This window comes from Chiloscyllium plagiosum, chromosome 12 (genome assembly GCF_004010195.1).
Source record: "Chiloscyllium plagiosum isolate BGI_BamShark_2017 chromosome 12, ASM401019v2, whole genome shotgun sequence".
NCBI classification, from domain to species: Eukaryota; Metazoa; Chordata; class Chondrichthyes; order Orectolobiformes; family Hemiscylliidae; genus Chiloscyllium; species Chiloscyllium plagiosum.
Window position 1 is genome coordinate 21,980,826 of NC_057721.1, and position 60,153 is coordinate 22,040,978.

General features: G+C 38.9%; 1 protein-coding gene across 7 annotated transcripts; it reads right to left on the minus strand.

Moving 5' to 3' along the window:
- Positions 1 to 39,801: 39,801 nt before the first annotated feature.
- On the minus strand, positions 39,802 to 59,032 carry prrg1 (proline rich Gla (G-carboxyglutamic acid) 1). 7 transcript variants are annotated; one of them, XM_043700725.1, is made up of 4 exons: positions 59,014 to 59,032; positions 55,192 to 55,234; positions 50,609 to 50,769; positions 39,802 to 42,970 (listed from the first exon to the last, which is right to left on the minus strand). In XM_043700725.1, the coding sequence occupies exons 2-4, from the start codon at positions 55,199 to 55,201 to the stop codon at positions 42,482 to 42,484; spliced, it is 660 nt and encodes a 219-aa protein (XP_043556660.1). In that variant the 5' UTR covers positions 55,202 to 55,234; positions 59,014 to 59,032; the 3' UTR covers positions 39,802 to 42,481. The 7 variants fall into 7 exon arrangements, with proteins under 7 accessions (XP_043556660.1, XP_043556656.1, XP_043556657.1 ...); XM_043700721.1 differs by lacking the exon at positions 59,014 to 59,032 and adding an exon at positions 58,796 to 58,904; XM_043700722.1 differs by lacking the exon at positions 59,014 to 59,032 and adding an exon at positions 58,867 to 58,903.
- Positions 59,033 to 60,153: the final 1,121 nt, after the last annotated feature.

The following is a 60,153-nucleotide window of genomic DNA, read 5'->3' on the forward strand; positions in this document are numbered from 1 at the left end:
CCGTGTCTGCGTGGGTTTCCTCCGGGTGCTCCGGTTTCCTCCCACAGTCCAAAGATGTGCAGGTCAGGTGAATTGACCATGCTAAATTGCCCGTAGTATTAGGTAAGGGGTAAATTTAGGGGTATGGGTGGGTTGTGCTTCGGCGGGTCGGTGTGGACTTGTTGGGCCGAAGGGCCTGTTTCCACACTGTAAGTAATCTAATCTAATCTAATCTAATCTAAACTCCATCTGCCACTTCTCAGCCCATTGGCCCATCTGGTCCAGATTCTTGTGCAAGATCAGTTTGGATTTGGGCCACTGTATATTTCAACTCTTTGTAGCTATATCAACCTTTGCTCAAGTGCACTGCCTCTATCAATGCCATGCAAAATTGATTGAAAGCTGGGCATTTACTTGTAGAAGGCCACAACTTCCAAATGTCTTGTGATGTTCAGATGTTCTAGTGTGTCAACTGTGGAGGTTGTACTCAAGACCTGTAAGCTTTGTCAATCCGCGAGGATTGTTTCTGTCTTACATTCATCTTTCAGGAGCTCTTTGATATTCGAAGTCTTTGTGTTGTCCAGCAAATATTTTTAGTAAGATTCCTTGGGTGATTGCAGCCACTAACTCAACAATTCTATTTGCTAGCTTCCCATCCCATAAATCACACACTGAGCCCAATTCTCTGCATCTGCTCACTAAGCAGTCAATGGATTTTATAGACTTCTTTCTAAATGACATTAATTCTAGTCAATGAATACAGAAGTTTAATCTAACTACGAATTGGTCTTCTAATGTGGTCTTTACCTTTTGGGGTCTTTTAGTTATTTGGTTGTTAATCCTGATGTGTTAAGTCTGTGTAGATGTCTGTTTCCAATTGTTAAGCAAATCTTAGCTTCCTTTTCTGCACTGGACACACCTGAGTCTCAGACCTAAAGCTCTGAAGACAGTTTAAACATTTTAAGTTCTGTTAGGATGTCTCCTATGTCCCAATTTAAACTCAGGAATCTTATAAACATTCTGAAAATATGCCTTTGTCCTTCCCTTTATGCAGTGAGTTTTTATGTAGAATCCTGTCAAACGTAGAATGTCTCTGACCCAAAATACAGAATATCTACAGGTTCCCCTTCATCCACAATGCAGCTTCAAAGAATTCCAATAAATAGGTTAACTACAATTTCTCTTTCACAAAATCATGCTAATCTTCTTGATTACTTTGAATTTTTCCAAGTGCTCAATTATAACGTTCCTAAATATTGATTCTAACAGCTTCCCATATCAAAACATAAAGCTAATGGTTTCCTGTTCTCTGACTCACCTTTCTTAAATACCACATACTCCTTAAAATCTATCACTTTGACAAAGCTTTTGATCATCTGTACTTATATTTCATGTGTCCTTATACCAAATATTGTTTGATGACTTTCATGAAAAGTGTATTTGAATGTGTTAAAACATTAAAGGTATATAAATGCAGGTTGTCGTATTGATAAAAAAAATTGAGCAAGTATTTTGAGTAAGACTGGAGAAAAGAATGTGCAACATGTTCCACAGAAATCAGGCACTGTACTTTTCAATTCAATAAGTGATACCCTTTTTTGATTGTAGATTTGCAAATTTGCAGATTGGTGCCTTTTATTACCTGATACTTAGAAAGTGTGAAATTTTGAATTGAAAGTAAATTGAAAGGGAGCCTTGAAGCCAATAAGATGACGTAAAATGTGATGATCTTAAATCTATAAAGAGTTTGAGGAATATATATACACAGACACTAGAGGGCACAGTTTTTCAGCTGAGACTGCTAAGTTGAAGGAACAACACTGTACACCTTAAAAATATCCAGGAAGGCAAATTTCTTGTCATGCTTTAAATACAAGCAGATAAAATAATTTTTTAAGAAGAAAACATAAATGGTGGCTATTTATGGAACAAAAAAGAGACAAGAAATATGCAGTTTCCAGACACCATCTGACAATGACATTGTTTTAGCTGTCAAACAAGAGGACAGCAGTATTTACCTGGGGTGTGAGAGGTGGTTGTGTGAGGTGGGGATGGGGGTGAATAATCCACTTAAACTAGGTGGCAGCATGAAAGAGAAGACCCAGAGGTGTTGAAGGGCAATATTTAAACAGAGAAAATGAAGAAAGTTTTAACAGTAAACTCCATGATCAGATGCATGAATGGAATGTTTGGCAACATGATCATAACTCCTATATAATCTGCTGCCTTGCTGGAGTAAGGATCAGGAATGTCTATAAGTAGCTATACAAGCTTCTGGCATAAGATCTCTCTTTACAGAAATATTGTTTACACATTAATAGTGGCTATGGACCTGGATAATATTTTGACAGAAGAAGTGTAAATCAGATCCACTGGCAACTGGGTCAAGCTGAATTGCTCAAAGATTAGTGCAGGAGAAATGGGCTCTAATTCGTGGGGCACTTGTGTCAGTACCGGGAAAGTGAGAACTGTTTCATTGGGACGGGCTTCATTTGAGTCATGCTGGGATCAATGTCTTGGCAAATCATATAACAAGGGTTGTAGATAAGGCTTTAATTTGACTAGTTGAGGGAAGGGCTCAATTGAAGGAATGTTTTAAATATCAAAAAGAAACAAGGGAGCAGAGGTGCAGGGTGGTAAAGAGGCAAACAATATCCATACTGTCAAACAGAGGGGTAGAAAATATACACAGAAGCATACAGCAGAAATCCGATGCAGAATAAGTTATAATGGTAAAAAAAATCAAAGCTTGAAGCTCCTATCTGAATGCACGCGGTATTCTAACAAAATAAATGAACATGACTTGATAGTTACTACAGAGATGTGATTATAAAGTGACCAAGATTGGGGACTCAATAGTCACGTGTATTGAAAGTTCTGGAAGAATTTGCAAAAAGGAAAAGGAGGGAGGGTAGCTTTGTTAATAAAGGAAGGTATCAGTCCAGTGAGGAGAAGTTATGTATATGTAAAGATCATGATGTGGAATCAGTTTTGGTGGAAATAAGAAATAACCAGAGAAAGAAGTCACAGATAAATGTCATGTGAAGGTCTGCAGAAAGTTGCTGTAGGAAAACATATAAATTCAGAAATAATATGTGTGTAAGAAGGACGCTACAATTTTCACGGGTGATTTTAGTCTACATATTGACTATGAATCACATGGACAAGGATAGGATGGAAGACAAATTGTTAAAGTGCATTGGGATTGTTATTTAGAGTAGTACATTGCCGAACCTATCTAGGAACCAGCTATTTCAGATCTAGTAATGTGCAATGAGGTAGGCTTAACAAGAGATTTCATAGTAATGGATCCTTTCAGATTGAGTGATCATAATATGGTAGAATTCCAAATTCAGTTTGTGAGAGAACAACTTGCACCTCAAATGGTGTCCTCAACTTAAATAAGGGCACTTAAGAGAGGCATGATGAAAGAGTTGTCTAATGTGGGCTGGGAAATAGACTAAAAGGAAAGTCAGTAGATGAGGAGTGTCAGTTAAACAGATATTTCACATCACTCAGTAAAAAATCACTATGGTTAAAAAGAATGACACAATTAGGTGATTAACAAAGACAATCAGAGACAGTGTCCAGTTAAAAACCAAGGCATGCTAAGCAGCAAAAATGGTGGTTGGCCAGAGCATTGAGAATTTATTTTTAGGCATCAACAGTAAATGAATGAAAAGCTAGTATATGGAGAAAATTAATGATGCAAGTTGATTTGCAAGAAAGAAAAGCAACAGCAAGAGCTCTTTTATGGCTAAATAAAAAGAAACAAGCCAATGTTACACCTTGCTGGTGAACATTTTTTTTAGAAGTATGCAGATTTCCCCAAATTACCTGTGCTTTAGATTCAGGTTAACACAACACAAGGATTATGTCTTTGTACTTAACAAGAATTACTACTTATTACAAAAAAATAATCTCTAGCTATAGGTAAACAATTATGAACTGTCAGCATAGAACTCTACTAGTTAAAACTCTAATTCACTTTTAAACTCCCCCTTCTTCGACCAAAAGGCGCACATTAGAGCATGTTAGCCTCTGAGTCACCCACAAATACAGATAATATCTCATTACATGATAATCAGTGTGGAATCTGAAGATTTGAAATAGCAACACTACTCCCAAAAAGGGAAACATCTGATAACCCGGAGGACGTCAAGGAAAACAAATACTGCCGAGTGCTGAGATCAATGAAACTCAGAAAACTCTGTGGCAACATTCTACATTGAAGAATATGATAAAGAATGACATGGAAACCATAAGATATCCATTGGGACAGAAAACATATGCAACCCTAAGGAAAGGGTAGAAACTGCATTCTGAGATTGATCCTGAGTCGAATTCAACCAAAATGTAGTCAGGGCATTGTAATATGTCGGAAGCAAAACTAAAAATTTCTGGATTAAAGGGGAAATTTTGTATAGTATAGTTATTCAAGCTGAAAAGGCAAAAATTTTGAAAATAAATTGCAGTTCAGAATGAGTAGTAATGCCTTAGTGAATGGATAGCATAATCCACAGCTGACAGGGCCAAGAAAAAAATTTGCATATCCTTGGAGCAGAGAGCCATGGAAATCATGATCCCAATCATTTGATCTGGATAAGTACTGGGAAATTAAAAGATGTGAGCGATTTTGGTTTCACATGAAAATTATGTTAAGAGATGCCGTTAATGCCATGGAATGGTGGGAAATCTTCCATTACATACAGTCATAGAGACATAGAGTCATAGAGTCTTACAGCACGGGGACAGGCCCTTTGGTCCAAATCAGTCCATGCTGACCAAAATATCCATCCTTACTAACCCCATTTCTCTGCACTTGGCCCATATTCTTCTAAACCTTTTCAATCCATGTATTTATCCCAATGTCTTTCAAATGTTGTTAATGTCCCCATCTTAACCACTTCCGCTGGTAGCTTATTTTATATGCGTACCACCCTCTATGTAAAAAGGTTGCCCCTCAGGTTCCCTTTTATTCTTTCCCCTCTAACCTTAAACTGAGTCCTCCAGTCCTTGATTCCACAATCAAGGGATAAAGACTGAGCATATTCACCCTATCCATGCTTCTTATGATCTTATACGATATAAGATATCCTTTCAGTCGACAAGCAACATGAATTCGACTGGGACAACACTACCATTATAGGGCAAGCCAAACAAAGAACAGCCAGGGAATTCCTAGAAGCATGGCACTCATCCACAAACTCCATTAACAAACACATCGACCTGGACCCAATATACCGGCCACTACAGCGGACAGCTGAAACTGACAACCGGAAGCGGCAGGGACAGGCCACTATATCCTTTCAGTCTCCTACACTCCAAAGAAAAAGGGCAGAGCTTGTCCAACTTACTCCTATAACACAGACCATTGAGTCCTGGTAACATCATTGTAAATTTCTTCTGCACTCTTTCCGGTTCAATAACATCCTTCCTATAGCAAAGTGACCAAAACTGAACACAATACTCCAAGTGCAGCCTCACCAACATCCTGTACAACTGCAACATAACTTCCCAACTTCTATACTCTTTACCCTGACTGATGAAGGCCAGTGTGCCAAAAGTCTTCTTCACTGCCCTGTCTACCTGTGACTCCACTTTCAGAGGACCACGCACCTGAATTCCAAGGTCCCTCTGTTCTGCTACACTCGTTAAGGCCCTACCATTCACCATGGAACCCCTGCTTTGATTTGACTTTCCAAAATGCAAGACCTCACACATATCTATATTAAACATCTACAAAAGGCAGCAATGCTTAATTATAGCTGCAAAAGAGCTTACTCTTATAAGCTGTATACAATTGCAGACATTTAATAAACCATATCCTGGTTGTTTTGCAAAAATATGCTTGATTGATAAATTATCTGTAAATACATTAGATATAGTTGAAGTCAAATATTACACAATATACAATAAATAATTACATTTCACACAAAGGTACCTCCAGCCATATGTCAAATCAGAACGTTTCCTAAATATGACAACAAAAGATTTATGTTCCAAAACAAGCTGTGAGGAATTTTATAAGCTAACAGACCATAGCAAAAAGGCCTTAGAGGGTGGCCTTTCAAAACTGTGTCTTGATATCTGCCTCAAGCTTTAACATGTCTCTCAGCATGTGGTTCTGGACCTTGGAATGTGGCAATCTGCAACACTGGTTGGAGGACTCTTTACATTGGAAGGTTAACAGTTTTTTTATAGAATGCCTTTCACCAAATTGATGTCCTCTTGGTGCAGTTGATATTTGTCCTGGTGCATGTCCCAGGTAATAGCCTGCAGAGTTCAGTTTCATGGGTCTGCTTGGGACAAACTTCAACAAAAACTACTGCATCTCTCTCCAAACCTTCTTAGCAAAGACACATTCCAGAAGGAGATGTGCAATGGTCTCTTGACCACCATCTGGGTAAAGTGTGCAGTGGCAGAGAGAGTTTGGACATACATGAAAGATCCGGCAGGTAGAGTTTTCCTCACTACCAATCAAGCTACATCTTGATGCTTGTTGGAAAGTTCTGACAATGAAGTGTTCTGCCAAATAACTTTGACAGTCTGTTCAGGGAATCATCTGAAAGGATCAATGTTCTTCTTTCCTTGTGGGATGTTTAGGATATCAGGTGCTGACCATTCCTGACAGACTTGTGATCAAATGTTTTCTTTCCATAAGGGGCATGTGGTACAGTACAGTCCAGCCACTTGAACCATATCTACAGCATCATGCCCAGATCCATCCTTCGCAATCTCAAAGGGAGACAGTGCCTCAGGACATTAGTGACACTTGGTTTTTGCATTCGAGAATCTATGTACAACTTGATGCAACCACATACAAAGGCAGCCATCAGGATGAGGCAACATTGAGTACATTCCTCACCTCACACTTTACCCAGAGGTTTGCACATGGTATCTTGTGGACACAATTCAATTTTAACCTTCAGATCAACTTGAAGATGGTGAGGGAAAAGGCCAGACCTGCGCCACATACCCCAACATCAAGTATACCTCACACTGATGATAAAGTTTTTCAAACTTTGGGAGAAGATTTGTAATTCGGGTGCTCGTTGTTGTTGTTCTGTTTGCCAAGCTGGGAATTTGTGTTGCAGACGTTTCGTCCCCTGTCTAGGTGACATCCTCAGTGCTTGGGAGCCTCCTGTGAAGCACTTCTGTGATGTTTCCTCTGGCATTTATAGTGATTTGAATCTGCTGCTTCCGGTTGTCAGTTCCAGCTGTCCGCTGCAGTGGCCGGTATATTGGGTCCAGGTCGACCAGCACATCGACCTGGACCCAATATACCGGCCGCTGCAGCGGACAGCTGGAACTGACAACCGGAAGTGGCAGATACAAATCACTACAAATGCCAGAGGAAACATCACAGAAGTGCTTCACAGGAGGTTCCCAAGCACTGAGGATGTCACCTAGACAGGGGACGAAACGTCTGCAACACAAATTCCCAGCTCGGCGAACAGAACCACAACGATAAAGTTTTTATCCACAATGGAAAGGGAATGGTGCTGCCACATGCCCAATTTCTGCATTACCATGGCAATATGCTCCTCCTGAGTTTAACTGCATGCTCTGGTCCCTTGAACCAAACGCCCAGCATCTTAGTGGTGGAAGGGGTAAGGGATCGGTTGACTCAGGTCCCAAAGAACAAGGCCTGACTCTTGCCTTAATTGACCTTGGCCCCTGAGGTCAGTTTAAACCAGTCATAGCTACTCATGTTTCTGCACACTGACAGTGGATCTGGGCAGAAAATTTCACTGTGATCCATACACAGGGACCTTGACATCCATGCCGCTGTGGTCTGTGATATTCAGTCCTCTTAAGCTCACATTCTTTCTAATGGACTTGGCAGTAGGTTCTATGAATCACACGAAGAAGGCTGGAGAGAGAGGGAGCAATTTTATTTGGCTCCAGATTTGATCAGGAAACTTTCTGATTCCCACCCATTGATTGAGACTGCACTGCTGATACTTGTCTCCAACAGTCAGGATCCAATTGAAGACTCCCTCCTCATAGCCCATTTTGGAGAGCACATCCCTCATGTAGGTGTGTGATACTCTATCAAGATCTTCATCTGGTCCAGGCAGATATTCACCCCACTGTCCTGCATGTAGCAATTGTACCATTGAGTTGTTCAAGCCTCTCAGAGACTCTCCAGCCCAGTACAGCACAGGTCTGTTCAGGGTAAATCACTGATCCTAGAGCAGACCTGACCTGGTTGGCAAGGACCCTGAACGGAATTTTGTCATCTAAATTCAGCAGTGTGATTAGTTGCCAATTCCAAATTTCCTCCCCCTCCCTGTTCCTCCCTTAGATGAGAGTGATAATGCTCTTCATCATAGATTCACATGTTAAAAGCTAATAGCATCCTCTTATACACCTCCTAGCCCACGAAGTCCCATAGGGTCATACAACTCAGCTAGTAAGGACTCACAAGCGTCTGTCAGCTCATCCAGAGACATGGACTTGTTCAGACTTTCCCACATATTGTTGTCTAAGACCTCCATGATAAAGGTCAGGAACAACTGGAGGCTATGCTGTCTGTGGGCTATCTGGCATAAAAGAATTTACTGATCCTCAAAATGACAGATTGAGTTGATGTTACCAAGGCAGCTTCTGGAAGAAGAAATGCGAGCACATCTCAATTGGCTCCACAGCGAGGACCCTGTACTCTGAGGCAAAGAACAAAACGTGTTGGCTCTTCACCTGTTGGGAGATTAATCTCCAATGCCTGCAGCAGGAGCAGGTTTTGCGCATTTTCTGGAATCGGGATAATGCCACACATCTCTCTTTCTCTGTCTCTCTCATTCTAATTATCTTTGAGGATGAAGAACCTTTTGATGTTTGCCTTGATTTCTCCCCAGCAGTGCTCTTGTGACTCAAAAAGAGGTTTCACAATTCTCCAACCTTTGTCACCACCATTTGAATTTCTCAATGTTTCCTGGGGTCATCAGTTTCACATTCAGCTCCCACATTCCCCTTCCAACCCCTGGTCCTGCTGTAGGTGACAGTCGGCTAGAAGGAGGCAGTGGTCAGAGAAGAACACTGGCTTGACATTGGTGGATCTGACTGAGAATGCTAAGGACAGACCAAAAAAAATCTATCCTGGAGCAGATCGCCCTGTCTTTCTGTGGCCAGGTGTATCTACTCTACATTCGGTTCGCAGGGCTGCTGAAGATGTTGTACAGCTTGACATCTTCTACAGTTTCCAACAGGAGTCTGGTCCAGTTTGCTGTTAGCCCCTCCAAATCATCCAGCCACATTGGTGATGCAATTGAAATCACCACCCAGAATCACCGGCCTGAACATCAGTAGCAGCAATGGGAGCTGGAGATGGACGGCCAGCTGTTCAACCCTTTTCAGCCGGAGCCTACACATTAATTAGTCTTAGAGGAGTTTTTTTTTACGTAACACCTGCTGTGAGGAGGGATCTATTAACCATCTCCTCCTTAACTTTGAGATGGTGAAGTTTCTTCAGCGTTGGAGAAGACTCTGGCCAATTGAATGGTAATTGTTATGTCCATGAGATGACCAACTTGACCATTCACTGTAGTTGCTAAGGTGCAATAGCCCACACTCCTGCAGAAACAACAAGGCAGCTTTGACAGTATCCAGTAAACCAACGCAAAAACACATCACGTAGTTGATGCTCCATACATTCATAATGGCAATTTCTTTGCCCACATTTTGTTTACTCTGTAAGACTCTATTCATTAGACCAGAAGTTGGCTACCTTGTGCACACTAGATAAGATAAGTCCCTAAAAACTCACACATTTAGAAGATAGTGATAGCAACACACACAACAAAATTTTATAATTTTACTTCCAACTTGTTTATTACTCTGGGCAACTTACTGTCATTTATATTTGTGCATCTGAAAGTGAACCACAGAAAAAGAGTTATTTGGTAATATTGTTCACCATTTCAGGAGAAGAACATTGTTCATCGAGGCCACCAATTCACTAAAAATCATTGGTGCCTTTTGTGGGGGTAGAAATGCATCAACCTCAAACCTCCTAAATTTTCATGGTAGTTTTCCTGAAATGCTTTTAGTTTATTGTTTCCCTGTAAAATTAATTTCTTCCATTTCCTTTGGATGTTTTCTATGTATGCTTTGTTATTTAAATGCTGTTCCCATGACAATTTCTTCTATCCACACCCTTTAAAATGTATGCACTGTTTTCTATTCTGTACTTTAATATGCCAATTTATAAACTTCTGATTAGATCAGATTTTCACCTACTTCGTTGTATTAGCAAGGGAAGACTACGGATCATGAGGAATTCCATAAAGTTCCAGGACAACAGAATGCCATCCGTGTATGCTGTAAGTTTCTATTTCTAAAAGACTCCCAACATTTGGCTTGTCATCATCTACAAAGAAGCTGAAGTAACACCACATTGAAGCAGAAGGCTGTGGTAGTGTTCATCCTCGATTTCTCTGACATTTTTAAATTAAATGGGTATACTTGCTCATTGGATTACTTACTCATTGAAGCATGCACTGGCCAAAGTTTATATGTCATTTATCCAACAGTAACCCCCATGTGAAAAGTTGCCATCACGACTCCATTGCAAACATAGACTTTGCATATATTTGCCAAGGATCAGGGTAGAGATCCGAGATAGAAGCAGAATGCTTCCGCCTCTGTTACTTGCACTTTCAGTGCAAAGTCCCAACAAAATTGATCTATCTTCAGAGCTATGAAGTATGAATTGAAAACGTGTTCACCGGTGATGCACAGAGCTCAAGTGTGCAGATGGTGGCAGCAGAAGTTTGCTTGTCAGAGAACTGGAGCTTTTAGCAACTTGTCTTTAATTGTCACAGACACACTTCCTGTTTTAATTTCAGATTTCAGTACAGTTTTGATGAGAGTTTTTAATTCATTTAATCAACTGGATGTATTTTTGGTCGCTCAGCAAGTTCATTTTCTTTCCCTATCTTTAATAAGAGGAAGTTAATTTGAAGTGAAACTCAATCATCTTGGGAAAGATCAGGTGGTTCATTTCCAATTAAAGCTTCAACTTACATTTAATTGCATGTTGTAACTTTCTGTCAGATCAATTATGTCACAATTTGCGCAGAAGATAGTGGGCCTCCATTCAACCAGGATAAGCAGCTTAGCACTCCCACCCTAACTGGGAAATCAAATTATAGTTTTGTGTAAAACCAAAGTAACATGAAGAGAATTGTATGACACTACAAACAGAGTCAGACAAAATGGCCTTTACTAAATTACTCAGGAAGTTAGACAATCTTTAGTCATTAGGGTCTAAATTTTCTGCTTTAGACTTGATATCCCTATTTCCAGTCCAGATCAGACTAAACATTGCCCACCAAACTTTGGATAAACTTTGAGGCCAGAAGCCTAGTTGCCAAGCAGCCTAGCCCAGTTCAGAAATCTGTTATTACAGTAATGACATGGCTGAGGTACCAACCATTTTTGACTGGAGTAGAGTTCTGTTATCAATTCTATTTCACTATGGTAGTCTAAGGGCTTTCAAATAATGAAGGATAAATATCAAATATGTCTCAGCAGAAGATGCCCTTGTTTTAGATAAAAGGATGCAGTTGTACTAGATTACATTAATTCTTTACTACCTACGACTAGCTCCAAGATGGCCCAAATGCCTGATGCTCCACCCAGTGGGCTGTCCTATATATCAGAGTAGGCAGAGATTCAACTTTGCTTAGATCAACTGTATTCATTATCGTATAGAACAGAATCCACAGAGCTAGCAGTGGAGAGATTTAGTGCTGGAGTCACATTCCGTTTTTTAGCAGTAAATACCATAGTCTGTTGGTCAAATGTCAAGAGTCAATCTGTCAGATACTGAAAGAAGGTAAGTACAAAAGGTAGGTGAGATGTAGAGTGACTGGTGGGTAAGGGCCTAAAGTGTACGTGAGTAAGGGAATAGGATGCCAGGTGAGTATAGGTATGGAGTGGGGATAAGGGCAGATTGTGGCATTCCAGTTAGGTGAGGGGGTACAGCACCAGATGTATGAGGATGTAGCACATTAGGTGGGTGTGTAGGGTAGCAGGTGGGTGCAGGGTCTGCAAGAGTTTAGGTTTGAGGTGTTAGGGAGCCAGGTGGGTGAGGATATGATGCAGTCATTGCAGTAAATGCAAAGCAAGGTCCAAATGGATGAGGGGTAGACTGCCAAGTGGGTTTTTTTTGGCAGACTAGGTGGGTAAGTGTAGGTGGATTGGGGTGGGGGGGCTACCATGAGGGGGAATTAGGTACCAGCTGGGTGAGAGGTAAGATGCAATGGGTAAGGAAGTACAGGTAGTTCTGGGATAATGCGCATTTCGGCAGAGCGAGTTGGCTACAACGTCGCTGAAGAGTTAGGGAATGGTATTTTGGAGAATTCTTATCTCCGTTGGCAATTGTGCAATTCCAGTGGAGATCGGTTCGTGTGTTTTGTTCTGTGTATGTGCCAAAGTGCGCGTTGAAATCTCCGCGCTGTTCTGCATACATATGCGCCGGTGTTCTTGCCATTCTTGCTAACAACAGAGCAGCTTTTTGTGAGAAGTACTGTACAGAGAGAAGCTTTTTTACAGTTTTTAAATGTACTGTGTTAAATTTACTTTTGTTTTGTTAATAAATATTTCAACCTTCATTCAGGTTGTGCTATACTTTGCGTTAGACTTTTGAGTGTTTTTTGAGTGTGTGAGTGAGTGATATTTTTTGCTGGTCTGCCCCAACCCTACTTTTCCCATAGGCTCCATTGTTTCTATTAAGTAATTTTCTATCAAGCGAGGTTTTGCTGGAACACAACTATGGCATTATAGGAGAACTATATGTAGGTTGATGGGGTGTTGTGCTTTAGGAAGGTAAAAGGAGGTTGGCAATAGATGAATCAGGAAGGTACTGATGCCAGGGCCATGTTGTGGTAGTATAGTAAATGGTATGCAATGACCATAAAGTGACATCATGGTGAACTGATAACTATGCGATCCTTGTTCCTTGCCCAGGCCCTTAGGCCTCACATATCTCATATTCCACTGCATGTAAATGCCACTTCATTGTTGTTCTAATAAGTCAGTACAGTGTACAAGACAGAGTTGAGGTGGGACGTGTGAACAAGGATTAAATATAAGTCGACCATTACTTTCAATAATTTCACTCCCACCTTCTGCCACATACTCAGCAAAGGCCAGCACGGTAATTAGCAGTGTCTTCTTGAGAGGTTGTGGTATGTCACAGAAACAAGTGTAGTATGGATTAAAAATGAGGAGAGTATGTCAGAGCAGTGAACCACTATTAGTTTTCTGTATACCAATAGTAACCCTTAGAATGTTGCTGCTAATAACTGGTGATCTTCATCCGTTACTCACTGTACAATGTCCCCAACTGACTTGTGTTCACTTATTTCAAGGACTCTGAATGTCGTTCCTACAGCTCTGAGGGACCCAATTTGAGGATCAGTGAGTATGTTCTAGGAAATAGATTAGATTACAGTGTGGAAACAGGCCCTTCGGCCCAACAAGTCCACACTGACCCGCCGAAGCGTAACCCACCCATACCCCTTACCTAACACTACAGGCAATTTAGCATGGCCAATTCACCTGACCTGCACATCTTTGGACTGTGGGAGGAAACCAGAGCACCTGTAGCAAACCCACGCAGACACGGGGAGAACGTGCAAACTCCACAGTGTCAGTCGCCTGAGGTGGGAATTGAACCCGGGTCTCTGGCGCTGTGAGGCAGCTGTGCTAACCACTATGCCATCGTGCCACTTCTGCTTTGACTCTTCCTCAAAGCTCAAATGGCTTATTACCATGTATGTTTTTTTTAACAAAATCATTTTCTTCAGCCATTTTAATATTGTGTCACCTTTCAATTGTTCATATTGTGTCACATACTTGTTACGGCGATTGAATAAACTGTTCAGAAACTATACCTTTTGACAGTAGAAATGTCCTTTTAGAGACAGAAAGAGAGAGAGAGAGGTAGAGAAAGAGATCTCCAGTTCCAGTTACAAGTCTCAGAGCTAAAAGCAGCTCCCCAAAAAGACAGTTGGATTGTGTATTCAAATGTCTGAGTTCCTTGTTTTCAAGCTGAATAATTGCAGGTGATAACGTTTGTCTCCAACATATTACATGTATCATGGAAAATCATAAAAATAAGAGATAAGTGTTTGTTCATGCCTAAATCATTTGTCACTTTTGATAAAATTATCAATTTATGTTTGAGTTAGTTTTTCTTTGTTGGTCGTTTCATGATGTTTATTTGAAACTGTGGTCAGATGATATTGTGGTCTTTTTTATGACAGTATGTTTTCCCATTTTGAAACCATTTAAATTCAACCCAGGTGTTAAAAGCAAATCACAAGTGAATCTAAGCATGAAACATTGAGGAAAAGCACAACACAGAAGGGAGAGTCCAGAGTTTTTGAATTTTGCACTGCAGTAAGGGAATCGATACCCTTGACCACTTCAGATTAGCCCCTTTGTGACCTGTAAGAGTGAGGGAAGTGTGGCAATGGGTCTCATTGAAATCTATTTGGATCATATGCTTGCCATGACAAAACAACAGGTAGTCCATGCAAACAAACTGTAACCTGTGGGTGTGATGTATACAGAAGAATTTAAGTTCACGAGGGTGTGATGGAGAATAGGAATGATAGCTATGAGGCTGGATTGATAAAAGTTGTTGGTATTTGGGTCATGGAGTTTTAGGAATTAAGCAGTGTCTAAGGATACTAGTAATACAATTGATAGAATATTGATTCTGCAGTTACATTCACTCACATGAAGTCTTGAGGCTCTGCATCTTAGTCCTCAATGTTTTGATCCTGTTCTCTATGACTACCTGAATATATGTTGACAGGATCTTGCCAATATGGGCATTTCTTTTCCTTTCCAGCTCCTCTGCCAAGGCCTGCAGTGTAGCTTTTAAACTCTGGAATCTCTTTCTATGTCATACTATTCCTCAATGTTTCATGCTTAGATTCACTTTCTGCATGACTGCTAGGCATATCCTAAGCACAATGGATTTTTTTTAATGAGATGAAGGCTAACTTTAGCTGCTCACAAGATTGGACCCTTGCTGATGTATCCAATTTGTAACAATAATGGCAAAAGGTGGACGATCAATTTTCAACTTCCATTTTTTGATTTTAATACTTGAATGGTTTCAAAAAGGGAAAAAATGCTGACATAAGAATGGTCACAGTTTGAAACAAACATCATGAGACCATCAATAAAGAAAAGCTCATTCAAACATGAATTCATAATTTTCTCAAAAGAGACTGAAATGAATTGGGCATGAAGAAACCTGTCCCTCTTATTTTTATGACTTTCTGTGATATGATTAACATATTGGATATTAAAGTTATCACATGCAATTATTCAGTTAAACCAGACTTTGGGATGCACAATTCAACTGTTTTTCAGGGAGCTGCTTTTAGCCCTGAAACTTGTAACGAGAACTGCAGATGTCTATCTCTCACTCTCAGCCTCTCAAGAACATGTCTGCTGTTGATCCAGAGATCCCTGACCAACTCTGGTCAATGTTGAAATGCTAATATTTGAAGAATCCCCTCAGGATTTTAAACTACATATTCTTTTATCTTCCTTTTAGAACTGAATGCTATCCTTGTTTAAACATTGTTCTTGTGCTTGCATTTTTGTGTATTTGATGGTGTGTCTTTATTATTTTTCTCAGGTAAGCAAGTAATGAAGTTGCTCTTAACTGCTGTCATAGGGTAGCCATGATTTGGAGATGCCAGTGTTGGACTGGGTTGTACAAAATTAAAAATCATACAACACCAGGTTATAGTCCAACAGATTTTGAATTTAGATTTGTTTGCTGAGCTGGAAGGTTCATTTTCAGACGTTTCATCACCATCCTAGATAACATCTTCAGTGAGGCTCCGGATGAAAGCCTCATCTGAAGGCTCACTAAAGATGTTACCCAGTATGGTGATGAAACATTTGAAAATCAACCTTCCAGCTCAGCGAGCAAACCTATATCCAGAACCTCAACCTGAGCTACAAATCTGGTCATAACTCTCATGCTTCCAAATAAACCTGATGGACTATAACCTGGTATTATGTGATTTTTTAACATCATAGGGAATACATTAGAAATCATGATTAAGGATGTGATAGAAGAGCTGTTCGTAAAATTCCAGGAAATCAAGTAGAATCAACATGTTGTATGAAAGGGAATTCATGTTTAACCAATTTTCTGGAGTTCTTTGAAGAAACAACATGTGCTGTGGATAAAGGGGAATTGCTGAAAGTGCTGTATTGGATTTCAATCAGGTATTTGATAAGGTGCCACACCAAAGATTATTGTAAACAATAAAAGCTCATGGTTTGGGGTTAACATGCTGACATGGATAGAAGAGTAGTTATCTATCAAGGAACCGAATAAGATGGATCATTTTCTGTTTGCAAGATGTACAGCGTGCTATGCCACAGGGATCAATGCTGGGCCCTCAACATTTTAACAGTAACACAAATAATCTGGATGAAGGTACTAAAGATATTGTTACTAAATTTGCTGATGATAAAAAGAAAGACTAAGTAAACTACAAAGACAACCTAAGGAGGCTACAACATAAAATGGAGAAGTTAAATGTGTGGACAAAAATCTGACAAATGGAGTATGGTATGAGACTGTGAAATTGTCGATTTCTGCAGGAGGAATAAAAAAAGCGGTTTATGTAAATGGTGTGATTGAGGGGCTCTGATATGCAGAGGGATCGTAATGTTTTTGTGCATGAATTACAGAAGGTTAGTCTATGGGTACAGTAAATGAGAAGCAAGTAGAACGTCACCATTTGTTGCAACAGCATGAGAAAACAAAGGTAGAGTTCATGCTTCAGTTATTCAGGGTGTTAGTGAAATCACTTCTGGAGTCTGTGTTCAGTACTGGTCTCCTTACTTAAGGAGGGATGTAAATGCATTGGAAGCAATTTAGAGAAGTAATACTAGGATAACTGGAATGAGGTGAAAAGGTTGGACAGGCTAGGCTTGTATTTGTGGAAATTCAGAATAGCAAGAGCCAACCTGATTGAAATGTAAAATCTTTAAGGATCTTGAAAGGGTGGATGTGAAAAGGAATTTTGACAGGGTGAGTGTGGAAAGGATGTTTCCTTTTATGAGAAAATCTAGAACTAAGGGTCACTGGTTAGAAATAAGGGATTGCCTGTTTAAGTCAGAGAGGAAGAGAATTTTTTTTCTATCAGTCCAAGAAAAACAGTGAAATTTCACAGCTGACCTTGAAGAAACCTCATTATCAGAACCTGATCAACTAAGTGTTTATTTTTAAGACTTATAAAACTTATAAATCTTAATGTTATATTTTGCAAATCTATAACAGTGAGCAGGGTGAGGGTTTTTAAAATATTTTGTTGAGATCTGTTTCTTGGTTAAATTTTATTTTAATGTAAAACATTACTTATTATGTTAGCTTAGGTTGAATTGGAAGGGGATCAATATCCTGCCGGAGAGTTTTGCTCATGCTACTCGAAAGGCTTTTAAAATAGTAAGGAAGGTTGTTGGGGGGAGAGGGGAAGTTGGAGCCCAAAGAGATACTCAGAAAAGAAATAAGTCTGAAGTTGGTACAGTTGAGAAGAGGAGCAAGTCAAATAAGTCAAGAGCGAGGCAGAGAAGACTGATAAAATAAATTGCATTAATTTCAATGCAAGAGGCCTGTTAGATCTCAGATTTTCCAATAATGGTCTGAATCTGGTGAGGTAATCGTTATTGCCATTTACAGCTTCATTTCTCAGAGCAATAAGACACACACAGAGCTTCAAATGTCTTAATTTATATTGTTTAAACTTAGAGCGCACACACCCCCATCCCCTTTGATGATGATTGGTCAGCAGCACCAGGTTATCCCTTCGTAATTGGATCTCTGGAACAGCATCTTATACAGTTCAAGCTTGCTTCAGAAATTTACTTGGTGTATACGGTTTAACTGTTGATAGTCCTAACCTGAAGGCAGTACTGCCACACTCAGCAATTTCAATTAAGCTAATCATATCACTGAATGACAAAGAAATGGACAGGCTTGTGATCCATCCCCCAGCCCTTCACAATGGTTTCCCAGACTTTCTTATCTTCTTCTTGAAACTTTTTACAATGGATACATGTTCAAGTAACTTTTGCTAGCTACACCGTGTTAACTGCCAACTAATTGGATCCTTGCCGATCACTTCAGGACCTTATTCATTTCTCACTGCAATGTTATTGGTGTTGTCTACATTTACTGCGTGAAACTGGTTTGAATCTTGTCCTTTAATGCTTTCAGTGTTTTTTTTGCACACAGGTGAATCGTTAACTACTTTTGGATCTATGTCTATGATTATTTGAAGGATATTAAGTAAAACCTACTCTTAATATTGTAACAGATTGATTAAATAAGCCTAGAGAGACAACTAATTAATGTGAAATATTCTTATTGATGTCTTATGTGTAAGTAACTGCAGCTGCACATCCAGTAACCTTGAGTCTACAGAGCTACTATTGTTCTACTTGTGAAGACTGCATTAAGCAACTAGTTTCCCAAGTTGTCTAACTACTGTCAGCCTTGTTCGGCTGCATTAGCCATGGGTAGCCTTCAGCCATTTTGTGCTTGCTGAGTCATGGGCAGGAGAAAGTGAGGACTGCAGATGCTGGAGATCAGAGCTGAACAATGTGTCGCTGGAAAAGCGCAGCAGGTCAGGCAGCATCCAAGGAGCAGGAGAATTGATGTTTCAGGAAGAAGGACTTATGCCCAAAACATCGATTCTCCTCCTCCTTGGATGCTGCCTGACCTGCTGAGTCATGGGCAGCCCTAACAAGGCCTGATAGGTAAGGCAGATAACCTCAGGGCATGTTTGGGAACATGGGACTGAGATATCAGAGCTATTACAGAAAAATGGCTCAAAATAGACAAAACTGGCATGCTTAATGTTCCAGGGTATAGATGCTAAAGGAAGGATAGACAAGGGGGAAAGGGAGGAGGGGCGGGATGGTGTTTTTGGTTAAGGAAAGCATAATGGTTGTGCTCAGGGAGAATATTCCTGGGAGTACATCAGTGAAGCTTTTTGGGTGGAACTGAGAAATAAGAAAGGGATAATAACCTTATTAGGATTGTACTATAGGCACTCCAATAGTACTAGAAAATTGAGAAATACATTAGATTAGATTCCCTACAGTATGGAAACAGGCCCGTTGGCCCAACAAGTCCACACCAACCCTCTGAAGAGTAACCCACCCAGACCCATTCCCTGATCCTATATTTACCCCTGGCTATGGGCAATTTAGCATGGCCAATTCACTTAACCTGCACATCTTTGGATTGTGGGAGGAAACCAGAGCACCCAGAGGAAACCCACGCAGACACAGGGAGAATGTACAAACTCCACACAGACAGTCACCGAGGCAGGAATTGAACCCAGGTCCCTGGCACTGTGAGGCAGCAGTGCTAACCACTGAGCCACTGTGCCGCCCTAATTTGTACAGTGATCTAAGATATCTATAAAAATAATAGGGTTGAAATGGTGGGGGATTTTAACTTTCCAAACATAGACTGGGACTGCCATAATGTTAATGGCTTGGATGGAGAGGAATTTGTTAAGTATGTACGGGAAGTTTTTTTTCATTCAGTATATGGATGTACCTACTAGAGCAGGAGCAAAACTTAACCTACTTGGGAAAGAAAGCAGACAAGTGACTGAGGTATCAGTGGGAGAGCGCTTGGGGCCAGTGGTCATAACTCTAATGGTTTTAAAATAGTGATGGAAAAGGATAGACCATATTTAACAGTTAAAGTTCTCAATTGGAGTAAGGCAATTATTGATGGTATGAGACAAAGGTTGATTGGGAAAGGCTATTCGCAGGTAAAGGGATGGGTGGAAAGTGGGATGCCTTCAAAAATACGATAAGGAGAGTCCAGAGACAGTATGTTTGCGTGAAGGGCAAGGCTGGTTGGTGAAGGAAATGCTGCATATCAAGAAAATTAAGGCTGTGGTCAGGACAAAGAAGGAGGCATATGTCAGGTATATACCTGTTAGGGTGAAAGGAAAGTCTGGTAGGTATAGAGAATGCTGGATGACAAAAGAAATTGAGTGTTTGGTTAAGAAAAATAAGGAAGCATATGTCAGGTATAGATAGGTAGATTGAGTGACTCCTTAGAAGACTATAAAGGCAGTAGGAGTATACTTAAAAGGGAAATCAGGAGGGCAAAAAGGAGCCATGAGATAGCTTTGCCAAATAGAGTTCAGGAGAATACAAAGGGTTTTGACAAATACATTAGAGACAAAAGGATAATGGAGGACAGAATAGGACCCCTCAATGATCAGCACTGCGGCCTTTGTGTGGAGCTGCAGGAGATAGGGGAGATACTAAATGAGTATTTTGCATCAGTATTTACTGTGGAAAAGGACATGGAAAGTAAGAAATGTAGGGAAATAGATGGTGACATCTTGAAAAATGTCCATATTACAAAGGAGGAAGTGCTGGATGCTTTGAAACGCTTAAAAGTGGATAAATCCCCAGGACCTGATCAGGTGTATCTTAGAACTCCATGGGAAACTAGGGAAGTGATTGCTGGGTCTCTTGCTGAGATATTTGTATCATCAATGGTCACATGTGGGGTGTTGGAAGACTGAAGGTTGGCTAATGTAGTGCCACTATTTAAGAGAGGTGGTAAGGACAAGCCAGGGAACTATAGACCTGTGAGCCTGACGTTGGTGATGGGCAAGTTGTTGGAGGGAATCCTGAGAGACAGGATGTATTTGGAAAGGCAAGGACTGATTAGGGATAGTCAACATGGCTTTGTGCGTGGGAAATAATGTCTCACAAACATGATTGAGTTATTTGAAGAAGTAACAAAAAGGATTGACGAGGGCAGAGTGGTAGACGTGATCTATATGGACTTCAGTAAGGCGTTCAACAAGGTTCCCATTGGGAGACTGGTTAGCAAGGTTAGATCTCATGGAATACAGGGAGAGCTATCCATTTGGATACAGAACTGGTTCGAAGGTGGGTGGTGTCGAGTTGTTTTTCAGACTGGAGGTCTGTAACCACAATGATCGGTGCTGAGTCCACTACTTTTCGTCATTTGTATAAATGATTTGGATGTGAGCATAAGAGGTATAGTTAGTAAGTTTGCAGATGACAGCAAAATTGGAAGTGTAGTGGACAGCAAAGAAGGTTACCTCGGATTACTATGGGATCTTGATCAGATGAGCCAATGGTCTGAGGAATGGCAGATGGAGTTTAATTTAGATAAATCCTATGTGCTGTATTTTGGGAAAGCAAATCTTAGCAGGACTTATACACTTCATGGTAAGGTCCTAGGGAGTGTTGATGAACAAAGAGACCTTGGAGTGCAGGTTCATAGCTCATTGATAGTAGAGTCGCAGGTAGATAGGATAGTGAAGAAGGTGTTTGGTATGCTTTCCTTTATTGGTCAAAGTATCGAGTACAGGAGTTGGGAGGTCATGTTGTGTCTATGCAGGGCATTGGTTAGACCACTTTTGGAATATTGTGTGCAGTTCTGGTTTCCTTCCTATTGGAAAGATGTTGTGAAACTTGAAAGGGTTCAGAAAAGATTTACAAGGACAATGCCAGAGTTGGAGGATTTGAGCTATAGGGAGAGGTTGAATAGGCAAGGACTGTTTTCCCTGGAGTGTTAAAAGCTGAGGAGTGACCTTATAGAAGTTTATAAAATCACGAGGGGCATGGATACGATAAATAGACAAGGTCTTTTCCTGGGGGTAGGGGAGTCCAGAACTAGCGGGCATTGGTTTATGATGAGAGGGGAAAGATATAAAAGAGACATAAGATGCAATGTTTTCATGCAGAGGGTGGTGCATGTGTGGAATGGGCTGCCAGAGGAAGTGGTGGAGGCTAATACAATTGCAACATTTAAAAGGCATCTGGATGGGTACATGAATAGGAAGGGTTTGGAGGGATATGGGCTGGATGCTGTCAGGTGGGCCTAGTTTGGGTTGGGATATCTGGTTGGCATGGACGAGTTGGACCGAAGGGTCTATTTCCATGCTGTACAACTCTACGACTCTGTGACTTAAGACTAAGACTCAAGGCACAGACAGCAGGGATTGAATGAATTTGAACAGGAGTATAAAGGCAGTAGGAGTATACTCAAGCGGGATATCAGGAGGACGAAAAGGGGCATGAGATAGTTTGGAAATAGTGTTAAGAAGAATCCAAAGAAAATTTTCAAATACATTAAGGACAAAACATAATTAGGGAGGGAATAGGCCCCCTTAAAGATCAACAAGGCCATCAATGTGTGGTTCCACAGGAGATGGGTGAGATACTAAACAACTATTTTGCACAGAATTTATTGGGGAGAAGGATCTGGAAGCTAGAGAACTTGGAGAAATAATGATATCTTGAAAAGTGTCCATATTGCAGATGAGGAGGTGCTGGATATCTTAAAACACATAAAGGTGGATAAGTTCCTGGGACTTGATCAGGTGTATCCCAGAACTTTATGGGAAGCTAGGGAAGAGTTTGCAGGGCCCCTTGCTGAGATATTTGTATCATTGAGAGCCACAGTTGAGGTGCCAGAATACTGGACATTGGTCCATCTGGTGCCACTGTTTAACCAGGGTGGTAAGGAAAAGCCAGGGAACTACAGATTGGTGAGTCTGATATCAGTAGAGGGTAAGTTGTTGGAGGGGTTCTGTGAGACAGAATTTACATGTATTTGGCAAAGCAAGGACTGATTAGAGATAGTCAACATAGCTTTGTGCATGGGAAATTATGTCTTACCAATTTGCAGTCATAGAGTTATAGAGCTGTACAGCATGGAAACAGACCTTTGGTCCATCTCGTCCATGCCAACCAGATATCTGAAATTAATCTAATCCCATTCGCCAGCATTTGGCCCGCATCACTCCAAACCATCCTATTTATATGCCCATCCAGATGTCTTTTAAGTGTTGTAATTGTACCCACTTCCTCCACTTCCTCCGTCAGCTCATTCCATATAGGCTCCACCGTCTGTGTGAAAACATTGCCCCTTAGGTCCCTTTTTAATCTTTCCCCTTTCACCTTAAACCTATGTCCTCTAATTTTGGACTCCCCTGCCCTGGGGAAAAAACCTTGCCTATTCACTTTATTCATGCCCCTCATATTTTTGTAAACCTCTATAATGTCATCCCTCAGCCTCCGATGCTTCAGAGAAAGTAGCTCCAGCCTATTCAGCCTCTCCCTGTAGCTCAAACCCTCCAACCCTGGCAACATTTTTGTAAATCTTTTCTGAACCCTTTTCAGTTTCACAGCATGATTGAGTTTTTTTGAATAACATTGATGAAGGCAGAGTGATAAACGTTGTCTATATGAACTTCAGCAAGGCATTCGACAAGGTTCCGCATAGTAGATTGATTAGCAAGGTTAAATCACATGGAATAAAGATAGAGCTAGCCATTTGGAAACAAAATTGGCATGAATTTGGAGACAGAGGGTTGATGAATCTCTCTTAAAAGTACCTTTTCGATCAGTAACCTATAAGATGGAAGTTCTTAACAAGGAGAAAAAAAACATAGGAAGATCCAAAGACAAGAACCTACTGCTGCCTGGTTTTGAGAGAGGAATTGTAAATCTGGTTTTGTAATTCTGAATTGGGAGTTTTATTGGGCTATTATTATACAAGGTAAAAGATAGGTTAGAGAAATAAATTGTAAATAGTGGTTACTTAATTATTCTCTGTTATACTTTAAGAAATAAAGTTGTTAATTTTTAATTTACATAGTTCTTGGCCACTCAAACTTTTACAGATTGCACAGGATAAATCTTTTCTGTGTTGCTGGTTTTAAATTAAACAAAAGAGTTTACTCAGATTGGAGGACTGTGACCAGCGATGTGCTGTAAGGATCTGTCCTGGTCCACTGCTTTTTGTCACTTATATAAATGATTTGGATGTGAATATCAGTGGTATGAATAGTAAGTTTGCAGATGGTGCCAAACTTGATAGTGTAGTGGCCAGTGAAGAAGGTTATCTCAGAGTACAACAGGAGCTTGATCAGATGTGTTGATGGGCCAAGGATTGATAGATGGTGATTAATTTAGATAAATGTGAGGAGTTGTATTTTGGAAACGCAAATCAGGGCAGGATTTATAAGGTCCTGGGGAGAGTTGCTGAACAAAGAGATTTTGGAGTGCAGGTTCATAGTTCCTTGAAAGTGGAGTCGTAGGTAGACAGGGCAGTAAAGAATGTGCTTGGTACACTAAACTTTATTGGGAAATGCATTGAGTAAGGGAGCTGGTGTTTCATGTTACGGCTGTACAGGACATTATTTAGATCACTTTTGGATTACTGCATTCGGTTCTGGTTTCTCTGCTATAGGAAAGGTGTTGTGTAACTTGAAAGGGATCAGAAAAGATTGACAAGGATGTTGCCGGGGTTGGAGGGTTTGAGCTACAGTCATTTCTGCTATAAAGTGTGTTTCTTCAACACGAGTTGGCGATAATGCGAATGGCGAATTCAGACCATTATTTGTAGAATGCAAACGTTTCGTACCTGTATTGGCTATAACACGATTCTGGCTACATTGGTTTAAATGGTGCTGCTACTACGTGTTTTTTTTAATGATGTGTGATCGCATGGAAATGGAACGTTTGCATTACATCAGAGCAGAATGTATAGCGAGAGGCTAAATAGGCTGGAGCTATTTTACCTGGAGCTTCAGAGATATGACGTTATAGCGGGGCATGGATAGGTTGGTAGGCAAGGTCTTTGTCCTCTGGTGGGGGGAGACCAAAACTAGAGGGCATACATTTACAACGAGAAGGGAAATTTGTAAAAGGGACCTCAGGGGCAACGTTTTCACACAGAGTGTGGTGCGTGCATGCAATGAACTGCCAGAGTGAGTGGTGGAAGCGGGATATGGGCTAAATGCTGACAAATGGGACTAGATCAATTGAGGATATCTGGTTGGCATGGACAAGTTGGACTGAAGGGTTTGTTTCTGTGCTGTGCAACTACATGACTCTGTAACTTTGGTATTGTCTGCCTCCAAAGATGGTAGAAGCAGAATATTTGAATATTTTTAAGCCAGAGGTCGGTAGATTCTTGAGTAGCATATGGTGGGTGGGGGTTGGGGAAAGATTATTGGGGTGGGCGAAGATGTGGCGTAATCTGATTAAACATGATCTCATTGAATGGTGGAGCAAGCTCAAGGGGCCAAGTGGCCAATTTTAGTTCTTCATTTATATGTGCATACAGTGACATAAAACAACCTGGCCCTTTGAGCATTGTGTGTCTGAGGATGATGTGACACAAAGGATATGTGAGCAGCAACACAAGCTACAGAGGAGGAGCTGCTGGAAATGCGTAAAAGTGGATAAATCACTAGGACTGATCAGGTGTACCTCAGAAATCTGTGGGAAGCTAGGAAAATGATTGCTGGGCCCCTTCCTGAAATATTTGTATCATCGATAGTCACAGATGGGGTGCTTGAAGACGAGCTTGGCTAACATGGTACCACTATTTAAGAAAGGTGATAAGGAAAAGCCAGGGAACTATAGGCCAGTGAGCCTGAGATCGGGGGTGGGCAAGTTGTTGGAGGGAATCCTGAGGGACAGGATTTATATGTATGTGGAAAGGCAAGGACTGATTAGGGATAGCCAGAATGGCTTTGTTCTTGGGAAATCATGTCTCACAAACTTGATTGAGTTTTTTGAAGAAGTAACAAAGAGAATTGATGAGAGGAGAGCAGTGGACGTGATCTAGATGGGCTTCAGTAAGGTGTTCAACAAGGTTTCCCATGGAAGACTGTTTAGCAAGGTTAGATCTCATGAAATAGGTATGGAGGGATGTGGGTGAAATGCAAGCAAATGGGACAAATTTAATTGTGAAAACTGGGTAGTGTTGGCAAGTTGGGCAGAAGGGCTTCTTTCCATGCCGATGACTTGTATGACTCTATGTCCTTCTGTTATGAAGATGTGGGTGTACCTTTAAGAGAGTTAAAAGCAGCAGAACTACCAGGATACAATACCAAGTGTTCTCAATAAGGCAACAATGTAACACTGGGTCAAACAACTCGATTAGTTTGTTGCCCGGAGACAAAAAAACAAATTCGAAATCAGCCAATCAGTTTAAACTATACCCCCAAAATACCAATTTCTAATCAAATTTGAATTGAGTATATTAAAAGCCAATGACACAATCCAATGGTCTGAGGTATAAGACCTGGGTAAAATTGAACAAGTCCTAGCAGGTAAGAGACTGCTTGAAAAAAAATCTCTCTTAAAAGTACCTTTTCGATCAGTAACCTATAAGATGGAAGTTCTTAACAAGGAGAAAAAAAAACATAGGAAGATCCAAAGACAAGAACCTACAGCTGCCTGGTTTTGAGAGAGGAATTGTAAATCTGGTTTTGTAATTCTGAATTGGGAGTTTTATTGGGCTATTATTACCGAACCAGAGGACACAGCTTAAAAATACTGGGTAGACCATTTAGGACAGAGCTCAGGAGAAATTTCTTCACCCAGAGAGTGGTGGCTGTGTGGAATGCTCTGCCACAGGGGGCAGTGGAGGCCCACTCTCTGGATTCATTTAAGAAGGAGTTGGATAGAGCTCTCAAAGATAGTGGAATCAAGGGTTATGGAGATAAGGCAGGAACAGGATACTGATTAGAAATGATCAGCCATGATCATATTGAATAGTGGTGCAGGCTCGAAGGGCTGAATGGCCTACTCCTGTACCTATTGTCTATTGTCTATCGTGCAAGTAAATTTGCATCCCAGTGAATGACTCCCACATTTATGCATGATGCAGGACAGAGCCTCAGTTTTGAAAGATACTTCATAAGATGTTACAACTAAGATCTGGAAAACAGATAAACATTCTGAAACAACATTATATTAAGAAATTAAAGATGAATGATGAATATATGTATTTATTATATGGACATACATACAAAAAATTCTATTGTGAAAGATACATGTCTAGAATAGTTGAATAGTCTTGGTAATTCCCTAGACATTTTCTATCCTTTACTGGAAATTTTAGTTTACGCAATCAGAAAGCAATCAAATAATTTCAGTTCCTTCAGTTTAAGGGAGAAATTATTCACCTTCCTCAATATGCTGATATAAAGTATCATTTACCTTTGTCATATTCCTCTTTTAGTATGATCATTTTTGAACTCGTATTATGCTTATTGCTGCATCACTGAAAACAAACAGTTTGGGCAATTTAGAAAATGAGATGTACACAGTGCAATTAAAGTTTCTAACAATCTTGGCTGGACATGTGACTAAAGCAATCAGTTTGGCTATTAAAACAATTCTCTGATGTTTATGTCTCCCTTTGCAGAGGAATTCCACTCGAAGCCAAAATAAACCGTAAGGAAACCATTTAGTTTCTGTGCGTAGTTTGAGTTTAGTAATGTGTGGAGTTTTCACAGTCTCATTTCACATTTCCTCCCACAGTCCAATGATATGCAGTGTAAGTGGATTGACCATGTTAAATTGCCTGGTAGTTTGTAGGGATGTGTAGATTGGGTTAATTAGCCATGGGAAATGCAGGGTTAAAGAGATAAGGTTAGGGTCTGGGTGGGATGCTCTTCGGAGGGGCAGTGTTGACTCCATGGGCCAGACTTGCTCCCACACTCTAGGTATTCCTTGATTCTAGTCATTTTTAAAACACTCTATCCCGTGGATATATGGTCATTGCAAAACTGACTTTCAACCAGTATCACAATTCAATGGTTCTATTTTGTCTTCATTACTTAGTAAGTTTGCCAATAGATTGCTATTCCCATTTTGATCATTTCGCAAATTATAAATATTGCAGAATAATATCAATTTAGATGTCATTTGTTTTCTTAGTTCTAATCCCATTTTTCTGATAACCTTTTATCAACTGTTAACGAAAGTACATATTTGAATGCTTTGTTTTGGAAAACAGTCATATTGGACTTGCATATTTATCTAAGATGCTGCCAGACTTGCTGAGTTTCTCCAGCATTCTGTATTTGTTTTAAGAATTCTTTACATCAGTTCATACTTGTGCTCATTGTTTTCCTTGAGTTATTTAATGCTTTTGCACTAGTTGAATGTGTTTGCTGTCAGTTGTTTAAAATCTTGTGAAAATTACATTTTTAATTTTCATATTGCTGGGTGATAACTTGTTACCATTTTCTCTAGAAGATGTTTAATTATTTAAAACATTAGCATATTTTCTCCCATCTATTAATTTATCAAGAAAATCTAAAATTTTCCATAATTTAAGCATCTACAGACTCTCAGATGAAGATGTTTATTGATTTTTTTTTCTGGAGTTACAAATTTTAAAATTTGCAGTTCTATTTAGCTTCAGATGTTTACTTTTCATAGGTATGACTCATCATAATGACTTCAGTGATTTCTTCCAAATGTATATTAATTTAGCCTGATCTTTCATTTCGTACTTCCTCGGGCAAGTGTAAATGGATGTTTTTAGTGCAAAAATAATAGATTGGATCAAGTATCATTTTGAAATAGTAATGTATCGTAAAGCAGTCGTTGGACTGCTTATTGGATCAAACAATATATTAACAAAAACTTAACCAAGTTAATTTAGACACAACCAATCAACCAAATCACACTGAATTCTTAATTTAATCACCTGCTTCCTTACCCTGCCCATTACTCTTTACCAGTCATGATACTTCACTATACAGCCAAAAATATCCAATTAAAACTATGAAATTTAATACAGGAAAAACATGTTTTAGTTCATCAATCCTATCTTCTACTGCATCCCCTTCAACAGTTAAAACAACTTTGGTTGTTTCCGGAGGCTTTTTTTTTTTAGGTATAACTACTGGCTTATGTCAGTGACAGAATTCTTAAATGTGGCAAGGAGCAAATCAGACAGGAAGATAGTACATTACAGTGATCATCCTGCTTGTGTTTTATGATAAAATCTGTGGCACGCGTACATCTTTTACTTGACAAAATACTATATTTTAGATGCTGCTTAAAAGATTATGTCAAGTCAAGCCCCCCAGTATGTCTAAAAAGACCAACTCTCATTCTTCTAAATTCTAATGGGTTTCAGCTCAATCTTTCCTCCTAATATTAACCCCTTATCCCAAGAATCAACTTCACGAACCTTCTCTCAATTGTATATAATGAAGGTATGTTACTACTCTAGTGAGGAAACTAAAACTGGAGTCCAGGTGTGTACTCCAGGTGTGGTCTCACCAATGCTTTGCATCGTTGTAACAAGACCAGTAACAAAGGCTAACATTTTCAGATTCCTAATTACTTGCATTTCTGCATGCTGTTTTTTTGTAATTGACATATAAGGGCACTCAGGTCCCTTAGCACTGTATCATTCTGAAGGCTCTCTTTTAAATAACACTCTGCTTTTTTTATATTTTCTGCCAAATTGGACAACCTCACATTATATTTCTGCCAAATTTTTGATCATGCAATTAAGGAATCCACATCCTTTTGCAAGCTCTTTGTATCCTCTTCAGAAATTGCTTTCATTCCAATCCTGATAATGAACAAACTTGAATACCCTTACTCCAGGTCATGAACATAGATCATAAAAAATTGAGGCCCTGGCTCTGATTCCTGAAATATTTAACTATTTTGTATTTTACAGCATGAAAATGACCCATTTTTTCTGAATCTATGTTTTCTGTCAGTCAGCCAGTCCTCTATCTCTACTGATAAATCACCCATAATACAATGGCACAGTGGTTAGCACTGCTGCCTCACAGCGCCAGAGACCTGGGTTCAATTCTCGCCTCAGGTGACTCTGTGTGGAATTTACACATTCTCCCCGTGTCTGCATGGGTTTGCTCCAGTATCCTCCCACAATCCAAAAATGTACAGGTTAGATGAATTGGCTATGCTAAATTGCCCATAGTGTTACGTGTAGGGGAATGGGTCTGGGTGGGTTGCGCTTCAGTGGGTCGGTGTGGACTTGTTGGGCCAAAGGGCCTGTTTCTGCACTGTAAGTAATCTAATCTAATATGCTCTTATTTTGTTTGGTAACCTTACCCTGTACTGGTCATTCTGCTATAATGTGCGTTTTGTTAACACAAATTCGCTGTAACGCATTTGACGAATTGCGGACACTGTTTCTAAAATGCAACCCTTTATAACGTGTGTTGGTTGCAACGTGATTACATCGTCAACACTTTAAGCACTGTTTCTAAAGCACGATTTTTCTATAACACCATACCTTATTAAATATCCTTTGGAAATCCACATAGATTATATCTTTATTAACTCTCCTTGTTGTATCCTTAAAGAACTCTTGTCAAATGTAATTGTCCTTTCACAAAAACATGCTGGCTCTGCCTGAGTATATTATCATTTTCTAAATGCCCTGCTATTTCCTCTCTCAGAATACATTGTGGATTTTTTTCAGTGATACTAGGTGAACTGACTTATAGCTTATTGCTTTTTGTCTCCCAGCTTTTCTTGATAGGAGTGTTACATTTGTGGTTTTCCAATCTGTTGGCCCTTTGCACAATGAAGAATATTGGAAGCTTACAAACAATCCATCCATTACCTCTGCAGTTATTTCTTTGAAGACCATATGAAGTAGAAACAGGAGTAGACCATTTGTCCCCTCAAGTCTGCTGTGCCATTCAATAGGATCATGGCTGATCCAACATTCCTCACATCCACTTTTCTGCCCTTTCCCCATAGCCCTTAATTCCTCTATTGTTCAAGGATCAATTTACCTCAGCCTTTAATCCACAGGACTCTACTCCCACAGCTCTCTGTGGCAAGGAGTTCCAAAGATTCTCAACCCTCTGCCAGTAGAAATTTCTCTTCATTTCAGTTTTAAATTGGCATGCCTGAATTCTGAGATGAAGCCCTCTTGTGCTAGACTCTGAAATGAGTAAACCATCCTCTCAGCATTTAGTCTGTTAAGCCTCTTAATAATTCTACACATTTCAGTGAGATCACTTCTCATTCTTCAAAACGCCAATGTGTCCCATCATGTTTATTCCTTACTCATAAGACAACTCCTCCATACTAGGGATCATCCCAGTGAACCGCGAATGTTGACCATGAGGTCAAAGGAAAGGGTTGGCCAATAGTCCCAGGAGTGTCCCTATTATGCTTTCTCTAGAGCTAGTTATTGTTTTAAATTCAATCCTCCCTTCTGCTTGCTTCTTGATTTTTCTATATTTGGGGGGTATTTTTGAGTCTTCGACAATGAAGAAATAGAAAATATTTGATCATAGATGGTGAAAATGGGGAATTAATACTGGTAAGTAAGGAAATAACAGCAGCTAAGAAACCAATGCTCAATTCAGCTGTTCTTTACACAGTAGAAGCTTTTAACACCAAAAAAATGCCCTCATGTAGAAATGTACAAATGTGTATTTTAAAAAAACCCAACTACTTAACTAAATAAATAACTTACAACAAAGTAATAAATAATAATACAGCTCAGCAAAACAAAAGACTAACTCTGAAATATTGAGAGCATTAATTTTCACCTTTTCGCAGTTCTCCCTTTCTAGATATCCGACCCAACCACGAGACCGGAAGCACCTCCCATCTTCAAAGGTCTTGTTTAATTTTGGCACCTTTTCTGGTTACAAGATTAATTTTGCAAAATCATAAGCTATGCCTACGGGTGGTCTTACGAAGGTGCTAGATCTTGAAGGCGATTCCCATTTAAGTGGTCACGGGGGTTTATGTATTTGGGCATATTCATTACTCCAGTTCTTGATCAGTTGTTTAAAGCTAATTTTGTTCAATTATTTCACAAAATTAAACAAGACCTTTGAAGATGGGAGGTGCTTCCGGTCTCATGGTTGGGTCGGATAGCACTTTTAAGATGAATATTCTCCCCCGTTTGTTGTACCTGATAAGGATGTTCTACCTAATTTTTGATAAGTAAACATTCAGGAGACTGAACAGCTGGTTCAGCTCTTTTATTTGTCATCGTAAGCGGCCCTTTACTAAATTAGTGAAACCGTAATTGCCTCATAGCCTGGGAGAAGTGGATCTCCTGGACATTAAAAACTATCAACTAAGCTCACTTTTATCTCACGTGAATGATTGGGCTTGTGGGGATCTTCTTTCAATATGATTAGATATCGAAACCTCTCAGACAAAATGCCCCCTTACTAGCTTGCTGTTTTAGTACAAAAATGAGGACAATTAGGGAATATTGCCACAACCCAATAGTTATCAATACTTTTAAAGCATAGAGGGAAATTTGGCAGAGGGAAGGCAATATTGGCAAAACATCTTTACTTACATCTATAGTGGATATGCTGGGTTTTCAACTTGGGATGATGGGTTCAGGATTCTAACATTGGGCAGCTAGGGGTGTGTCTTGCATGGGTGATTTATTTGAGGGAGACACAATGATGTACTTTGATCCACAGCCTTGTTATCCTTAAGGATAAAGGGAACCACTCACTTTGGGCCCACTATAGCGTCCTTAATCTTAACCAACAGGTATGTACACTGAAGCGTGATCGGAGATGGTAATACTACCAATTGTACAAGATGCCACCAAGTCCAGGGTTGCCACCGGGGTCAGAGAAATAAAATCAATCCTGGTGTGACATCTGTGTGGATTCAAAAAAGTGTAAATACCCTCCCTGTAGGGTGGAGATGCCTCCAGACGTCCAACAACCCTAACTCCACACACAGATCCATTAATTGTTTAGTTTTTACAGATAGTATCAGGGAGGCCTTTGGGCAACTTGTCTACCTTGGGATCCATAAGCCAATTAAATTCTCCCCCTATAATGATATGCTGGGACTCGAGACTGATCAATTTAAGAACGCATCTACCAGAAATTTGAGGGGATGGGCCGGAGGGAGGAAATATTTGAAACACCATATTCTTTCCCGTTTATCAGAGCTTTGAGGATTACAAACCTCAAAGTGACTTTAACACACTCTAGTAATTTAAATGGAAGATTCCTCCCAACCAATATAGCCACTCCCCTACTTCTGATAGTAAAAGATGAAAGGTAAACCCGATCAAAGCCATTCTGCTGTAGTTTCAAATGCTCCCTATCATCCAAAAGTGTCTCCTGTAATAAAGTAATATTCATCTTTTCCTTCCTAAAAATTGAAAGTATCTTCTTCCTCTTAATTGGTGAGTGACTCCCCTTGATGTTCCAGGTACAACATTTAATCAAGTCATTAGCCATACCTTCTGCAGTAACATTTAGTTCCAGAGAGGAGGAACTCAAATTACAAATCACCCAGCCTTAGAGTCGCAAGATCCATCGAAAATAAAAACAACATAAACTAAAACCACTACACTTAACAAACCTACAAAGCTATCAAAGACTATAGACAACAAAAACCAAAAAACAAACCAACATATAAAACGCCAATGGCGCTGAATAAGAGAACTCACCCCCTGCCCAAAGGGGCCATCTACACCTCCCAGAACCCAACTTCCCATCCCATTGCCAATGCTGCAGCCAGGGCATTTAAATATCTGAACCGAGCATAAACTGCCCATAAGTAGGTACCTGGCCATCCCAACCATTCTCCGTCCTCCGAGCTAGAGCCGCACCACAAACACAAGCAGAAAAGAAAGAAAATACACCATGGAAGAACAATGTGAACAAAGAAATTTTGAAAAAAAGAGAAGTACCCCACTCATCCTTTGGTATAACCTAATTTAGGAATTGAAAGTACACATCCTAACCACCCTGAACATAGTTTAGACCAAATTATTATCAATAAAAAAAAGGAAAAGAAAGCCCCGGGTGGACTTCCTCTTTTTTTAAAAGAAAAACAGAGACATACCCAAACAACGCTACCATTTGTACATACTAAATTGTTCAGAGTAAGTTAATTTGTCCACAAAGTCTCTTGCCTTTTCCAATGTGTCAAAGAAATGTACAAATCCACCTAAGGTGAACCGAAACAACGTCGGATACCTCAGAGAGTACTGGATCCCGAGCTCCCTCAGTCTTCTCTTGACATCGTCAAAGGATTTTCTTTTCTGGATCACTGCCACTGAGAAGTCCTGGAAGAACATGATCTTAGAGCCCTTGTAAACTAGGGCCTTCAGAACATTCTCCAGGATTCTGGAAGCTTCCATGATTCTCTCCTTATTTCTATAGTGATGAAACCGCACCAAGATAGGACCAGGATATTGGTACAGACCTAACCTCCGTGCCATGGCCTGGTGAGCCCCCTTAATCTTGAAGCCTTTCATTCCAGCCTCCAAGTTAAGGAATTTTGGCAACCTGTCCTCAATAAATTCCACTAGCCGCAACTAGGAATTTCAGCAACCAGCTTGGCCTCAGATGTACCGCTTCCCTTCGCATCCCTGGACTGCGAAAACCAAGGTAAGTTACTCCCTGACAGTTTCCTGGGACTCCACGACCTTTCCAGAGTTGCAGGATATCACGATGATCTGCGTAGGGTGGGCTATGACTTTGTCCTATTTGCGATGCAGCACAATCTTCCTAGATCGCCACCATCGTGGATCCCCCTCTGTTACTTTAAGTAATCCTTTGCTGATTTGGAAAAAGTATCAATATTCTGGCCTACATTAATTTTGTTGCAGTTGTATTGGACATTGGCAAGGCTTCTTCTGGAATATTGTGTCCAGTTTTGGTTGCCCAGTTATGGAAAGGATATTATTAATCCGGAGAGGATTTGGGAGAGATTTACCAGGATGTTGCCAGGTATGGAAGGTATGAATTATAAATAAAGACTGGGACTTTTTTCACTGGGGCATAGGAGGTGACCTTATAGAAGTTGATAAAACCGTTAGGGGTATAGATAGAGTTAATGGCAGTTATCTTTTCCCTAAGATTGGGGGAGTTCAAAACAAGGGGGCACATTTTAAGGTGAGAGGAGAAAGAATTGAAGAAGGACATGAGGGGCATTCTTCTTTTTAAACACAGAGGGTGGGTCATATGTGGAATGAACATCCTGAGGAAGTGGTGGATGTGGGTACAATTACAACAATGAAAAGACATTTGGATAAGTACATGAATAGGAAAGATTTGGAGGCTTGATCCAGGAGCAGGCAGGTGGGGCAATTTAGTTTGAGATTATAGTTGGCATGGACTGGTTGGACCGAAGGGTCTCTTTCCATGCTGTATGACTATTTCATTCAGTTTTGTACCACCCTTACTTAGCCATAGATGTGTATTATTCTATACAGTCTTTCTTCCTCAATAGAATACATATTGTTTGAGAGCTATGACATATTCCCATAAATGTTTGCTATTATTTTTAAGCTGGTTTATCTTTTAACCTTTTCACCCTGTCAACTTTAGCTATATCTGACTTCATGTGTTGCATTTCAACTTGGCAAGTCAGTGGGAAACTTAAGTATTGGCCACAATAATTTATTCATGCATACAGAAAGGGTCAGTCTTAAACATTCTAAGACTAAACTCTGGGGAAAAAAACCCATAAGCTCTCATCTATTTCACATATTTTGAACTTACAACTGTATATTATCCAAACGTCACATCTCCTACAGTGGTTGCATCGGGGCATTGTTTGTGTCTATCTTTATTCTGTAAAAGTGCAATCTACTTACATTTATTGTGGTAGGAGCACTAACTGAATCTGTATTTATTAAAATCCCTTTCAGATTTAAACCATTCAATACCCTTGTAATTACACTTGTTTAGGTTTATGACATTTATGGCCCACATTTCTCACTCTTAATTTGAATGTGAAACTTCCATCATGTTATAGTTGCTATTCCTTAGAGAATTATTTACTGCAAAATCATTAATTAATCCTGCCTTATTATACATACCAAGTCCAAACAACCTGGTGGTTCCAGAATGCATTATTTTAAATGCAATCTAATGGAGCTTACCTTTGTCAATTTACTTTATTTTCAATTGATATTAGATTAAAATAATCCATTTGACTGTTTCAGGATCTTTCTTGCAAGCTCCCACTATTTTTTTGATGTATACTCTGTTGGATTGTGTACCTACTGTTTAGGGCCCTACACGCTGTGTGATTTCATTCCCTCTAAAAGGGAGAACACTCATCTAAAGAAATGAGGGGAAAATGTCAACTTAAGAAAAAAAAACAAACTGTACACTGATGAGGTACAGTTTAAATTATACATACAAGGGAAGAACAGTCATACTGATGGAACTAGGGGGCCAACAAGTGTCCAGGTCCAGATGAACTTCATCCTAGGAATTTAAAAGTGTTGCTAAATAGTAGTAGGTATATTTGTATTAGTTTCGCAAATTTCATAAGATTCAAGAAAGGTTCCATCAAACTGGAAAGTAACAAATATAGCTCCTCTACTCAAGAAATGAGGGATGCAGAAAACAAGAAGCTAAAGGCCAATTAACCCAATATCTCTCACAGGAAGCTGTTGGAATACATCATTAAAGAGACAGAGACATTTGGAAAAACTGAGGAAAAAAAAAAATCAGGAAGAGGCAGCATGGTTTTATGAAAGCAAAATTTAGAGTTTATGGAAGACTGCAAGTGCACTGGATAAAGAGGAACCTGTAAATGTATTTTACATTTTAGCAAGGTGCCACATCAATGGTTATTGTGGAAAATAATAACTCATGGTGTAAGTAGTAATGCACTAATATGGCCAGAAGGTTGCCTTGCTGGTAGGAATTAGACTGTATACATTGATGAAAATTGAAGGAACTATGGATACTGGAAATCAGAAACAGAAATTGCTGAAAAAGGTCCGCAGGTCCAGCAGCATCTATTGAGTGATATCAGTTAATGTCTTGGGTCCAGTAAGCCTTCCTTTGAACTTCTTGCAGCTCTGAGGAAAGGTCACTGGACCAGAAATGTTAATTCTGATTTCTCTCCACAGATGCTGCCAGACCTGCTGAGCTTTTCCAGCAATTTCTGTTTCTGTGTTTGCATTATGCTTAGATGGATTTTTGTCTGATTGGTAGAATTAATGACAGGAACCCACAGTGGTCTATTTTGGTTCAAGTGAATGACGTGGATGAAGGGAAAGAAGGCATAGTCACTAAATTTGCTGTCACCAAGATAGAACTATATGTTGTTAAGTCATATGTCAGTTGCAGACAGATATTGATAGATTGAGAATGTGTGCAATGATGTAGTAGAATGAATGAAAATATAAAGTTATTCACTTTGGCAGCAAGAATGAAAAAGTAAAATATTATTTAAATAGAGAATGACTGCAGAATTCCAATGTGCAGAGGAATTTAGGTGTTCTAATATGAGTCACAAAGCCTTGATAATGCAGGTACAATATGTGACCAAGCAGCCTAATGGGGTGCTACACTATAGTCTAAAAGGAATTGAACATACAAACAAGGATATTATGCTTCACGTGTAGAGGACAATTGTGACACCATATTGCAAATATTGTGCAGTTCTGATCTCTTAATTAAGGATATAAATGCATCGGAAGAGGTCTACAACATATCTGTGTAGGGCTTGTCTTATGGGGATAGGTGAACAGGCTTGGTTTATTTTTGTACTGGAATTTAAAAGAGACTTGATTGAAGTAGAAAAGACCCTGAATGGTCTTGACAAGGTGGGATGTGGAAAGGCTGCTTTTACTTCCTGGTCAGTCCAGAACTCGGGGACAGGGTTTTAAAGTTAGTACTGATCATTAAGACAGAGACGAGATCTTTTCTCACGGTGGGTGTATGACTTTAGAACACTGCCTGAGAAGGCAGAACACGACTGCCTCCTGGAACACGACTGCCTCCTGCAGGCAACATTCCCCCTCACTAATGCAGATTGTCATTTAATTGCTCACCGTGATTCAAACCAGAGGAGGATGCTCTGTAAACATATCTATTCTCAATGATGTGAGAATGTAGCATGTCAGTGTAAGATAAAAGATATTTACAGCATGTCAACATAAAATAGAAATGGAGAGGTTTGCAATCATCTTTCATTCAATACACTGAATGAATAATCTTTCTTGGCCACGTTCGCTTCCAGTAAGTAAGTGAATGTAGCTCCAGTTTGAGTGAGCTGAGGAATTTGGTAAATGAGAGAATTCAAAGAAGTGTGGGAGGAGGTGCTGTTCTGACCTTTTACAAATAAAGACTGTTTTAAGACAGGCAACTGGAGACGGTGAATGCAAGGAGAGAAATATTTTTACACATTTATCATTTATTTTAAGAGTTTGGGTTTTGAACAAGTGGCAAGTGTGTTTTCATTTATGCATATAAGGGGCATTAATAAAGTCTTTCTGGAGCCTGTTATGGACCAGACTAAATCCCCCCCCCCAAAATGTATTAAGAAGATAGCCTAGACTCCAAACGTTTTCTTATTTTTAAGGGCAACTTATAAGATTGGTCAAACTACCAAGCTTGAGAAGCCAAAACACACTTTATACTTACACTATAGTTAAAATACAAACAAAGGAAAGAATTGGAATAACTTAACTCTATTGGAAAACTTAACAGAATGGTTGATTTAACTACCAAACAGCAACTCTTCCGATACAGTAACATCCCATAAACACACCTGTGGCAAAGGCAAGTTAGGTGAAAAAAGATTGTCTCACATGCAATTGTCACAGCAGGAAGAGAACCCAAGCTTTTAGCTGAGACAGAGACAAGAATAACAGCTTCCACATTCAGCTTCAAGAGCCTGGAAACTACTGAAAGTTAAATTAAAATCCTAGTTTTATGGGAGCAAGACCCCAGCCGTTCATGCTGCTTATATTTTTCCAACTTATTAAATAAAAGCCCAAAGCCTCACAAGCTGTTCAGTTTGCTGACTGGGAACAAACTCCCTGTCTCCTCTGTTGCAACATCTCTTCATTAAAAAAAAAAGGACAAAATACACTTCATAAAGCCATAGATTTGTCACAGGCCATGATTTTAAACAAATATGTGTCAAAAGGGAACTGGGCTATTTTAGAATGTACAGATGAGTGTCTAGTCGATTAGAAACATAGTATGGTTGCTTCTGTGCTGCATCTTTTACTCCATTGTACTTATGCACAAGAATTGGCAAATTTCTTAAGGCAACTCAAAGAAGCAACACTAAAAGAACAGGTCCAACAAACTGCCTTTCTAATAGATCCATTTCAAACATACCTGCAAACAAGCTTTTGTTATGAACATTGTGATGCTGCACTTCAGAAAAATTCAATTGATAATACAAATTATCCCTTAAACGACGGAGCCGTTTTGCTTTCCACCATACTAACTGTGCAACTTTCCTGGTAAAATTATTCCAAAAGCATTCTAAACAATGTATTGGAGGAAAAACATTATAGGAGGATTTTTTGAGAATCAGTATGTTGGAGTCTGCAAATAATAGTGTGAATTATTTGTGGATTTTTTTCAAAAACACTGAACACATCAAGTATCTCTCGGATACCATATAGGTAAATGTTAATCAGATCTTTCTCAAATGGAATCAAAAAGCAAAATGAAGCTAATGAAAATGCAACTTACAGATTAATGCATGGGAAATGAATACTTACTGCATTTCCTTTTGCTTCAGAGAAATAACAATTGGTATCAGAAGTAAGTTCACAAGAGAAGTGCAACTGTGCAAGCAACGTAAATGAATACAATCTTATTTATCTAGTTGTGGTGTGGAAAGAAGGTTTGGCAGAGGTAATTCATTGAATGGTATCAGTCAAGGATATAAATGTGTGTGTTTGTTCATGTACATTTTAAATTATCAGTTATCTGAAATGGTGGCTCATTGTAACACTTTTGAGCAATGTCTCTTAAATCCACCAAGTGCAATGAAATCAAACAGATTTTATAAAATGTTTTTTCAGCTCACAAGTGATAAACTTTTCCCATTGACCTGTAAAAATAAACCCAGCTATTGGTATTAAAGTAATTTGTTTCATTGTCCATGGTAGCAATTAGTATAAACATTACATAAAACAACATGATATGACGCCACATGGAATCAATTTCAATATAATTTTATTTATGCATTTTATGCTAAAACAAACAATACTTTCTTCTAAAGGTTATAGAAACATCTCCGTATTATAACATTAAGGCATTAAATATTTTGATTCAGTGCTTCCTTGGTGTATTACAAAGCATTTTTCTTAATTAGTGCATTAACATATTGTTGAAAATGCCCCAACATTTAGAATAGCCATGTTTATAATGCTTTTCAAATTCATTTTGCTATAAAGAAATTAACACAATAGAAAAGTATTTCTGATTCCTTTGCATGATCATTTTGAAACGACTGTTGTATTATTCAAAATATCTAAATAGTTTAGTGCATATTAATATTGAATCAAAACTTTATACAAAAATATAGTAATGTATACATATCCCAGCATTTCAACAATTTAAGATCTAATAAGTCAGGCTGCAGGCAGAGGTAATTCCATCACCTGCACTACCTCCTTTCATAAAATGGAGATTGAGGCATATGAGACTACAGTGGTGATGTACAATTAATATGAGCCACATATTGACAGCTTTGTTCACCACGTCACCCAATTCCAGGCATCTGTTAGTCATTACTTCACCTTCAAACAGAAAATAACTTTCCTTTATTTTGAAAACATGTGCAAAAATATTTCTCAGCATGACATCTAAAACTAATTAACTGTTTTCCTAAGTTAAGAAGCAATACAATACAAATCACACAAGATTAAAGTTGCTTTGCAGAGAAGAAAAGCTCCTGAAAAATTTTCAGACATTATTTCTATCCTTTATCTTTTTCATGGAATAATGAAAAAGAAAACTGCAACACCATCAAGTAATTGGGATTCTGGAAAATTGTTAATTTTGAAGCTAGTCCCCAGTACATAATAATATCATGAAGTCTAATGTTACTGAATGTTACAATTTGAGAGGACACTTAACTTACATACTGGGTATTATTACACACAAATACTGAAGGCAAATAGTTTGGACCATACCTATATGCAATTTTAATTGCTGTTTCCTGAGACGCTCAACAATAATGGCACTTTCTGTGTATTTTTGCACACCAGACATCATCTACATTTCATGAAAACTTTCACTTCAATATGTAATGGTACCCAAACATAATTTAATACATATCCTAGATATTTAATTCACTCACACACTTAATTTCCTGAAGTTTGTACATTTGGAAAAGTCAAAAACACATTATTCTCCTGTGCAAAATGTATGCACCATTACTGCCACATCCAATTACTACATATGTTGTCAGTAAGAACTAAAATTAGCATAAATTTTAGTTGAACCTGAGGAAATTTGACTATGGATAATTCAATAGCGTGGATTGAATCATCTGATCAGAACTTGAATTCAATAGAAAATCAGTTTCATCTGGCCCAAATATTCAAGATGAGCTTAGAAAACCTATCTGTACATTATATACTTAAAATAACAAGAGTCAGTCTGTTAATTCATTTTCAGAAATTTACAATGCTTTTAGTTTTTGTGATGGTGTACAAGGAAGAAAGGAAACAAAACCTTGATAGACAAGGCTCAATTCTTTCCCTATGCATTAATAATTAACAAAAGTGGAGTTTTCAATAACATATTCATATTTAAAGATTAAAAACCTACCACGCTCATGGTGTGATTTACCAAGAAACTGTACAGCAATGTACATCTAATACTGAATGAAGACAATAAATCCAGAGAAAATGCTGGCAGGAAAAATACAGAACCAGAAAAAGGCTAGACTATTTAGATGAGCTGTCATTTACTTATATAAAATTGTTTTCTGATGCATGTTGTTAAAAAAAATCAGGTGATAAATTAATGCTCAAAATCTGATATTTCCCCCTAGCATGACAAAAAGTCAGTTTTGGAATGTGTTCCCCCCTGCCCCCAAGAGTGAGGTGGATGTGAACAGTGGAACAGACATTTCATAGGCACATTCAGTTCAACATATCAGCAGATTAAAATTGCAATGCCTACTCTGAAATACAGCAGCAGTGGAAATGAGTACTTCATTAGTTGTTACCAATCGGTAAACCTCAATACCACAAATTCTAAGCTAAACTATTGTTGTCTAAAAATTTACCCAAGTGTAACAAACCAATTTTGTATTCTTCTGCCTTTGTTAACAGTGTTTCCAATTAATTTCTAACTTTACATGGTTGATGAGTAATGAAGAAACAGAATATGAAGATTGGATTCTATTCTTGCAGTACAAAACATCTTTGAATAAAAAAGAAAAATGACAAGTTAACCAGAGTTTTTACAATCGTTCTCTCTCTGTTGAGGAGTATTATCTAATTTTAAACAAAAACTGATTATTTCACTGGACTAGCACTCTTTTTAACTAGAAGCATATTAAATATAAAAAAGTGTGTGTGCATATAGGCAGATGATTTCATGTTATCCTTCATCCTTCCTAAAAAAATGCAAATGTACTTAACCTGGACCTAAAAGGAACCATATTCCCTTTTCTTCTAACTTTTCGAAGGTAAGTTTTATACCTATTTAAGTTCAGTAATGAAGTGCCACTGTAAAAAGACAAACGAGTTATAATCACCAAATTTGAAGTGGCTACTTGGAATATAATCAAAGTGTCTAAATGAATATCTTACCTTCAATTATTGATTTTTTTTTCTCCAAAATATTGTTTATTTACCCATTCCTAGCAACCTGTGATATTTTTAACTCTGTTTGGGAGGAGTCATAATTTCTTCATATTTTGGAGGATCCTCACTGTGTTGTGTATCATCATTAATTCTTATATTATCAGCTTGTCCAATAGCCTCATGGTAAGTTGGAGGTTGATCTGAACTTAAGTGAGTGGATGGTCCTCCAGGGAGTCCACTTCCATTGGAATAATCGATCGTCATAACCTCTGGTTGCTGCACACGTACTCGATCAAATGGACTGAGAGGATTATCATTGTAACCAAACACAACTACTGATACATTTCTGGCGGGTTGGTTTGCTTGGCTCTGTGACTGGGCATAAGCATTCTGTCGGTTATTTGCCTTTCTCACCTGACACCTCCAGATAGCAAAGAGTACAATAATAATTAACAGAAGTCCTGCCATTAGAGGAGCCACGAGATATACTGATTCTATACTGACGCCAGGGACATTTTCTTGATTGTCATTCTGATCCTTAATGTAGTTTGTCCAAAATTCATTCTGGGAAAAAAAAACTCTCATTAAACAGATGCACACCATTTTAAACATTGTTCAACATAAAGCACCTTCCATGAAGTAACATCAAATCTACAGATATCAGTAAAAATATAACTTGACCACTTAATTTTAACCAAATGCTGGTTGTTAGGAGTAATGAATCTATAATAAGGTAAAATAATTCCAATCAGTAATGAATTGCAGCAGTTCCTTTTGTAAAAAGATAGGAATGCAGTAAACCAGCAAGTATTTCCTGTATTTCAGACAGAACCTTTGAACAAAACTGTTTTATCCAATAGGTAGCTGCAATGAACCTATGAACAGAACTTGGAACAGATTCACATGTTGAACAATATGTACAAGGACAGGAAACAAAGGAGATGTTTCATATGGTACTTGTATCAATAAATTACATAGATTGATCCACTATTGCACTGTTTGTTACAAGACAGATAGTAGTAAATTTTTAACTGCATCAGTGAGAACACACTTGAAAAACTGCATTCAGTTCTGGTTGCCTCATTATAGGAAGGATGTGGAGAGAGTGCAGAGGAGATCTATTTACCAGGATTATGCCTGGACTGGAGGGCAGGCCTTATGAAGAAAGGTTGGAAGGAGCTAGGGCTTTTCTCATTAGAGTGAAGAAAGATGAGAGGTGATTTGATAGAGGTATACAAGATGATGAAAGGCATAGATAGAGTGGATAGCCAGAGACTTTGTCCCAGGACAGAAATGGCTATCATGAAGGGGCATAAATATTAAGGCGATTGGAAGGCAGCTTTGGGGAGCTGCCAGAGGTAGATTCTTTATACAGAGTGGTGGGTGCATGCAATGCACTGCCAGCGGTAATAGTAGAGTCAGAGACATTAGGGATTTGAGCAACTCTTGGATAGGCACAAGGAAGATAGTAAAATGTAGGTATGTAGGATAAAGGGTCAGCACAGTTTTGAGGGCTGAAGGGCCTGTACTATGCTGTACTGTTTTATGTTCTAAAAAGGAGAGAATGAAAAAAAAAGTGTAAAAGGAAAGCCTGAAAAATCCTTGGACGTTTATTGCTCCTGAGTGACTTATTTTTCTTTACACAGACAGATCAAAGAAATTACTTAGTTACACATAAATTACATAGGCAATAATCCCAGTGGTAAGAATTTTATGATCAATGACTAGATTCACTTCAGATATTATATAAAATCAAAGCTGAAATATAACCAAAACCACCAGGTTATTGATTAAAAAAAGGTCAAGTTTAATTCTCATTTTCTCATTGTTTTCATAACTTGAAATCACGATAGAAGGCTTAAAAATGTAACACCAGAACATTTTAACTTGCTGCACAACTATTGGCAGTTGCTTAATCAGTTTTGGTTAACCTTTCTCGATACCAAGGAGTGTGAATGGAGACATTAAGTGACCAAAAAAACCACATTAATGGACAAGTTGCAATGTTTTCTAATAATTAGCAAAATAAACACTGGATTCATAAAAAAAACAAATTGTGCACAGACAAAATTTATTGCAAGGTCAGCTTAAACCTGCCTGCAATTTTCTACGGGAGCAGTGTCTGGCAGGTTACCAAAAGTAAAACGTGCTTGGAAACTTAAAAACCATAGCCATTTCAGAAATGATTTTGCAAAATCAATCAATCAGACACTTCCCTATAGTAACTTTCCACATCTTGCCGTTTTTGGAAATGATCTGAAGACAGGGAATGTCAGCTTGAACTGAGGACAGAGAAGCATGTCAGGAATGTGTAGTTAGGTAGTGGGGGCATGGAAGAGAAATAGTGTTAGTCTGAATTGAATACGTACTCTCTCAAGTGGGTTGAAATATTAACACTGTTTCTGTCTCCACAAATGCTGCCAGACTAGAGGATGCCCAGCTTTTTTGTTTCTTATTTCAGTATGCATTGGCCAAGGCTCAGGAGGAGACAAATGTCTTAAACGGTGGGAGATTGGATTCAGTGAAACAAACTATGTTTGATATCTGAAGTGACCGTTGAGAAATTTATGGGAGAATTACAGACACAAACTTTGCTCCATCTGTCACTTTGATTTTCCTATTGGAGATTCAAGCTTAATCAACGGTGAAGGTAAATTGCTCAAAGTTAACCAGCATAAATAATTTTTAGTAGTTTATTTCAGTGAAGCATGCTATAGATCAATTAAGAATGCAGCACCATTACTGGTCTTAAATACCAGCATCTTTCCCCTTTACAGTTTGTTACACATTTATTTCCTCTACTGAAAATGAAGAAATGCTTGAAATACTAACAATGAAAACCCCATAATTTCAGCTGGTCACATTTCACAGCATCCAACTAAAGAATGACCTCAATCATAAACTAGTAGTTTTTTTCTTTACAGCTATTGGTCAATATTAGCTATTTTTCGAAATGGCATAAAAAGTCCAAGACCCCACAACCACCCGTCACACTCGATGCTATACAGTGGGGGAAGTGTTGCACTGTACCTTCTTACGATAGAGATCTGGGATGAAATCTCAACTGAATTCTTCCTCATGCAGCAGTGAGATTGGAGGCAGGTTGGGAATTACTTTCAAAGTGAATGGCACTCCAACACAATTTACAACATCATTTCCTGGCATACTCTCCATCTATCATTATCAAGCCAGGGGATCAACACTCATTCAATGAAGCGTGCAGGAGTGTATGCTGGGAGCAGCATTGGGCATACCTAAAAATGAGGTGTTAATGTGTTGAAACTACAAATCAGGATGACTTACTTACTGAACAGCACAAGCAGCATCTCATAGTCAGAGGTAAACTATTCCACAACCAAGGGATCAGATTTAAATTCTGCAGTCCTGCTACATCCACTCGTGAATGGTGGTGGACAATTAAATGACTCTCAAGTGGAGTTGTTTAAACATCCTCAATGATGGGAAAACCCAGCATACCTGTGCTAAATGCTGAATACTTAACTATCTTTACCCAGAAGTGCTGAGTGCATAATCCATCTCAGCTCTACCAGAGGTCCTCAGTATAACAAATGTGAGCCTTGTGCCAATTAAATTCACTCCACAGGATATCAAGAAAAAGCTGGATATTATAAATGCTACGGCCCTGGCAACATTCAAGCAACAATCATGAAGACTTGTGCTCCAAAACTTGGCACAACCTAAGCCAAACTGTTCCAGTACAGTTACAATACTGGCATCTACCTGACAATGTGGAAACTTTGCCCAGCTCAATCATATACATAAAAAAACAGGACAAATCCAACCCGGTCAATGACCAGCCCATCAGTCCACACTTGATCATCAGCAGGAAAATGGAAACAGTCACCAATGGTACTACAAAACAGCATCTGCTCAGTAATAACCTGCTCACTGAAGCCCACTTTGGGGTTATGCCAGGGCTACTCAGCTCCTGACCTTATTATAGCCTTGGTTCAAACATGGACAAAAGAGCTCAATTCCAGAAGTGAGGGGGAAGAGTGACTGTTCTTGCCATCAAGGCTGCATTTGACCGAGTGTTGCATCGAGGAGCCCTAGCAAACCTTGAGTCAAGGGAAATCAGGGGTAAACTCTCCGTTAGTTAGAGTCATGCCTGACACAAAGTCTAAGATTGCTGGCGGTTACACATTTCAGCTCTAAGACACGACTGCAGAAGCTCCTCAGGGTAGGATCCTAGACCCAACCATAATTTACTGCTTCATCAATTACCTTTCCTGGGGCATGTTCAGCATCATTCAAGACTCTTCAGTAACCAAAGCAGTCCATGTAAAAAGCCAACATGTGGGCAATATCCAGGTCTGGGCTGACAAATGGCAAGTAACATTCATGCTGCACAAGTGCCAAGCAATGACCAATAAGAGAAAAGTTAACCATTTCTCCTGTAGATTAAATTCAAAAACATTACCATTGTTGAATTCCCAATTAACAAAATTTTGGGGGTTACCATGACCAGGAAGTGACCTGGACTAGCCATATAAATACTGCTGGTACAAGTGCAGGTCGGAGGTTAGAGATTCTGCAGTGTGTAACTCACCTCTTGATGCCCAAAGCCTGTCCACCATCTACAAGGCCCAAGTCAGGAGTGTGACAGAATACTCCCGATTTGCCTGGGTGAGTGTCGCAATCAACCAGCTTGATTGTTTGTGGATGTTGGACCATTCATCCCCTCCATCTCAAATTTCAGTAGCAGCAGTGTGTACCATCTACAAGGTACACTACAAAAGTTCACCAAAACTCCTTAGGCCGCACTGTTCAAACCAATGACCACTACCATCTAAACTGACAAGGGTAGTAGAGACATGAAAGTTCCTCTCCAGCCACTCACCATCCTGAACTGGAAACATCACTGTGGCTTCAGCGTTACAAGGTTAACTTTCTGGCAATACCTCCCTCAAAGCATTGTGGGGTCTACCTACATCAAATGGACTGCAGTGTATAAGGAGACCACCCATCACCTTTTCAAAGGCACGGAGCAATGGGAAATAAATGTTGGCCAAGCTAACAAAGTCCACATCACATGAATGAATTTAAAAAGGCAAGAGTAGCTATAGATAAGTTCACTTCTAAAGGTTACTGAAAGAAATAAACATGGAAGGAAGTTGTCACACAGGTTTCTCTGTCTTCACTGGGAGATCATACTAAAGAGGTAAAGGAGTGCATCACATTGCCTGCTGGCAAACATGGCACTGTGACGTCCTTTGCATTCACCCCAAGCTCATTGAAGGAGGATGCCTTGGACAGTGCTAGGGTAGTCCACAAACATTATCTTTTGGTGAAGTAAGCGTAAAGTGCCCAGAAACCTAATGGCAGTATAAAAACAGAGGAGCGGGAATAGACCATGAAGTTCTATGAGCCAGCTCTGTATTCCAGATTATGACTGATCATTTGCCTTAATGTCACATTCCTGCACTACTCCCACATTCCTTGTGTCATTCGTAACTAGATAGTGAACAGAATGCAAACACAAGATGCTGGCAATTAGTGAGAGGAGAAAATTGCACTGAGAATGAGGCAAGAGTAGAAAGGGTATGGAGAAATGAAAATGGTGATCAAGAAGGAATGACTCTGACATGAATGAATTGTTGAAACTTCTGGTACAATTATCTGCAAAATCTTGACTGTCAACTTAAATCTGGCTTATTCATGGAGTTATATTTTCCTGGGTCAAATTCATTATCAATTTTGCACCTACTCCTGCAGAAACCTTGCGTATTACTAATTGCATCATGATAATACAATGTCATACAAATTGCCTTCTCTCTACTAGTCAATACATGAGAAAAACCATCATATGATGATTGATATTTATCATCTTCAAATTCATTTAAAACTCAGAAGTAGTTACATGAAGCTGACTTCTGAAATCCACGAGGATATTGGTTCCAGTATGAAATCTCATGCTGTACAATTAGGAGAGTAATGCTTCAACTACTTTATTGTTCTTAATATCATTGACACTTTGAACATTTCCAGTAACACTACTTTTAAAAAGTGCAATGTTCTTAAATGCTTCATATCTTTTGCTATGCTCATTTATGCTTTACCCATGATCTTTCCCTCCTCCCAGAATCCTCACTTACTGTCTTGGCATTTCATTTTGCTTTCTAGTTCTCATTTAGTTGCCTTGGTCACTGTTTTCAGAAGTAAAAAGGTGCTATGTCTTCTGAACTATCCAAAGTAGTGAACTAACTGTAGCATCCAAAGTAACTGAAATTCAAGTTAGCCTGTTCTACAGTACACCATAACACTGTCAGCAATCAGTCAAGAATTATCCCAGATAACCTTTATGATCTTTCTTATTTAGCAACAAAAAGACTTTGGAAACTGGAGCCATTCTTCATTTGAACTGAAGTGAGAAACAAAATGTGATGATTTTGAAGAATTTAATAAGGTAGGGAAAAACCAAACAGCATAAACCAGCCAAGTAATAGACATAACCAATTTTAACCTGCTACATTTGCAGCATGTAGAATGCCTTACTAGAATTAGCAGTGCATTCAAAATCATTTGGAACAGTTTTGATTAAAAAAAAAAATCATCATAAAATAGCAGTTTAATTTCTCCTTAAGAGAGCCAGATGAACTTAATGGTCATACCTAGTGTTTCAAAGATAATTTTGCTAGCCATTGCATAACCAAGGTCACTTGTTAACAGGCCTGATTTGTAAATGCTCAGTGCTGAAAACTCAGTAGTTTTAAATGATTAAACTCCAGCTCTTCCCCTGTGTACTCCAGTACTCATTGCTGGGGTCATTCTTCAAATTAAATAAACAATCAATGGAAGAGGCTCACTGCGTTAGAGATTTTTATGATGCCAGTGCATTCAATGGATAACTGATACTTCAGTTAGCCAAGAGAAGTTATGCATTGATCAAAACCTAATACATAATTAGATGTCTTGTTGCACTCACCTACTCATTCTACATTTAAAACATTTCTCCTGAATTGAACTTAATTAGTACCTCCTCTGTCAGCCCCTTTGTTCAGAAAGTGAACATGACCATTCTCTATGATCCTGCTCCACCTAATTACCATGCATAGCAGTTTATCCTCCCAAGACCAAAATTATGCATTATCCCAGAACCAAAGACAGGAAATTTCTACAGAAATGTCACATAACAGAAGCCCCTTCTGAACTCTGGAGCGCAGTAACTGTCAAAAATATATCACAGTGCATCATTACTTTTGATTCACTTCCCATTTCCAAGTCCTGAGGCTTTGGTGGGGGAGGAGCTTGTTGATCTAAATGTATTTATTAACTTCGCAACCTTGACATACCCTTAAAAAATCAAACGACAGTTGACTTTAAAGATATTCTTTTCCAAACTATTCATTTGACCTGCTTTCTGCCAAATGGTGATGTTACTCCTGGTAACAAGATATATACTTGCTGGCAATAATAGATTTTCCGAAGCAATGCAATGAAAGTTGCATTGGCAACAATCTAGAGCAAAAATCTCTCTTAATCATATGTACATAAGGGCAATAAAGTATACACGAATTTTAGAATAAATAAATAATTAATATTTAAAACATAAGCATTTTGAATTGAAAATGAACAATTAAATTCAGTTGTCAATAAATGGAAGAATATTATTGCTGGAAATTAGAACATTTCCTTGTAATTTATCCTAATATTAACATTAAAGCAACTCCCAGAAATGCATCAGCATAGAATAATCCCAATTTCAAGGGGAGACTCTTCAAATTTTTCTCTCCCCACACTAATTGTTCTGACTCTGAACTATCACATTAAAGGATTATAGAAGTTAGGAGGCCATTCAACACATTGCATCTCAGCAAGCACTGAGAAGCAGCTAAGTTTATCCCATGCCCCTACATGTTCCTTTGAACCTGAGGATGTTACACTTTTCTAAAAAAACATATCCACTTTTGAAAGATACAGTTAGATTGACCTCCACCACCCTTTCAGACATTGCATTCCCAATCATAATTTATAACTGTAAATTTGTTTGCCCCCCCCGCCGCTTGTGTTGTTTCTGGTTCTGACTCCAAACTATCGGCAGTTCTAGGCTGTGGATCCACAAACAGAAAGTCATTACTGCTGTTAAAAATCTGCATGACCTCATATCAACAAAGGGTAATTCTAAATGTGAAAAGCATTGCATTAGGCCACCCAGCAGAGCCCCAGAACATTTCTACTTACCGTCTTTTCATTATTTTCAAAAGCTTCTCTAGCTTCTTCATACGTACAAACTTCTTCCCAACATTCACGCTCTAAGTTGCCCTGTTTTATTTCTTCTAAGAAGCCATTTTTTCTTCGCATTCTTTTCAGAGCAGAGTTGGCTTCATGTTGTAACAGGAACACTGTTTTAAAAAAAAGCTTGTGAATTCACTATATTAAATATTTTTTAGATAGTTATTTTATGTATTTGCCATCTTAAAATGCAGCAAAGTCACAGCCTTATTCCATATCAAAAATAAAAGTTAGAAGTCAGCCTAAATTTTGATTTCTCTAACAACAATAGTCAAAGAGTAGTTCAGGTAATTCATTTATATGACAGTACAATTTCAAAAAAAAATCTACACAAATTACTGAAAATATAAATTATATTGTACTGTGGTTTTTATAATAACACCACCCCAAGCCAAAATATTTTTGTCCAAATTTGCTTCTCGGATGACGTGTGCACAATTTAAAATATTGTTGGTTTCTGCAATTCTGCAGTGTTGGAGTTGTTAATGTTGATTAATGCAATTAATGACTGATCAACTCTCTCCTGTGCAGCTCGCGCCAACTAAAGCAGGAAGTCAGTAACATCGACATTATCTTTGTGTCTTTCCACCACATGAAACTGGAAGCTGGAACGTGCATCTGCAGTTACAACTTCTCCTTTGCCCTGTATTTTGTGCTTCCTTAGGAGGAAGATTTTGTTTCGAATTATATACAGAGTGACATATGAATGCACACTGGGAATTTTACCCCCTTTCAAAATTGTATCATCACAGAGACTCTAAGTAGAAGCATTGTTAACTCCTTTGAGCTGACTGACCAATAGCACTGAAGATAAATATTGATCCTAAGTTTAGATTTGATAAGAGAGAAACTTAAAAGCTTGTCAAAAATTTGCATAACTCTACTCAAAACACTGTGGCATTTTAATTGCAAATTATGGTCAGGTGGTAGTTTAATAACTATTATGTCAGAAGTCAAACCTATCCACAACATGAGAAATTCATGCCAATTATATTAACTTGCTGACCTTCAAGGAGACTATAAAAAGTTAGTGCAAGGACACTGATGATATTAAAAGCTTTCAAATATTAAAAATATACAGAAGAGACTGAGCTTTACTTCACAATATAACTGTCAAATGACCTTGTATCTTAGAAGTCATCTTCAGTAATTTAAAATTCAGCTTAGTGACAGATGGTAAATGGACAGTGGTTAAAATGCTTCCTTTTTGCAATAACTCTGCTTAGAGCTGTGGGCACCAAGTTACTACTAAATATATTGGACTGGACTTTGCAGTCAGAGGCAAAGCAAAGACACTTGCTGCTGGCTGGGAGGTAATTCTTGTCGAGACTGTTCTAAGCTCTATCATTATGCATTGATATTGCAACTGATTGCAGAACTGTGGTTGCAAAATGAGGAAATACTAGTGCTGCCATAATTCACATTATTCACCATTGGCAATAAATGCTGGCCAGCCAAGTGACCCCACATCCCTCAAATGAATGAAAAAAATTGCAGCTATTTACATTAATGTATTTTACCAAGCCCCAAACAGGAAACTAAAAGCTGTGAAAAAAAATCATTAATTTTAATTCACAGGACGTATTTAATGAAATAGGGTGGAAATAGGCAATGAAGGTAGAAGTCAAAATATTCTTTTCATTCTAATTTCAGCTTAAAAAGAAGCAAACTAATGATTGATTACTTAACAACACACCAGAGCTTGTTTACTAAATTTTATTATTTGCATGGATCATTAAAAATGCAGATATATCTGATTAAGCAAAGTGGAAATGTAGGGGCAAATAATTAAAATTCTGACTAACTGCTGGCTTAGGAAAAGAGTCGTGGTATTGCCAATCTCGAAATCCTGAGTGGCATACTTAAAATTTAAGATTTCTGTGCTAACCTGCACCTGTCTAATATTGTGGTTACTCTGTTCTGTCAATACCCCCACAACACAGCAAAATCAATCTCAAAAAGCAACATTGTCCCAGCAAGTCTTATATAATTTTTACTCAATGACGGATTTTGCATTGAGTTATACAAATAAAACCAGAAGGAAAAAAGCTCTTACTTTGACTACAGATTACTGAATCTGCCAAAATAGTCATCTCCAAACAATCACTGAAGTGCTACCTCATCATATCCCTTTACACCTTTTAATCTCTCCTGTTTAATCACTCGACAGAGCACTGCAAGCGTGGGGTAGGTCCTGCGGCAGCAGCTTCGCCTCGTGCTCTAGGGTCTGCAGGCACGGACTGGAAATAAGTACTTATAATCACTGGACTTTTTGACTGTTTCACCCTAATCTGTATTCTTTTTCACTCTGTAACATCACTTTCTTTTACTCTGTAAGATTTGTAGCGAGGTACTTGTACCTACGATGGTGTCAATAAAAGCTGCCGTTGTAAAAACTTTTCACTGTACTCCTGTACTGGAGTGCATGTGACAATAAAGGATATTCTATTCTATTACCATCCTGTCCTTTAGTTTTGTTGCCAAAAACAAAATGCTGTGGTTACTGGAAATCTGGAATACAAAACAGAAAGTGCAGGAAAGGTTTCAGCAAGCTGAGCAGTACTTGGAGAGAGAGGAACAGCAAATGCCTAAAGTCCAATCTCCCTTGCCTAGTTATTTGCTTAAATTTATCCAACTCTGATGAAAGATCAGTGACCTCAAATGTTTCTCTCAGTTTCTTCCTCCAAAGACTGTGCACAACCCATGGTGTCTTCCTCGTATTTTCTTTGTTTGTTGAAGGTTTTCGCTTCCTGGAGTAGTCTAGTTTTGCATTTTGAATTACGTTTATAAAAGTTTATATTTATCTATTACTGAGAGGGACAAACAGTGGTATATGTTAGTCAGTATTTGCAATGTCAGCTTGACTCAGTAGCACATACCTGAATGAGGAAGCTTGACCATCTAAGCTGACAATTCATTATCATGTAGTACTTCATCAATCTAGCTATTGTCTTTTAATTAAGAGGGTGCATTTTCCATGGCATCGCCTCTTTCAAGAATCCACTTTTGAAACAATTAGCACTCCCCTCTCACATTAGAGCAAACTTTGTTTTAACGAGAGGTTGTGAATTTGGACTATTGATAAGCCAGAAAAAAATGATATAACTCAAATATTGTAAGTTTACTGTATTATCATGATCTTTGCAATGTCCGATTAGTCAGTTGAGGATGAAAGTGAGAAGGCTGTCTTGCTGGTAAGTTTTAAATAATTATGAAAATTTGCCTTAATTAAGGTGACTTTTGCTGTAAATACCCCCTTCATTACTTTTCTATTTACTTATAACATGATTTTACACTGATTATGTGGACTTCTCGATCAGCCGTTATATTTGATCAACTGGAACACTTCTGATCCTCTAGGTGCTGGTTAATTAATGAAAAGTTTGATGCATAAATATGTTTTCCTTTTACGTTGGTATTTCGTGGAAATTATCCTGATGAGTGCAAGATGAAAATCTTCAATAACTTGTCTTTTCTCAACAGTTCTCAAGTTCTATGCTACCAAAGGACCATTTAAAATTAGTGGGATTGTAACTTCAAATCTACCAAGAACTTCATTTTGATGGACTGACTTTTGGGGTCTCTTGTCAGTAAAAAAAACAACAATCTCTTTAAGCATTTAGTGAGTTTTATCTTGCTTTTATCAAATTAAGATACTTATTGCAGAGAATTCCACAGGAAAAGCCTATGAATTTCTACAACAAGATCTCTCAAATAAAATTAAAGTTACTTGTCTCCGTTGGGAACCACAATGCCTGTGAATTCCAGACTACTGGCTATAAACTCTGAACTGTTCCTTTGGTTTTTCCAAGACTTACTATTGGCCATATTTATCTGTCCTAACTTTTAATCTGTTCTTGTGTGCACGAAATTAGAGTTGGTTTTTTGGGTTCATTCAACAGTTAATGTTTTTAGCTAGGTCAGTTTCAGAACAATAAACTTGGCGTCTTAATTTGTTAAAAGTGAAAGGAAGCCTGTCTGACTAATCCTTTACAAATCAGTATGTAAACAGATAAGCACAAAGACTGGATTAGCAAATTCATGTTTTCAGATTTTAAACACATCCAGTACAATCAAACAAGGAGGAAAAGATGGGAAAACTATTGTTCTGGTCATATAAGTTTCTAAGAAATCAAGAAACTGCAATGAAATGTTATTATTCATTAATTGCTGGAGGAAATAATTCTGAATGATGCAATTGTGATGTTGTAAATCAAAACTCCAGCCATGCGAGCAAGCTTATAATAGCAAGTTCAAATGATACACAACCTTGATTTTTGGGCTGACCATAATTTACAGCTTTTTCTCTCAGTTAAACCATGGTGCAACAAGAACAATAATATTCAACTGCTAATGCTAAGTGCATATACAGCATGTTACAAAAACTCCATATAAAACACATTTATGACCAGAATAAATTTATTCAAACTGATAATTATTATCAGTTGAATTACAAATGAGGATTTCATAAAATATTTGCCACATTAAAAGTTCAAAAGAAATGTAATTCAGCAAATGAATCAATTACTTACCACTCTGCATGGTTTCTTCTTGAAGTAAAGCAACTCAGAAAGTCTGAAAACAGAAAAAGTGTAAAATTATACTTGCGCAAAAATAAAGTACCACAGTTTGAAATTAACCAGTAAAATGAGGAAGACTGGTGTCTACTAAGGTTTACGTAGTTTCTATAATTACTGTAGGAATTAACATTGTTCGAAAAACTTCCTCTAATTTCCCTCATCCCACTGTGGCCAACATTACTAGTAAACTCGTCCCTCATCACGAGCAGGCTCATCAGCCATCTGCAGCATCCTCCCTCAATCTATTTTACCTCAAAATCTTCCTTAAAATACCTCATTGCTTGCTTGGCTGCTTCCCTTCAGCCCCACACACTGAAGTGCTTTGTGACCGTTTGCCACATTAGAAAAGGAAATAATTCAAATTCGTTCCGATCTGGTGTACATTTTTTGACCCAGGAGCTAAAAAATAATTTGTACAAAAAAACTGAGAAGCACTTAACCAAGGATAGCCCCAGTGCATTCTTCTGAAAGAATTGCACAATATTTTTATACACTGACCTAATAAAACCTTTTCTTCAAAACAGAAACAAAATTTAAATTGTTCTGCATTCAGAAAGAGTATTAAGATTAGTCACTTTTTAAAAAAATAATCACAATTTAACTTTTTTCTTGAAAATCTGAGTAATTTATTGGCCTGAATGTGTCATCTAAAACAGTTTTTTATGAATGAGTTATTTTTTTCCTATCATGTCATTCATAAAAAATCAATTTTGAAAAAAGCTGACCTTTCCAGCCCTTTTAAATCCAACGAAAAGAATTTTAATCACTCATAAACACACAGAGTGAAATTACCTTTATTTGATGACTGGATTGCTAAGCAGATCACCATTTATGGATTTTGTAGGGGGTGCATTTATGATGTCAGTGGTGGCATTGCCAAAGGATGTGTGTAATAGATTACATAACATGATCTTAAAATGTCAGGGAGTTGATTTAGCTCAATTGGCTGGACAGCTCGTTTGTCATTCAGAGTTATGCCAACAATATGGATTCAATTCCCGTACTGGCTGAGGTTAGCATGAAGGTTTCTCCTTCTCAAACTCTCCCCTCTCCTGAGGCATGGTGACCCTCAGGTCAAACCAGCACCAGTCATCTCTCTTGATCAATTTGGAAATCTTATGGTCTGGTTCCTCGAGATCCATGTCAAAAACATAAGCCAAGTTATGATGCAATTTATGGAATAGAAGTTAGGTTGCAGTTGGACAGGACTCCTGAGCACTAGCTTGGGTAGAAATGTAAATCTCAAAGGAAATGTTTAAAGCTTGACCACTCTATAACTGGAAGACTGTATGGAGGTCAATATGTGGAATTTACTACTAGAAATAGTTAAGGTGACTGATAGGAGAAACTCGAGAAATGCATGAGAGAAAAGATTAGGCTGGGGTTAGTGAAGGAGGGTAAGAAGGAAGACTGTATGGAGGTCAATATGTGGAATTTACTACTAGAAATAGTTAAGGTGACTGATAGGAGAAACTCGAGAAATGCGAGAAATGCATGAGAGAAAAGATTAGGCTGGGGTTAGTGAAGGAGGGTAAGAAGTGTTAGCGAGAAGCATTAATACTGACATGGACTAATGTTACAAATACCCTAACAAAAATCACAACATAACTGATTCTCCAAAAACAACAGGTTAGTCAAAACTTTCTCTTCTGCATTCATTGGGATAATCTGTAATGTATGCGTGCATGCATGTTGAAGTGAATGGCCATGTGCCAATCCGGGGGGGGGGGTCACAAAGTGTCAGCTGTGGAATCACCCACCATTACACCAAAGCTTTTACCTTTAACATTTCACCAAAGACTCTGTCCTAAGCTCGAGTTCCAGCAGGGCCTAACAACAGGAAAGGTCACATTTTCTGGCAATTCCCACACAATTCCTTTCAAGGAATAGAAGATTAGGGTAAAATTTGGTGAGGTGAAAGATACCAGGCACCGGAGGGGGGGGGATGGGGGGAATCTTCTCCGGGATAAATGCATTTTATCAGCATATCACAGCATTTCATTTTGCATCTCACTAGAAAAATCTCTTAAATGGATTACTCTCTCAGTATGGTATGGAATTATAGAATCATCAGCACGTAAAGAACTCGAAGAAACCAATTCGTCTGACCAGTGTTCATATTAAAAGAAAAACAATCAACTTCATCGCTATAACTTTACATTGTGAATCCAGATTCCACCACAAATTGGGTTAAAGACTGTTTGAATTAACAGTTTGGCACAAATCTGAAATCAGCTCGGAAACATGAAGAATCAATGTAATAATCATCCCCAGTACTGAAACACAATTTTTAAAATTTACACATCAACATAGCTTAAATTTGCTGAAGGAACTCAGACTAAAAGTAAATAACTAGTGACTGCTTTACAATTGCTTCTGGAGAGGGCGTATGAGTATTTACAAATTGGCAAAAAACTGGAATGAATAAAATGTCTCATTAAGGTCTCTATTTGGAAAGTATTCATTATGTAATATTCCAACATTGTCAGAACTGATAGACCAAAGTGCACCTAATCTTTACATCAATAAAAATAAAAAGGGGGGAGACTAAATGCCTTCACATTATCCGCCTCTTCCCCCAAAGGAAAGCAAAATTCAACAGAAAAAAAAGAACTGGGCGGCACGGTGGCACAGTGGTTAGCACTGCTGCCTCACAGCGCCAGAGACCCGGGTTCAATTCCCGCCTCAGGCGACTGACTGTGTGGAGTTTGCACGTTCTCCCCGTGTCTGCGTGGGTTTCCTCCGGGTGCTCCGGTTTCCTCCCACAGTCCAAAGATGTGCAGGTCAGGTGAATTGGCCATGCTAAATTGCCCGTAGTGTTAGGTAAGAAGGGGTAAATGTAGGGGTTGTGCTTCGGCGGGTCGGTGTGGACTTGTTGGGCCGAAGGGCCTGTTTCCATACTGTAAGTAATCTAAACTCGTTCTGTGCCTTTAACTAAAAGCAAATTAATGTCGCAAGGCACCGACTGCAGTGTGAGCTGAAGGAGGGAGGGAGGATTGAAGTGAAATGGTTATATCAGTTATCAGGCTCAGTTGTAGGAAACCACATTGTATATTTCCAAAGCTCATTACTCAGCTGGCTGCCGCAGTGCTATCCTAACGCTATATCGTAATCCCCTGAAGGACAAAACACGCATAAACTACACACTTTATAGAAAATATAATCATAAGCTGCTCGAACTTTAATAAAACAGCTCGCTAAGTTCAAGCTGTGCAACAATACTGGTTTCAACATGCTCTTTTTTCGTTACATTTCGTTTTACGATAGAGAAACGTGCCCACACACCGAGAAACAGAACCCTGCACTTAACAACACATACAGCGTCTCTGGTCTCGCCCTGCTGCCTCATCTTAACCACAGACAAAGGATTGGACTGAAAACTATGTTCTTGCATTGATCCAACTCACATGATCGAGCCAGCATGACTGGAAAACAGCTCGGACAAACACAGCGAACGGGAATTTTAATCACCGTCAATCGTAATGTATCACAATTTGCTCCTTTTACATATTTAGAAACATTTCAGTATTAAATTACCGATACAGCGTCAAACAACCTTTCGCCGTGTAATCTCTCACAGTTAAATATATCTGCTCCAAATTCCACCACAGGAAACACAGCGCTTACTTCTCAACTCAGCTCCCTCAAAAGTTTTTCCCCAGTGAGCCAGAAAGAGCATGCGCAGAGCCAGCTCTCTGCTTTGTAGCAGCAAATCTCCAATGGGGAAACAGGAAAACTGTTAAAGGAGCAGGCTGCAGACTTTCACTGTCTTACCCTTAGTCTTTTGGTTTTCCCAAGAAACCGACTTGGATGTATGTCGTGGTGAAAACGACAGGCTCATTTGTTAAAAAAACGAAAGCTTTCTAGCCTGATTCATTACGGATCTCACTTCCAACTGCAGCTACCTGATAAAGGAGTAGCACTGAAAGCATGTTGCAAATAAACCTGTTGGACTATAACCTGGTGTTGTGTGATTTTTAACCTTATCTGTGCAGCAGTTCTTTGTGTAATTCAGATTACGCTGACAGTTTCATTAACCGCCTTCAGTGTCTAATCACTAATCATTAAGCAAATCTCAACAGGTTTATCAGAAAATCTGGAAATCTTCCCCTCCCTCCACAAGGTAAACATCTCCCCCGATTCTGTCAGAACTGCTGAGTTTCTCCAGCACTTTTTGTTATAATTTCACCTGTCCAGCACTGCTTTTATTTACATTGGTGAAGACACATCTGGACGGAAAAAGTAAGGTTCCTTTTCCAATGGGAGAACGTAGGAGACAGTGAGGTCTGCAAATGCTGGAGATCAGAATTGAGAGCATGTTGCTGGAAAAGCACAGCAGGTCAGGCAGCATCCTAGAAGCAAGGAAAATGGATGTTTTGGGCCCTCATTCCTGATGAAGGGCTCCGGCCGGAAACGTCGATTTCGTGCTCCTCGGATGCTGCCTGACCTGCTGTGCTTTTCCAGCACCACACTCAACAAGAATGTATCTGCCCTAGAGCTAATGCAATAAATGTTCACAGGATTGTTTATTGGAATGAAGGGCTGTAAGCAGACAATGAATAGACTGGGTTTAATTCTGGAAATTAGAAGAATAAACCTACATGAAACACATTAAATTCTTACGGGTGTTGCCATGAAAGACAATAGACAATGGACAATAGGTGCAGGAATAGGCCATTCTGCCCCTGGAGCCTGCACCACCATTCAATATGATCATGGCTGATCATCCTTAATCAGTATCCTGTTCCTGCCTTATCTCCATAACCCTTGATTCCACTATCCTTGAGAGCTCTATCCAACTCCTTCTTAAATGAATCCAGAGAGTGGGCCTCCACTGCCCTCTGGGGCAGAGCATTCCACACAGCCACCACTCTCTGGGTGAAGAAGTTTCTCCTCATCTCTGTCCTAAATGGT

Bases quoted from the DNA above. Each gene is read 5' to 3' on its own strand.
- prrg1 (XM_043700725.1), bottom strand. The intron at 42,971-50,608 runs GTAAGTAGAAAT...TTTTTTTCCCAG, and splicing joins TTGAAAATAATGAAAAGACG to AATGAATTTTGGACAAACTA.